Source organism: Scyliorhinus canicula, chromosome 4 (assembly GCF_902713615.1).
Source record: "Scyliorhinus canicula chromosome 4, sScyCan1.1, whole genome shotgun sequence".
In the NCBI taxonomy this organism is placed as follows: domain Eukaryota; kingdom Metazoa; phylum Chordata; class Chondrichthyes; order Carcharhiniformes; family Scyliorhinidae; genus Scyliorhinus; species Scyliorhinus canicula.
The window spans coordinates 125,501,387-125,573,475 of NC_052149.1; the positions used below are offsets into that span (position 1 = coordinate 125,501,387).

The window sequence follows — 72,089 nt, forward strand, 5'->3', positions numbered from 1 at the left end:
ATATATATAAAGAAAGACAAGAAAGAATTCATAGAATTTACAGTGCAGAAGGAGGCCATTTGGCCCATCGAGTCTGCACCGGCCCTTACAAAGAGCACCCTACTGAAGCCCAAGTATCTACCCTATCCCCGTAACCCAGCAACCCCCACTTAACATTTTTTGGATACTAAGGACAATTTATCATGGCCAATCCACCTAACCCGAACATCTTTGGGCTGTTGGAGGAAACCGAAGCACCCAGATGAAACTAACGCAGAGACGGGAAGAACATGCAGACTCCGCACAGTGACCCAGCGGGGAATCGAACCTGGGACCCTGTGTAGCCACCTGAGTTGGCCACTTCCCCACACAAAATGGAGAAACACAAAGACAGCGGGGAAAATTGGACAATACTAGAGAAACAAGCAGTTTTGCAGAGTTCCTGTGTATTCTGCCTGCAAAGAAAGCAGACAGCACCGAAACCAGCAGTTTGCATATTAATGGGCGATCCCCGGAAACAATGGATACAACGATTAGCTACATTTGGGACATTCTATAGCAGGTCAGACTTCTCGGCACCAACGGGAGTCTGAAACAAAGGAGACAAACAAGCCAGGGAGAACCGCCCAGTGATCGAGAAACGGCCCCAGTATCGGAGAATTCAAACCAATCGATTGGTATGGGATCCAATCGATTGGAAGTAAGCTCGGGGTCCGCCCAAAAGGGCGCGACGCCCCTGGGACCTATAAAAGACAGGTCCCAAGTTCAGTTCACTCTCTTAGCTGGCCCTCCCAGCAGAACACCTTAGCAGCTCTCGAAGAACTTGACCGTAAGAAGGAGAGGCCTGGCCGATTGCTGCACCACCAAGTAAGTGTCATACAATGCACGCTACGAGATAGACACTCCCTTAGTCCATACCAGCTGGAAGCCTGCAGACTCAGGATCGAGCAAGACGCCATTGTTTCCTGACCCAGCGGGTTCCCTTATCCAGATAAGTATTGGCCTGTTAGTGGTAGGAATAGTTTAGTCTTTTAGTATTATATGCATGAGTAGCGAATAACTGTGTATTAATAAACGTGTCTTGTTTTGAACCTTACTAATTGGTGTATTGAGTCATTGATCTGAACTTGAACTTGAACCTCGTGGCGGTATCATAAGGATACCTGGCGACTCTAGAGCTAAGGAATAAAACAGAGCCAATTGAGTGTAAAGCACACTCACCAGAACGAGCAACACCTGGAACTGTGCTAACCACTGTGCTACCGTGCTGGTAAAAGACTGTTAAAATGAAATGGAATGGAAACAAAGGGTAGACCTTTGGGGTAGACCTCGATGAATGAAATATGAGCATTTATAACTCTCTTGGGTAAAGAATTCCAGAGATGTACAACCCTTTGAGTGAAAGAAATTCTCTCCGCTTTGATCCAAAATAATCAACCCCTTGGGCGGGATTCTCTAATCCCGCGGCTGAGTGTCCACGCAGTCGTGAACGCCATCGCGTTTTACGTCGGCGTGAACAGGCCGCTGCCAGGAGTAATTCTGACCCCTACAGGGGGCAAGCATGGCATTGCAGCGGTTCACGCCACTCCAGCTGCTGATCCCAGCTTGAACTGTGCACCGCGGGATCTGCGCATGTGCAGTGGCACCGGCGCCAACGCGCGCATGCGTGATGTTGTTCGTTGTGCTCTTTCTCTAATTGGCTCTGTCTATGGCGGTTAATATGGTCGCCTTCCTTATTTCTAATTACGTTAGCTCAAGAGTCGCCAGGTATCTTTCGATACTGCCACAAGGTTCAAAACCGAATACTGATCAAAGACTCGATACACCAGTTAGTAAGTTCGAAATCAATGCTCATTTATTTACATACACAGTCAATTATACTCATGCACAAACTCTACTCACTAAACTATCACTACTACTAAAGCCTATACTTAGCTTCGGGCGCCCACTCGGTCGGAGGAACAATGGCCATTGTCCGGTTCTGAGGCTGCTGGGGTCGAACTGGTATGGAATAGTAGCTAGGAGCGTCTATCTCGTAGCGTGCGTTGACTTTGAACTTACTTGTTCTGGTGCAGCTGCTAGGCAGGCCTCTCCTCGCTGAGAGCCAAGGCCAATAGAGCAAGTCTCTCTTCGGGGCTTCTTCTTATACCCAAAGGGGCTTCGCGCGCTTTTGGGCGGACCTTGAACTTGGTCCCAATTAATTGGACCGTATCCTGATCATTGGTATCGATTTCCTCCAATAAAGGGGTGGCTGCCCTGATTGCTGGGAGTGTCCTAGGTGGCCGTTGGCCTGCTTTGTTCGAGTCTCCTCTGGCATCGGGATGTCTGCTTTGGTATCGTTTGCCTAAATGTTTCTCTTTTGTCCCCGAAGATGGCTCATTAGTATGCTAATGATTTTGCAGTGTCGGTCTTGTCTGGGAGCTGCAAACTCCAATCAACAGACAGACCTTGCACCTGCTTGCTTTTTCAGCATTGTCCATTTTTCCCTTCATTCTCTGCAAGTGTCCATTTTGTAATCGGGACGTGGCCACCCCAGGTAGCTACAGCGATGGCCTCCTTCAACGCGCCGGCCCCGACGCAACATGGCGCAGGAGTACAGGGGCCGGCACGTAGGAAAAGAGGCCAGGGGACAGAGAGACCGGTCCACCAATTGGTGGGCCCCGATCACGGGCCAGGCCCACCCACCCCGGGGTCGGAGCACCCCTTTCCCCCGACAGGCTGCCACCCGACCCTTCCACGCAGAGTTCCTGCCGGCTGCGAGCAGGTGTGGACGGCGCCGGCGGGATTCAGCCTTTTAACTACGGCCGCTCGGCCCATCCCAGCCTGAGAATCGGTGGGGCAGCCGCGTAGAGCGGCCCGCGACCAGCGCCGTGCCAACCACACCGGTGTCAATGGTGCCGATTCTCCAGCATGGCCCGGTCGTGGGGATTCTCCGGCCCGGCCCCGGGATAAGAAAATCCTGCTCACTTTCTGACATAAATGTCTATACTTACCACAATTGTAAAATTGTATAGAATTGTAATGTATCTTCAAATCCCTTTATAATAAAGTGAATGTTCCATTAGCTTTCATAATTGCTTGCTGTCCCTGCATATTAACATTTTGTGATTTGTGTATGTCTGAACACCAACATTTTCCAAGTGCCTCACTGTTAAAAAGTACCCTGCTTCTCACTCTCTGTACCAAAGTAGATAACTTCGATTGTCCCAAATTATATTCCACCTGTGCACTCATTCAACCTGCCTACATATGTGTGTGTGTATAGATATATATATATATATATATGTGTGTATGTACATGCTGCTCACTTTAGTTAAAATGGACACGGGCACATCGTGAATCACGGGCCCTGTGCCAAAAACCAGGGTACAAACAATTTTTCATCCCCTATCAGTGGAACCCTGTAAATGCTACAATTAACTTTCCAGTAATTAGTATTTGTTATGTTCTTGATGTAGCATAAGCTGCTTCCTTGATGTGCACTCTGACAAAGGAAGGTTCAGACTTGGAGATAGCTTTAACACATTTATTAAACTGTTAATGATTCTCCTACTTGGATTCGACTCTCCTGTTAATCCTGCTATAGCTACTCAGACTGACGAACCAGTCTGCTACAATCCACGTGGTGGGTGTGATGTGTTTCAAATCAACCCTGTGTACTCACTGAGAGTCTCCACTGGAAAGAGGAAGATCATGTGTGCTGTGTCCTTTTATATGGGTTGGTGTAATGCCCCCCTGTGGTAGGTCACCTCTGTGTGTGTCGTGAATGCCCATTGGTCGTGTCCTATCTTACTAGCCTATTGGTTGAATGCCTGTGTGTCATGTCTCTGGTGCTCCCTCTAGTCTACGTGTATTTACATGAACCCTTTGTGTATTTACAATGATGCATATCACCACAATTTGTACACACAATATTCAACTGGAACATGTTCTGCTTCTAAAGAACCCAAAACTCATTTTTAAAAATTTGGCATTTTATGGGCTGGAGTTTCCGTTTGCGGGACCTTGCCAGCAAAGCTCATATCCTATGAACAAACTAAAAAAGCAAGAGATGCGATTGGTTGCCCCTCAAACTTGGGTCAACTAGCGTTATGGACAAAACTCTCAAATTATTGTACAGCAATCTCCTTTATTGTACCTTACCAAGTTACCCCTAAAGTATTAAAACTACACAGAGCATCAAAACTCTGTACTACAAAGGTATCAAAACTCACGGCCTGGACCTAAATAACTTTGGCCTGGACCTAAATACCACAAGTTAAGAAGCGAGGTGATTAGGCCCCCTCTTGCTGGACCCCGATGTCCTCTCTGGGTCCCAGACCCAGGGCATGGCTCCTCACGACAGTTATTCGCTACAGAAGTCTCTTTGTCTCTCCTTTTTATAGAGATCATACTCATGCTACCAGTCACATTCTCACAGGACAGCCCTAATCAATCAATATCCTTGATTCACGAATGATCAAAGAGCCGTGATTCACTCAAGGATTTGGATTTGGTTTATTGTCACGTGTCCCGAGGTACAGGAAGAAGTATTCTGCGTACAGTCCAGACAGATCATTTCTTACATGAAAAAACATAGGACATACATAAATACACAATGTAATTACATAGGCACAGACATTTGGTGAAGCATCCAGGAGTGCAGTACTACTCAGTAGAGAAGATGTGTGGAGAGATTGGTTCAGTTCATAAGAGGGTCATTTAGAAGTCTGGCAACAGCGGGGAAGAAGCTATTTTTGAACCTGTTAGTTCGTCTTCTCAAACTTTTGTATCTCATGCCTGTTGGAAGAAGAACAACCTGAATGGGAGGAGTCTTTGATTATGCTGCCCGCTTTCCCAAGGCAGCGGCAGGTGTAGACAGAGTCAATGGATGGGAGGCGGGTTCACGTGATGGACTGGGCTGTGTTCACAATTCTCTTTAGTTTCTTACGGTCTTGGCCGAACAGTTGCCATATCAGGCTGTGATGCAGCCAGGTAGGATGCTTTCTATGGTGCATCTGTAAAAATTGGTAAGAGTCAATGTGGATATGCCAAATTTCCTTAGTTTCCTGGGGAATTATAGGCGTTATTGTGCTTTTTTGGTCATAGCGTCGACAGCGGTGGACCAGGCAAGATTGTTGGTGATGTGCACACCTAGGAATTTGAAGCTGTCAACCATCTCCACCTCGGCACCATTGATGCAGTCAGGGGTGTGTACGACACTTCGCTTCCCGAAGTCAAGGGGCTGGTTTAGCACACTGGGCTAAATCACTAGCTTTTAAAGCAGACCAAGCAGGCCAGCAGCACGGTTCGATTCCCGTACCAGCCTCCCTGGACAGGCGCCGGAATGTGGCGACTAGGGGCTTTTCACAATAACTTCATTGAAGCCTACTCGTGACAATAAGCGATTTTCATTTCATTTCATTTCAATGACCAGCTCCTTTGCTTTGCTGATGTTGAGGGATAGACTATTGTTGTTATACAACTCCACTAGGTTCTCTATCTCCCTCCTATGCTCTGACTCTCGTTCAAGATCTGACCTACTACGGTCGTGTCATCGGCAAACTTGAAGATTGAGTTGGGTCGTATTTCTCTCAGGAAAATTCTCACACGGGCCTGTGCTTAATTACTGTCTGTCCAAGGCATAGCAACAGCAATTGTCCAATCAGTCCTGTGCTCACTCCCTCACTGCACACCCTGTTCTTCACTGCAGACCCCTGCTGTTTATGTTGCTTATGCTGATATTGAGTTCACCTTTCTAACATCCAGGCTTCACTGGTGTCTTCACTTTGCTGATGACTTTATGAATATCATTCAGGCTACAGATTAAAGAGGATTGAAAAAGAAACAACCATGAGGATTTGTTAGAAGGTCGGTGGAGATTTGTTGGAAGGTTGTTAGGGATTTGTTTAAGGTCCATGAGGATTTGTTGGAAAGTCCGTGGGGATTTGCTCAATGATTTTGAGGATTGGGGTGAAGTATTGGAGACTATTCATTGAAGAAATTAGATACTCAAGTTAGGATCCAGGATAAAGTAGATTGGAGAAAAACAAATGGCTTGATTAAAAACGAATACATTGTTATTCGAATACATTTGGGGCCTCACGGTAGCATGGTGGTTAGCATCAATGCTTCACAGCTCCAGGGTCCCAGGTTCGATTCCCGGCTGGGTCACTGTCTGTGTGGAGTCTGCACGTCCTCCCCGTGTGTGCGTGGGTTTCCTCCGGGTGCTCCGGTTTCCTCCCACAGTCCAAAGATGTGCGGGTTAGGTGGATTGGCCATGCTAAATTGCCCGTAGTGTAAGGTTAATGGGGGGATTGTTGGGTTACGGGTATACGGGTTACGTGGGTTTAAGTGGGGTGATCATTGTTCGGCACAACATCGAGGGCCGAAGGGCCTGTTCTGTGCTGTACTGTTCTATGTTCTATGTTAATGTGAACTGAAAGATCACTTGGATGTCTAGAAGATCATGGTAGATGTTCTGAAGCCAGTCTACCCATTACCATGCAATTATTATTTTGTTTTTTCTTCTGACTAGAAAAGAAATTGAACCTCAACAAGAAGAGCATGACAGAACAAGAAAGGAAAGATTGGTTGAAGCTCTCGATAGAACAGAACTTGGAGGACAGCTTCGAGATCTCTGTGAGTCTAAGAATCCTGATCTCTCTCAAGTCGAAAGAGTAATCAAAGCCTTGGAGAATTTTGACCCCGATACGTTTGGCATAGCTTTGTGTCATGCCGCATCGAAAGGTCATGAAGGTGTGGCCAAGTTGCTTTTGAATAATAAAGCAGACGTGAACTATCAGAGGTCATATCATGGTTGGACGCCGCTCCTTAATGCTGTTCAAGGAGAGTATGAAAACATTGTTGACTTACTGTTGCAACATGGGGCCTGTCCAAGGCTTAGGAAGAAAAATGGAGCAACACCTTTCATTGTTGCTGCCATAACTGGCAATGTGAATCTCCTCAAAACGTTTCTAAAACTGGGTGCAGATGTCAACGAGATAGAGGCCAATGGTTTTACTGCCTTTATGGAAGCAGCACAGTACGGTAATGAGGACGCTGTACGCTTCCTCTTCCAGCAGAATGCTGACGTGAACATGCACAGGGAGGTACCTGATGCCAAAAAGAAGGTGGGCAAAGGTGGAAAGACTGCCCTGATTGATGCCGCGGTGAATGGCCATGAGGACATTGTTGCAATCTTGTTGGGTGAAATGCGTGCAGATGTTAATGCACTTGATAACCTTGGCAAAACAGCATTACTCCACGCCTTGGAGAAAGACAACCAGGCAATTGTGCAGATTCTGTTAGAACATGGAGCTAATGTTAACACAATAGACAAAAATGAAAACACACCCCTCAATATTGCATTGACCAGAAACACCTTGCAAATCCCTGTGCTGGAACAGCTGATGCAACGTACACACAATCTAAATGTTCGAGATAACGATGGGAAAACACCATTGATCCTTGCAGTGGAAAAGAAGATTGCAACGGCAGTTAAACTACTGCTAGAGGATCAAAGAGTTGAAATCGATGCGCAAGATAATTCGGGGCGGACAGCCTTACTAGCAGCAGTCGAAAATAAAGACACGTCATTGACAGAAGCTTTGTGTGAGAAAGGAGCTGATGCCTCCTGTGGGGACCGGAAAGGGAATACACCGTTAATGATAGCCAAAAGGAACTATGACAGTAAAACAGGAAAGATGCTGAATAAATACGGGGCAGAGATAACATCCAACAGAAGATCTCCTTCAAGATGGAAGGAGCATAGTACGCGCTGGCATGAGGCTCTGAGAAAACTGCAGGAAGTGCATCGTGCCCCCACGGGGAAACTGAAACTATCCAGAATACCGGATTTTAAGATCACAGAAGGCAACACGATGGAAGTGTACCTTGGTTTCTATAACAATGAGATTGAAGTTGCAGTGAAATGTCACAGGAAGGACAGCAAAGAAGCCAAAAATGAAATGGATTGCCTCAGAGACCATACCATCTATGACAGCAGTCTGTTTGTTAACCTCGTGCATTGGGAAAGTGACGAGTATTGTGATTATTTATGCCTGGATCTCCACGAGTATAATCTTGAGGAATGTGTGACCAATTGTCCTGAGGAAATTCGGAAGGGGGCCCCGAAAATAATGAAGCAGTTGGTCGAAGCCCTTCAGATTTTGCATGGAGTTCAATTTGCTCACCGGGATTTGCATCCAACAAATATCCTCAGAGGTAATTCCTCATCCATTTTCATATATTTTGGGTGGTAACAGATTCTGAGTTTCTCCCCCCATTGCTTTTTCTTTTTGTTTCAACCAATCACTTCAAATCCATGCCCTTCATTCTCAACTCTTCCACAAGGGAGAACGGCTTCCCCCCTATCTTCTCTGTACAAAATCCTCATGATTTTGAATGCAGGAGTGATGATACTTCCAAAGGATGTCATTGACATTCACTTTCAGACAACTTGAGCGGATGAGTGGAATTTATTTCTTTAGTATGTCGGTGAGATCAAGGCACAGTGTTGGGGAAAAGTCGGGGAAAAAAAATACTGTGCTCCCAGCTCGTTCAGTCCCTCGCCCTGGAATCCCTGATGGGGCTCTGTTTTTTAAAAAAATCAAGTCGTAAAATTACTCCATTCGATGGCATTAACTTTCTTCAGCACAGCAGTTGCCCCAAGATGGGCTATGGACCGTAGCCTTTTGTTAAATGTGGTTTACCCTGCCGTAACTCAAGTCACATCATTAATCTGCATCACCACAATGAAAGGGTGCTCAGTCTGCATTTATTTGGTTCAATTCTCAATTGATACCAGCCAGAATTCTCCGGATGATCCCTGGCAGCGGGATTCTCCGGTCCCGCCGGCAACGCATTCCCGCCCACAGGTTTCCCAGCGGCATGAGGTGGCTTCTATAGGAATTCTTTTTTAAAAATAAATTTAGAGTACCCGTTTATTTTTTTCCAATTAAGGGGCAATTAAGCGTGGCCAATCCACCGAGCCCGCACATCTTTGGGTTGTGGGGGTGAAACCCACGCAGACACGGGGAGAATGTGCAAACCTCAATGGGAATTCGCATTGACAATCGGCAGACAGAGAATTCCGCCGCCAGCGAGCGGCGCACAGCCTCCTGCTGCCCCGAAACAGGCAGGCCGGAGGATACCGCCCATCAAATAACAAACAACCAAACCTGTCCCCCTCAGTGCTTCTGCCTTTACACCACCCGAAATGCTGCAAACAATCTCTAGAGCAGAAGGAATTGTGACTCACAAGAAGAAGTGAACTTAATGATATGTGTTTCAGGGCCGGGATTCTCCCCTACCCGGCGGGGCGGGGAGTCCCGGCGGGATGGAGTGGCGTCAACCACTCCGACATCGGGCCGCCCCAAAGGTGCGGATTTCTCCGCACCTTTAGGGGCTAAGCCCTCACATTGAGGGGCAAGGCCCGTGCTGGAGTGGTTACCACTCCGCCGGTTGGTGTGAACGGCCTTTGGCGCCGGAGGGACTTCGCTGGCCTGCGGAAAGTCCGCGCATGCGCGGGAGCATCAGCTGCTGCTGACCTCATCCCCGCGCATGGGCAGGGGAGGGGGTCACTTCCGCGCTGGCCATTGCGTAGAGTATGGCCAACGCGGGAGGAAAAGAGTGCCACCACGACACAGGTCCGCCCGCAGATCGGTGGGCCCCAATCGTAGGCCAGGCCACCGTGAGGGCACCCCCCCCCCCCCCACCAGGCCAGATCGCCCCGCGCGCCCCTCTCCCCCCCCCCCCCCCCCCCCCCCACCAGGACCCCGGAGCTCGCCTGCGCTGCCAGTCCCGCTGGTAAGTGAGGTGGTTTGATTCATGCCGGTGGGACTGGCATGGCAGCGGCGGGACCTCGGCCCATCGCGGGCCGGAGAATCGCCGGGTGAGGGGGCCCCGCCAGGGCCGTCGCGACTCAATGGGCGCCGGGGCCACCCGCCTGTAGCCGGTCCCACCGGCGTAAATCAGAGTAGGTCCCTTACCGGCGGGACCTGGCGGCGAGGACGGGCTCCGGGGTTCCTGGGGGGTCGTGGGGGGATCTTGCCCCGGAGGTGCCCCCACGGTGGCCTGGCCCGCGGTCGAGGCTCACCGATCCGCGGGCGGGCCTGTGCCATGGGGCCACTCTATTCCTTCCGCATCGGCCGTTGTGGTCCTCCACGATGGCCGATGCGGAAGTGAATCCCTGTGTGCATGCACGGGGATGACGCCAGCACGTGCCGGTTGGCGTGGCGACAGGCCCCTATCCCGCCAGCTGGCGTGGCGCCAACCACTCCGTGGCGAGCCTAGCCCCTGAAGGTGTGGAGGATTCCGCACCTTTGGGGCGGCCTGGCGCCGGAGTGGTTCACGCCACTCCGTCCCTCCGGGACCCCCCGCCCTGCTGGGTACGGGAGAATCCCGCCCCATATTCCAGGCCCGAATCACTCGCTGTGTCAAAATGTTTCTTCTCATATAATTTTTGCTTCTTTTGTCAATTATTTTATATGAGTCCCCTCCCGTTCTTGATCCTTCCACCAATGGGAACAGTTTCTCTCTCTCTACTCTGTCCAGATCCCACATGATTTTGAAAACTTCCATCAAATCTCCTTTCAACCCTCTCTTCTCCCAGGAAAACAATCCCAACTTCTCCAATCTACCTTCATCACTGAAGTTCCTCATCTCAGCAACCACTCTTGTGAATCTTTTCTGTACTGTCTCTAATGCATTTACATTCTTTGTGAAGTGTGGTATCCGGAACTTGCCGCAATCCTCCTGTTGAAGCCGAACAAGTGCTTTATACAAGTTAACATAACTTTCCTGAAAGCAAATACTCCGGATGCTGGAAATCTGAAACAAAAACTGAAAATACTGAGAGCAGCTCAGCTGGTCTTACAGCATCTGTGGAGAGGCAAAATAGCGTTAACATTTCGATTCCGATATGACTCTGAAGAAGTCATACAGATTCAAAACGGTAACTCTATTTACTGTCCCCACAGATGCTGTTAGATCTGCTGAGTTTTTCCAGCACTTTTTGTATTGGTTCAAAATGGCCTCCTTGCTTTGTACCTGATGTTCCTGTTAATAAAGTCCAGAATGCTGTATGCTTCATTATCATAGAATTTACAGTGCAGAAGGAGGCCATTCAGCCCATCAAGTCTGCACCGGCTCTTGGAAAGAGCACCCTACTGAAGGTCAACACCTCCACCCTATCCCCATAACCCAGTAACCCCACCCAACACTAAGGGCAATTTTGGACACGAAGGGCAATTTATCATAGCCAATCCACCTAACCTGCACATCTTTGGACTGTGGGAGGAAACCGGAGGAAACCCACGCACACACGGGGAGGATGTGCAGACTCCGCACAGGACAGTGACCCAAGCCGGAATCGAACCTGGGACCTTGGCGCTGTGAAGCAGTTGTGCTATCCACAATGCTACCGTGCTGCTTCTTAAGCTGTCCTGCCACCTACAATGATTGATGCACATTTATATCCAGGTACTTCTGGCTCCTGCGCCCTCTTTAGAATTATGCCCTTTATTTTATATTGTCACTCTGTGTCCATCCTATCAGAATGAATCACTTCACATTGAACTTCGTCTGTCACTTGTCAGCTCATACCACCACCTTGTCTATGTCCTTTTGAAGTTCTAAATTTTGTGTCATCCTTATAAAATCACAGAATCAAATCCCTACAGTGCAGAAAGAGGCCAATCGGCCCATCGAATCTGCACCGACGCTCCGAAAGAGCACCCCACACAGGCCGAATCCCCTGCCCTATCTCTGTAATCCCACCTAGGGGCAATATAACACAGCCAATCTACCTAACCGGCACACCTTTGGACGGTGGGAGGAAACCGGAACACCCGGAGGAAACCCACATGTCTTGAACCTGTACTTAGGTCCAGCTAACGAACATGCCTCAGGAAGAGCAGATGTCCCACCACCGACCACAGGAGAACGCCACGATAAACCTTTCTCCAGTCCCAAGGCACAACCATTCATCGCTACTCCAATTTCAGAGAACCACATCATATTGGAGGGGGCTCAGAAACAGGCCTGTACTCCAAACGAACCTCCTCCCAGCCTATCACCAAATTAGGATTACCGACTATCAATTTCTCCCTCAAGTGTTTAATCAGCTTCTCCTGAAATCCTGAAAAGTGTCTGCTCGGTGCAAGTTGACTTCATCTCATGAAAAAAAACAAAAATCCAGATTTTCTTTGAAAGTAAATGGTTGCATTTAAGATTGGTTTGGACTGTTTTTGTAGTGCGTCTGCTGGTAAATATTGGTTTAATTTTCCACAGATGTTAAAGGAAATTTTCGTCTGGCAGACTTTGATGAGAGTGTGAATTGTGGTAAGAATCCAGCCGTGGCCATATCCTGCAAGGCAGCCTGGGAGGCGTCTGAAATCTTGCAGAAACTGAAACACTCCCCAACAGCAACGTTCGGAGCCGATGAGCTTTTCAAGGCGGATTTACAGGTCCACTCTCCACTTTCTCTTTTTCTCTCTCTGAGGCATCGAGGATAAGGGGTCATCGTCAGCCTTGCAGCTAATGTTGAGAAGAGCAAACAGGATAAATCACATGGTGATGATTAGATCAGATGATGCCTGTGGTAGTCACTACTAGTGGCATATTATATGCATTACGGCACTGCCCGTATATTAAGGGTACAACAGTAAATCCCTGCCTGCTGGCTCCACCCAGCAGGTGGAGTATAAAAGTGTTTGCTCTCCGGTGCTGCAGCCATTCTGGTTCCAGCTCCAGGAGGCACAACACCTTACTCAATAAAGGCTCAATTGTTCCATCATTGTGGTAATTTGTGGTAATTGACGGTCCATCAATACCAAGTTCATGTTTAAAGCTGTTGTGAGGAACAGGATGTTGATTGTTTTGGGCATTTCTTTTTAATCCTCAGTGGAGGGAAGGTTCTGTCGAAGGAGCCTTGGTGAGTTGCTGCAGTGCATCCTGTAGATGTTGCACACTGCTGCCACTGTTCACCGATGGTGGAGGGAGTGAATGTTTAAGGTGGTGGATGGGGTGTCAATCAAGTGGGCTGCTTGGTCCTGGAGGGTGTCGCATTTTTTGACTGTTGCTGGAACCGCGCTCATTTGGGCAAGTGGAGAGTATTCAAACACATTCCGGATGTGGGCATTGAGATCTGAGAGGACACCCTGGGCGGGATTCTCTAATCCCGCGGGAAAGTGTCCACGCCGTCGTAAACGCCGTCGCGTTTTACAACGGCATGAACGGGCCGCTGCCAGGACTAATTCTGGCCCCTACAGGGGGCCAGCATGGTACTGGAGTAGTGCTGACACAACACAACATATATAATAATAGAACTATACATAGCCTCTATCCTTTGTTTACTTTACTTTTATAACAAGTTGCCTTGCTGCTGCAGTGGTGTCTCAGTCATGAGGAGCTTGAGACTGGTATATTTAAATTATTGTTCATCCTTAACTAGTTACAGTATCCAGGTTACAGACATGCATGGTGCTACTGCAATTCGGTTGCTTCCAGAGTGTTCTCTCAGAGTTTATTACCCTGTGACTCTATACATCATACCGCGGGCTGTGCTATTCTCCAGCCCCATGTTAAAGATCGCTCTGCCGACACCTTTACAATTCTATGGCGTGCAGGCACAGTTTCTATTGCCTGAATTCTTTCTAAACATCATCTATAGTGAGTCACAACTTCTGTCCCTCCTCATGGGGCGGGATTCTCCCAGCCCTGAGCCGGGCCGGAGAATCCCCGTGACGGGGCCACGCCGCCCCGATGCCGGCACGTGATTCTCCACAGAGCGGAGAATCAGCGCCAAGGCGCAGCGCCGGTCGCGGGCCGCTCTATGGAGCTGTCCCGCCGATTCTCGATTCTCCAGCTGCCGATTCCGGCGCGATCCGCGCATGCGCAATGGTGCCAACGTGTGCATGCGCAGTGGCCTCCTTCAACGCGCCTGCCCAGATGCAACATGGCGCAGGGCTACTGGGGCCGGCGTGTAGGAAAGGAGGCCCCCAGCGAGAGAGGCCGGCCCGCTGATTGGTGTGTCCTGATCACGGGCCAGGCCACATCGGAGGCTCCCCCCCCTCCCCTCCCCACAGGCTGCCACCTGACCCTTCAACGCCGAGATCCCGCTGGCCCTGAGCAGGTTAGAACGACGCTGGCGGGACTCGGGATTTTTTCTGATGGCCGCTCTAACCATCCGGGCCGAGAATCAGCGGGGGGGGGGGGGGGGGGGGGGGCGTAGAGCGGCCCGCGCCCGGCGCTGCGCCTTGGCGCTGATTCTCCGCTCTGTGGAGAATCACGTGCCGGCATCGGGGCGGCGTGGCCCCGTCACGGGGATTCTCCGGCCCGGCTCAGGGCTGGGAGAATCCCGCCCCATGATGAGGGACAGAAGATGTGACTCACTATGGATGATGTTTAGAAACAATTCAGGCAATAGAAACTGTGCCTGCACGCCATAGAATTGTAAAGGTGTCGGCAGAGCGATCTTTAACATGGGGCTGGAGAATAGCACAACCCACGGTATGATGTATAGAGTCACAGGGTAATAAACTCTGAGAGAACACTCTGGAAGCAACCTGTATTGCAGTAGCACCATGCATGTCTGTAACCTGGATACTGTAACTAGTTAAGGACGAACAATAATTTAAATATACCAGTCTCAAGCTCCTCATGACTGAGACACCACTGCAGCAGCAAGGCACCTTGTTACAAAAGTAAAGCAAAAAAAGGATAGAGGCTATGTATAGTTCTATTATTATATATGTTGTGTTGTGTCAGGATGACAATACCTTATATGCAACTGTCTGGTATCATCTATGAATTGGTCTGTTCTATCAAAAAAAACTTCAGGTATAGATACACCACTTGTACCTCAGCAGCAGTGGTGATGGCTACACTTGACCTCAGTGTCCTGATCTAGGTGACAGAGAAATGAAACCGTATCAGTGTCTGGTGAGTGCTGCTTGAAGTAGGGTTGAAAGCAGAGAGAGAGAGTGAGCTGTAAGGGGACTCGTACCTAAGAAGATGGCGACACATTTGCGAGGCAGGTCAAATGGCTGATCCCTGATGGGCAGAGCTGGGGAATGGTCAATGGCTTCAAGTCTGGGGTGGGACACTCGAGTCAGCAGAAGTTGGAGTTTCAAAATGACCATTGGAGGAATAAACACAGTCCCATCAATTTCAGGCTGACCACTATCAGGCATTTGCTGGTCGTTGTTTCAAATGAATTTGGCTATTTTTAAAATGTATTCATTCATGAGATGTGGGCATCGCTGAGAAGGCCAGCATTTGTTGCCCATCCCTAATTTCCATTGACCCAAGTGGCTTGTTGGGCCATTGGAGAGAGCAGTTAAGAGTTAACCACATTGCTGTGGGTTTGGAGTCACATGTAGGTCAGACCAGGTAAGGACAGCATTAGTGAACCAGACGGGTTTTTCCGACAATCGACAATGGTCTCATGGTCACCATCACTGAGAAGAGCTTTTAATTCCAGATTTATTCCTTGAATTTAAATTCCACCAGCTGCCAAGGTGGGATTTGAACCTGTGACCAGAGCATTAGCCTGGGCCTCTGGATTACTAGTCCAGTGACATTACCCATACAGCTATAAGATAGGTAATGCGGTTTTTACTTTGATGTTTTAATGTTCCCTGTGTTACTGGACACATTGACAATATTTATTGTTTATTTATATATTACATGCAACCGGCTGTTTTACAATTAGCCGAGTCTCCCTTGGGTATTTATTGTGCTACCTTCCAGAAGACAGGAGAAATGTACATGAGCGAACCTGTGACAGTGCAGAAGCCAGGAAGCACAATGGAAGCACAACGGGGCTTCATTCTTCCAGCCCCATTCCCCGGACCGCACTATTGTATGGGCAGTATAGGCAGGTTCTTGATCATAGGGGCCTTGGGGTCCGCTTACAGGAATGATGCTGAACCCGGGAGGGTTGGTGCCGACTCGATGGGCCAAATGGCCTGCTTCAAGACTGTACGGATTCTATGATTGCCTGGTGCAGTCCAGAAACGAGAAACCAAGAGGCTGAGAAGCATTGTGCAGGAAGTTGTTAAGACATAGAATAACCTTAGCGGCAAAAAAGGAACTTTTGCTGAAGAAAAATTGCACACGTCGTAGAAAACGGACTGGAAATTGGGACAGGTCTTTCAGACAGCTAGCACAGACTGGATGGGCTGAATGGTCTCCTTCTGCACTGGAAATTTTCAATGGAAAACAAGCGTTTATAAATAGAATGGGAAGGGGGAGGAAAACAGAATTCTATTTAAATGGATGTGCTGCACACTTGTGGAGCTGGGATTTGACTGGATTTCCTTTTCGCTTGGCAACATTGAATCATAGAATTCCCACAGTGCCAATCAGCCCATCAAGCGTCCACTGACCCTAGGCAGCACGATGGCGCAGTGGTTAGCACTGCTACCTACGGCGCTGAGGACCCGGGTTCGATCCCGGCCCCAGGTCACTGTCTGTGTATAGTTTGCACATTCTCCTCGTGTCTGCGTGGGTCTCACCCCCAAAGATGTACTGGTTAGGTGGATTGGCAACGCTGAATTTCCCCTTAATAGGAAAAAAAATAATTGGGTACTCTAAATTTATTAGAAAAAAGTCTGAGCCACCCCTCCGAAAGAGCACCCCATCCAGGCCCACTCCTCTGCTCCATCCCCGTAACCCCATAACCCCACTTAACCTACATACCTTTGGACAACATGTTGGGTCTAATGTGGTTTTCTTGACTGAATAGGCTCTCGGACGGCTATTGCACTATGTTATGACTGGAGGGAAGGATCCCTATGGCAGTGAGGAGGATCTGTATGAGAATAATCCTTCTCTCGATGAAGATCTTTGCCAACCCGAAAATGCTGAAGCTAGAGATTTCATCGAACGCTTGTTAGCACCGGCGGAGAAGAGAGTGACACTAACCAAGATCAAGCAACATCCGTTGCTGTGGAAAGATGTGGGGTGAGTCAATTAGCCCAGGGAATGTTAAGAAAAGATTTGAGTTTCCAGAATTTCTAATTGTGCCTGAAAAACTGCTTTTTCCTGAAAAAGTGTAGCGTTTCCTATTGAATTCTGACGTGCTCTAAAAGGAGAGGTGTCAGCAATGCTACTGATAGCTCTCGATTGTTCCACACTAGGGGTGTGTTATTCTTCATAATAGTTAGAAGAGATTGTTCATTGCTCAAAGCAGATTTCATGATTAGGTGACCGAATGCAGTACTGCCCATTTACATCAGGAAGAATTTCTACATCACATAACTGATCCCAAGTCCAGGTAATGGTTGCGTCACCACAAGAAAATACCTACCCTCTCCATTTCTAACACTGAAGGGATGTTAATGCTGTGACAGGGAATATTCACACAGCCATTCTGAGAATCCAGCAGTCCCTGGTTAGACATATGGGGCAGGATTCTCCCATACCCGGCGGGGCGGGGGGTCCCGGCGGGACGGAGTGGCGTGAATCACTCCGGCGTCGCTAGGCCGGCGCCGGAGTGGTTTGCGCTCCGACGGCTGGCGTGGAAGGCCTTTGGCACTGCGCCAGCCGGGGCCGAAGGGACTCCGCCAGCCGGTGCGGGTCCGCGCATGCGCTGGAGCATCAGCGGCTGCAGACGTCATCCCCGCGCATGCACGGGAGGTTCACCTTCGCTCCGGCCATAGCGTAGGCTTACACAGCCGGCGCGGAGGAATAGAGTGCCCCCACGGCACATGCCCGCCCGCGGATCGGTGGGCCCCGATCGCGGGCCAGGCCACCATGGGGGCACTCCCCCCGGGGCAAGATCGACCTGTGCCCCCCCCCCCCCCCCCCCCCCCCCCTCCCAGGACCCTGGAGCACGCCCGCGCCGCAAGGCCCCGCCGGTAAGGGACCTAGTCCAATTTACGGCGGTGGGACCTGCACAGAACGAGCGAGACTTCGGCCCATCGCGGGTCGGAGAATCGGCGGGGGGGGGGGCGCTGTGTGCGGCCGCCGATCAGCGCAGCATGATTCCCGCCCCCGCCGAATCTCCGGCACCGGAGAATTCGGCAGCTGGCGGGGGCTGGATTCACGCCGCCCCCCAGCGATTCTCCGACCCGGCGGGGTCCCGCCCACGAGAACTATCTATGTAGTAAAGCTTCTTCTGGGAAGCCGGTCGCCGTGGCCTGGTCAGTAAGATTCTAAGTTTGAGGTAGTGCCGCTCTGTCAGAGACAGTGCTGAGGGAGAGCTGCACTGTCAGAGGGTCAGTACAGAGGGAGTGCTGCACTGTCGGAGGGTCAGTGCTGAGGGAGTGCTGCACTGTCAGAGAGTCAGTACTGAGGGAGTGCTGCATTGTCAGAGGGTCAGTACTGAGGGAGTGCTGCACTGTCAGAGGGTCAGTACTGAGGGAGTGCTGCACTGCCAGAGGGTCAGTACTGAGGGAGTGCTGCACTGCCAGAGGGTTAGCGCTGAGGGAGTGCTGCACTGTCAGAGGGTCAATACTGAGGGAGTGCTGCACTGTCAGAGAGTCAGTACTGAGGGAGTGCTGCACTGTCAGAGGGTCAGTACTGAGGGAGTGCTGCACTGTCAGAGGGTCAGTACTGAGGGAGTGCTGCACTGTCAGAGGGTCAGTCCTGAGGGAGTGCTGCACTGTCGAGGGTCAGTACTGAGGGAGTGCTGCACTGTCAGAGGGTCAGTACTGAGGGAGTGCTGCACTGTCAGAGGGTCAGTACTGAGGGTGAGCTGCACTGTCGGAGGCTCAGTGCTGAGGGTGTGCTGCACTGACCCTGTTATGAAAGCATAAGCCAAGGCCCAATTTGCCCCCTCATGTGGGTAGATAAGATTCCACAGGAATATTCAATGACGACACGAGGAGTTCTCCAATTTTCAAGCCAACATTGATCCCTCAATCAACAAAACAGCTCACCTGGTCATTCATCTAATTTCTGTTTGTGGGGCATGTATAGAAATTGGTTCTTTCAGACATTCCGATAGTTTTTTTTTAATTTATAGCACCCAATTTTTTTTTTCCAATTAAGGGGCAATTTAGCATGCCCAATCCTCCTACCCTGCATATCTTTGGGTTGTGGGGGCGAGACCCAATCAGACACAGGGAGAATGTGCAAACTGCACAGGGATAGTGACCCGGAGCTGGGATCAAACCCGGATCCTCGACGCCGTGAGGCAGCAGTGCTAACCACTGTGTCGCCGTGCTGCCCTCAGACATTCAAATAGTGACTACTCTGTTAGCGGTCAAGTGTTTTGGAACATACTGAACTTGTGAAAGGTGCCATATAAAGGCATGCTTTTTTTAAAATTCATTTGAACAGTGTACCTGAACTCCAGAAGAAACTTCACTTTCCCACACTTTAGTGGCATTTTCGGAGTGCTAATCGCCATTTCAGAGTTTCTGTCCCATGAAGGCTGACAAAACTCATTTGATAAATTCACTGACAGGGAAGACTATCATGCCAACATTCTGGGATGGATTTATGCTCAGGCAGGAACACCTATTTGCTAACTCCTTGTACTAGGAAGTCCTCACATTCTCCCTGTTCGATGGTGTTAACATCAGATGGTACTGCAGCACTGCTGAGAGGCTGCTTGTCGGTATATTGAAACTATACCCTGGGGACAAGAGGCTTGCATTGTACATAAAACTTCCATTTTTATACATCTGACCTTCAAACATCTCTGCCCTCTCCAGCTAATATCGACATTGCGCAATCATTCACGGAACTTCACTTTGCATTCCCTCTGCATCACACAATGTGCTGTACCAGGTGGAACAGCGTCACGTGGTCTGCCCCATGCCCTTCGAGGTGATGAAAAGCGTAATCCTCCTTGACGGTTTCTTTGCAATTCTTTCACATTCATCAGTAACCCCCACTTATTACCCTTAATTCTCGTCCCTCAATGTCTGCTCCATTCTCAAGTGTAATTACCCCCCATCTCCCCCGGGCTAAAGACATTCCAAGAATTGTGGCTCCCTTCTTGTGTCAGACACTTTGTTTTCCTTCAAAGGCTCTGACGCTCTGCTGACCTCAAGGCCGTACAGCACTTGAATATTGTACCTGTCCTCTGGTCCGTGACTTTGCCCGCCTCGCCCTCCATTGCTTTCCCTGTTGTCGGCACTGCTTTCAATCTTTGCACTTCATTCCTTCCAAACGCGGGCAGCACGGTGGCCTAGTGGTTAGCACAGCTGCCTCACGGCACTGAGGTCCCAGGTTCGATCCCGGCTCTGGGTCACTGCCCATGTGGAGTTTGCACATTCTCCCCGTGTCTGCGTAGGTTTCACCCCCACAACCCAAAAATGTGCAGAGTAGGTGGATTGGCCACGCTAAATTGCCCCTTAATTGGTAAAAATAATTGGGTAATCTAAATTTATATATATTTTTTAAAAATGCCTTCCAAACTCCAAATCACTGACCTACACAGTTTTCCCTTCCCCAAATCCTCCCCATGCTTTAAGAAAAACTTGGATTTGTGTTTTCACAACCGTCGGACCGCTCAGTTTTTGAAGTGTAGCCCCTGTTGCAATGTAATAATGTGGCAGCCAATTGTGATGTTGATTGAGGGATAAGTATTTGCCAATACTTATACCAATAAGTATTGGTATAAGTGGGGCCAGTAATAACTCCCCTGGTCTTCTTCAGAATAGCCACCATCGGGGATCTTTTACATCGACCCCAGCAAGTGTTTAGAATTTCATCCAAAAGTGACAATGGTTGAGATCTTCCGGCTGTCCAGGCCGGCAGGATCTTCCGGTTTACTGGATGGCGCTCGCCCGCCGTGGTTTTCCATCTGCGTGGGGTGGATTCAATAGGGACTCCCATTGACAGCGGCAGGACCAGAAGATTCCACCGCTGGCCAACAGGGGGGGCTGCCTGCCGCCGCCGAGAAACATGCCAGAGAATCCCACCCATATTATCGCTCCTTCACTGCTGCCCTGGAATGTCAGCCTTGATTTGTAAATTCAAACCCTGAAGAGGGTCTTCAATCTGACTCTGAGTGCCTCCAAGGGGGGAATGCTACCAACTGAGTCACAACTGAGACAAGGCAATGAAACAAAGACTGATTACAACCCCTCATTGCAGGCTCTCAAAAGGAGGAACTTCTTCTCTTCCTCAGGTCACGTTACAATCCAAAAAAAGTTAAAACCTAATCGTTGCTTCTTGATTTACCTTCTCTCCAGGTTTGATAGTGTCTTGGACAAAATGCTGTGATGATAAAACTGATCTAAACCAGCGACAGGCTGGAAGCTAATCGGCAGCTTGGTGGTATACACTGTCACAACACTTCTTTTACACATGAACAATGGCACAGAAGCAATCATTTATCCCAGCCAGTCCATTCCGGTATTTATGCTCCACTCAAGTCTCCCCCTATCTTCCCTCAACTAAATCTATAATTCTAACCCTCTATTCCCTTCTCCCGCAGATGCTTGTCCAGCTTCCCCGTAAATGCATCCAACCTATTTGCTTCAACCACTTTCTGCGACAGCACGTTCCACATTCTCAGCAAAATTGAAAGTGAACGTTGCCATAGTCCATAGGACCATAGACGGCTTTCTCCTTTGAGAAAGAGCTACCTGGTGGTGATTTAACTTGAGGGTCACCACACCTCAAGGTTGAGAAGGCGAGGCCTTCATGAATTACCTCAGCCGGCATGGGAATTGAACCCACGCTGTTGGCATCGCTCCACATCATGAACCTGCCGTCCAGCCAACTGAGCTGAGCAAACCTCCCAACATTCTCACCAATCTCTGGGTGAAGTGGCTTTCTCTGAATTTCCTATTGGATTGCTTGGTGACTCTCTTCCATGGATGTCCTTTAGTTAAACACCATTGACTTGGAAAATATTGCCAAGATTTTTAATTTACAACCAAGTAGAAGTGAAAGTGAGATTAGGAGACAAGTATCTGAGAGTTAAAAGTTCAGTAGAAAGAAGAACTGAGCAATTTGAAAGGTCTGTTGGTGCTTTACTAGAAAGCCATTTCATGGGCAAAATTCTCCGACCCCCAGCAGGGTCGGAGAATCGCCCGGGGCCGCCGAAAATCCCGCCCTCGCCGTGGCAGAAATTCTCCGCCACCCGGGAATTGGCGGGGGCGGGAATCATGCCCGCCGATCGGCGTGACGTCCGCGCCGATCGGCGAGGCCCCTGCGGTGATTCTCCGGCCTGCGATGGGCCGAAGTCCCGCCGCTGGGAGGCCTCTCCGAGGTTTGAACCACCTCTGGTGGCGGCGGGATTGGTGGCGCGAGCGGGCCCCCGGGGTCCTGGGGGGGGGCGCGGGGCGATCGGACCCCGGGGGGTGCCCCCACGGTGGCCAGGCCCGCGATCGGGGCCCACCGATTGCCGGGCGAGCCAGTGCCGTGGGGGCACTCTTTCTCTTCCGCCGTCGCCACGGCCTCCGCCATGGCGGACACGGAAGAGAATCCCCCAGCGCGCATGCGCCGGTGATGACATCAGCGGCAGCGGCGCCGGGCGGCGGGCGTCAAAGGCCGCTGGTGCCGGTTTTGGCGCCAGTCGGCGTGGTGCCAACCGCTCCGGTGCGGGCCTAGCCCCCAAAGGTGCGGAGAATTCTGCACCTTTGGGGAGGCCCGACGCCGGAGTGGTTGGCGCCACTCCCCTACGCCGGGACCCCCCGCCCCGCCGGGTAGGGGAGAATGCCGCCCCACATTGCTGATACAGACCAATGTCACTCCCTTGTTTATTGGTTTCTCAAAAGTCGAAAGAACTTTTTTATTCCTTGATTGGATGTGGCCGTCACTGGCTAGTCCAGCATTTATTGCCCATCCCTAATTGCCCTTGAGAAGATGGTGGTGAGCTGCCTTCTCAATCCGCTGCAGTCAATGTGGTGTAGGTACAACCATAGTGCTGTTAGTGAGGGTGTTCCAGGATTTTCACCCAGTAACGGTGAAGGAACGGTGCTATATTTCCAAATCAGGATGGTGAGTGGCTTGGAGGGGAACCTGCAGATTGTGGTGTCTGCAACTCTGGAAGAGGGTTTGGAAGGTGCTGCCTAAGGAACCTTGGTGAGTTGTTACAGTGCATCTTATAGATGGTACACACTGTTGCTACTGTGCGTGGAGGGAGTGAATGTTTAAGATGATTGATGTAGTGCAGATCAAACAATTCATTTGTCCTGGATGGTGTTGAGCGTGAGTGTTATTGGAGCTGCTTTCATCCAGGCAAGTGCAGAGTATTCCACCACACTCCTGACTTGTAGATGGTGGTCAGACTTTGGGCAGTCTGGAGGTGAGTCACTCGTCTCAATGCTCTTCTTAGTAATGAGTGTTGAAGCTCTCATAGAACATAGAACAGTACAGCACAGAACAGGCCCTTCGGCCCTCGATGTTGTGCCGAGCAATGATCACCCTACTCAAACCCACGTATCCACCCTATACCCGTAACCCAACAACCCCCCTTACTTTTAACTATTCTCCTCGCAGAATATACTCTATTGGCTTCCTCTCCACAGTCCTGCTTCCAAGTGGTGATTCATCAGCTGAGGGTGTGGGCGTGTGGGGGGTGGCAGTCGCTGGTAATCAGTAGGAGGGTCCCCTGCCACTCTTTGATCTGGTGCTCTGTGATTTAAAGAGATCCGAAGTCAATGCTGGGCTCTCCTCTGACTCTGTGCCACCTCTGGGGGGTATGTCCTGCCGGTGGGATAGTCCACCTCCAGCAATGGTGATGGAGCTGCCTGAACCATGGACCCGGTTAAATGCTTTGTGCTTCTCTACAAATACAGCAGCAACTTGTGTTTACATAGATCCTTTAATATCCAAAATATCCCAAGGTGCTTCACTGAAGCACAGTCAAAAATCTGCTGACCATCCTTTAAAAAGTATTGTCTTTCAATTGATCCCCTCAGCACCTATACCATTTTTGGGCTGCGGTTAATATTAAGCTGAGGTTTTACAATAGAGAGCTATTGAGGAACTGCAATTAATCTGATTAATTCCCCATTCTGTCAATACTGTGTACTTATATAAAAGCAAGCATTTGTGTCGCTGAGGTGTCATCTCATTCAGCTGCCATGCATTAAGAGGGAGTTGCGACTATGGACTTCTTGCTGCAATTATACAGGGCCTTGGTGAGACCACCCCTGGAGTATTGTGTGCAGTTTTGGTGTCCTTATCTGAGGAAGGATGTTCTTGCTATGGAGGGAGTGCAGCAAAGGTTTACCTGACTGATTCTTGGGGTGGCGGGACAGACATATGAGGAGAGATTGAGTTGCTTAGGATTATATTCACTGGAGTTTAGACGAGTGAGGAGGGATCTCATAGAAACCAATAAAATTCTAACAGGGTAGATGCAAGAAGGATGTTCCCGATTGTGTTGGTGCCCAGAACCAGTGGTCACAGTCTGCGGATACGGGGTCAACCATTTAAAAGTGAGATGAAGAGAAATTTCTTCACCCAGTGAATGGTCTTCCTGTGGAATTCACTAACACAGAACTCAGTTGGGGCTGCACGGTGACGCAGTGGTTAATAATAATAATAATAATAGGGCTCTTGGCACCGTGAGGCAGCATTGTATGGTAGCACGGTGCTTAGCACTGTTGCTTGTCAGTGCCAGGGTCCCAGGTTCGATTCCCGGCTTGGGTCACTGTCAGTGCGGAGTCTGCATGTTCTCCCTGTGCCTGCGTGGGTTTCCTCCGGGTGCTCCGGTTTCCTCCACAAGTCCCGAAAGACGTGCTGTTAGGTGAATTGCATATTCTGAATTCTCCCTCCGTGTACCGGTGCCGGAATGTGGCGACTTAGGGGCTTTTCACAGTACCCTCATTGCAGTGTTAATGTAAGCCTACTTGTGACAATAATAAAGATTATTATTTATTATTAGCTCTTGGGGCGAAAGGAATCAAAGGAAATGGAGGGGAAGACGGGATCAGGTTTGAAGGACCGGATAGCCTCCTCCTGCTTTTATTTTCTATGTTTCTTTTTTTTTTAAATAATTTTTATTGAAATTTATTGATAAATATATATCAACAGAACAAAAATAACAATAACAATAATAATAAACACCCCCCGGCACCCGTAACAACGCATATAACAAACCCCCCCCCCCAACCCAATAAACAACAAAATAAATTAACAATAAGCAAATTAACTTAAACACTATCCCCCTAAACCCCCCCCCCCCTTCCCCCCGTCCCCCCCGGGTTGCTGCTGCTGCTGACCTAGTACCTTATCGTTGAGCCAGGAAGTCGAGAAAAGGCTGCCACCTCCTAAAGTACCGACCCCCTCAGGGCGAATTTGACCCTCTCCAGCTGAATGAATCCCGCCATGTCATTAATCCAGGTCTCCACACTCGGAGGTCTCGCATCTTTCCACTGCAGCAAGATCCTCCGCCGGGCTACTAGCGACGCAAAGGTCAAAACATCGGCCTCTTTCGCCTCCTGCACTCCCGGCTCCACCCCAACCCCAAATATCGTGAGTCCCCAGCCTGGCTTAACCCTGGATCCCACCACCCTCGACACCGTCCCCGCCACCCCCTTCCAGAACTCCTCCAGTGCCGGGCATGCCCAAAACATATGGGCATGGTTCGCTGGACTCCCCGAACACCTGACGCACCTGTCTTCACCCCCAAAGAACCTACTCATCCTAGATCCGGACATGTGGGCCCGGTGCAGCACCTTGAACTGGATGAGACTAAGCCTCGCACATGAAGAGGAGGAGTTCACCCTCTCCAGGGCGTCCGCCCATGTCCCCTCCTCAATCTGCTCCCCCAACTCCACTTCCCACTTAGCCTTCAGCTCCTCTACCGACGCCTCCCCCACCTCCTGCATTACCTGGTAGATGTCCGACACCTTCCCATCCCGACCCACACCCCCGAAAGCACCCTATCCCTTACCCCCCCGCAGGGGCAGCAAAGGGAACCCCTCCACCTGTCGTCTACCAAACGCCTTGACCTGAAGGTACCTGAACATATTCCCCGGGGGGAGCTCAAACTTCTCCTCCAGTTCACCAAGGCTCGCGAACCTCCCGTCAGTAAACAGGTCTCCCAACTTCCTAATGCCACCCCAGGAACCCGCCATCCATGTTCCCTGGGATAAACCGGTGGTTCCCCCGCAGCGGGGCCTCCACCGAGCCCCCCACTTCCCCCCTGTGTCGCCTCCACTGCCCCCAAATTTTGAGGGTAGCCGCCACCACCGGGCTCGTAGTGTACCTCGTTGGAGGGAGCGGCAACGGCGCCGTTACCAGTGCCTTCAGGCTCGTGCCTCCACAGGACGCTATCTCCATCAACCATCTCCATCCGTTTCCATGCTGCCCCCTCCCCATCCATTACCTTCTTACGTACCATCGAGACGTTAGCTGCCCAATAGTACCCAGAGAGGTTGGGCAGCGCCAGCCCCCCTCTATCCCTGCCCCGCTCCAAAAAGACCCTTCTTGCCCTCGGAGTCCCGTGCGCCCAAACAAATCCCAGAATGCTGCTGTTCACCCTCCTAAAAAAGGCCCTCGGAACAAAAATGGGGAGGCACTGAAACAAAAACAAGAACCTCGGGAGCACCGTCATTTTAACGGACTGTAGTCTACCCACCAACGACAACGGCAGCATGTCCCACCTTTTAAATTCCTCCTCCATCTGCTCCACCAACCTAGTAAAATTGAGCTTGTGCAGAGTCCACCAGCTCCTAGCCACCTGAACCCCCAGGTACCTAAAACTCCTCACTGCCCTCTTTAGCGGGAGCCTACCAATCCCCTCCTCCTGATCTCCCGGGTGTACAACAAACAGCTCACTCTTGCCCAGGTTCAATTTATATCCCGAGAAACTCCCGAACTCAGCAAGAATCTCCATCACCTCCGGCATTCCCCCCACCGGGTCTGCTACATACAGCAGCAAGTTGTCTGCATACAGCGACACTCGGTGCTCCTCCCCACCTCACACCAAACCCCTCCACCTCCTCGACTCCCTGAGAGCCATGGCAAGAGGCTCAATTGCCAACGCAAAAAGCAAGGGGGACAGGGGGCACCCCGCCTCGTCCCACGGTAGAGCTTGAAGTACTCGGACCTCCTCCCATTTGTCGCTACACTCGCCATCGGGGCCTCGTACAGCAACCTCACCCATTTAATAAACCCCACCCCAAACCCGAACCTCTCCAACACCTCCCACAAGTACCCCCACTCAACCCTGCCAAAGGCCTTCTCCACATCCAATGCCACCACAATCTCCGCCTCTCCTTCTGCTGCCGGCATCATTATCACATTTAGCAGCCTTCGCACGTTAGTGTTCAGCTGCCTCCCCTTCACAAAACCCGTCTGATCCTCATGTATCACCCCTGGCACACAGTCCTCTATTCTAGTGGCCAAGATCTTCGCCAGCAACTTGGCGTCTACATTCAACAGTGAAATTGGCCTGTATGATCCGCACTGCAAGGGGTCCTTATCACGCTTCAGGATCAGGGAGATTAGTGTCCGAGACATCGTCGTGGGCAGAACACCCCCCTCCCATGCCTCGTTAAAGGTCCTGACCAACTGGGGGCCCAGCAGGTCCGCGTATTCCTTATAAAATTCAACCGGGAACCCATCCAGTCCCGGCGCCTTCCCCGACTGCATGTGGCCAATCCCACTGACCAGCTCCTCCAACTCGATCGCGCCCCCAGTCCCTCCACCTGCTCCTCCTGCACCCTTGGGAATCGGAGCCTGTCCAAAAAATTCTCCATTCCCCCTCCCACCGCCGGCGGCTCCGACCGGTACAGTTCCCTATAAAAGTCCCTAAAGACCTCATTGACCTCTGCCCCCTGCCGCACCACATTCCCACCCCTATCGTTCACTCCACCAATCTCCCTAGCCACGTCCCGCTTACGAAGCTGGTGCGCCAGCATCCTGCTCGCCTTCTCTCCATACTCATAGACCGCTCCCTGCGCCTTCCTCCACTGTGTCTCCGCCTTTCTGGTGGTCAATAAATCAAACTTGGCCTGCAAGCTACGCCACTCCCCCAGCAATCCCTCCTCCGGGGCCTCCGCGTACCTCCTATCTACACTCAACAGCTCCCCCACCAGTCTCTCCCTCTCCCTCCTCTCCCCCCTCTCCCTATGGGCTCGGATGGAGATCGGCTCCCCCCTAATCACTGCCTTCAGAGCCTCCCACACCATCCCCACCTGGACCTCCCCAATATCATTGACCTCGAGGTACCTCTCGATACATCCCCGAACCCTCCTACACACCTCCTCATCAGCCAACAACCCCACGTCCAGACGCCAAAGCGGGCGCTGGCCCCGCACCTCCCCCATCTCCAGATCCACCCAAAGCGGAGCATGGTCCAAAATCGCAATAGCCGAATACTCGGCCTCCTCCACCCTCGGGACCAGTCCCCTGCTCAAAACAAAGAAATCAATGCGGGAATAAACCCTGTGCACATGGGAGAAAAAAAGAGTACTCCCGAGCCCTCGGCCTCCCGAACCTCCAGGGATCCACTCCTCCCATCTGGTCCATAAACCCCCTCAATACCTTGGCCGCCGCCGACCTCCTGCCTGTCCTTGAACTAGAACGATCCAGTAGGGGATCCAGCACCGTATTGAAGTCCCCCCCCCCCCCATGATCAAGCCCCCCACCTCCAGGCCAGGAATGCGGCCCAACATACGCCTCATGAAACCAGCATCATCCCAATTTGGGGCGTACACATTAACCAACACCACCCTCTCCCCCTGCAGCTTACCGCTCACCATCACATATCTGCCGCCACTATCAGCCACAACCTCAGACGCCTCAAACGCCACCCTCTTCCCCACCAGGATCGCCACCCCCCGGTTCTTCAAGTCGAGCCCTGAGTGGAAAACCTGCCCCACCCACCCCTTCCTCAGACGGCCTGGTCCGCCACCTTCAGGCGGGTCTCCTGGAGCATGGCCACGTCCGCCTTCAGTCCCTTCAGATGCGTAAACACCCCGGCCCGCTTAACCGGCCCACTCAACCCCCTCACGTTCCACGTAATCAGCCGGATCAGGGGGCACCCCGCCCCCTCCCCAGTCGACTAGCCATAGCCCATCGACTTCTCGCCCCTGGCCAGCACCCATTTGGCCCGTTTCCCACGGCGATAGAACCTCACCCCGACTCCCCCGACCCGCAGCAACTCCTCCCTGGCCAATCCAGCAGCAACCCGGTATCCCCCCCCCCCCCCCCCCCAAGGCTAGGACCCCTCCTAGCCGCGACTCTCCCTCCACTGTACTCCCGTGAGCCAGCTGACTTCTGCTGACCCCGGCAGCTCCCTCCCTAACTCCGACCCCTCCCGATATGAGGTCCCCCCTCCTCCCCTGCATCAGCTCCTGGGCACCGCTTCAGCGCGGGAAACCCGGTCTAATAGCCACGCCCCTCGCCACCAGCTCCACCCCCTCGTCCCGCAGCGCGGGAAACCAGAGAAAAGCCCGCGCTTTCACACTGCCCCACCCCACCAACGCAGCTCCCAAACCGCAGTCCCAACCCAACCACCACCTCCATACAAACAACGACACAGATCAACCACAAACCCCAGTACACCCCTTAGAACACAAAACCATAACCCACGTCGTCCGAAAGCGAGAGAAAAAACAGAAACAAACAGAATAACCCGCTACAGCATAAACAATGATACATGAATAGAATAGAAAAACTCCCACAGCCCCTAATCTCTAGTTCGAGTCCAGCTTTTCAGCCTGCACAAAGGCCCACGATTCCTCCGGGGACTCAAAGTAGTATTGCCGGTCCTTGTAGGTGACCCACAGGCGCGCAGGCGGCAACATGCCGAACTTCACCTGCTTTCCGTGGAGCACCGCCTTCGTCCGGTTAAACCCGGCTCTCCGCTTGGCCACCTCCGCACTCCAGTCCTGGTAGATACGCACTACCGAATTCTCCCACTTACTGCTCCTCACCTTCTTGGCCCATCGCAGAACACACTCCCGGTCGCTGAACCGATGGAACCGCACCAGCACCGCCCGCGGGGGTTCATTCGCCTTAGGCCGCCTGGCCAGTACTCTGTGGGCCCCCTCCAGCTCCAGGGGCAGCTGGAAGGATCCTGCCCCCACCAGCGAGTTCAGCATCACGGCCACATAGGACGGCAGGTCCGACCCCTCCAGCCCCTCCTCGAGGCCCAGGATCCGCAGGTTCTTCCTCCGTGATCAAAGCTCCATCTCCTCGAACCGATCTTGCCACTTTTTATGAAGCGCCTCGTGTATCTCCACCTTCCCCACGAGGGCCGAAACCTCCTCCTCGCGCTCAGAGGCCTGCTGCTGCAACTCAAGTATCGCTGCACCCTGGGTTGTCTGGGTCTCCAGCAGCTTACTAGTCATCACCTTCAGGGATTCCAGCAACTCCCCTTTCAGCTCCGTGAAATAGCGCAGAAGGGCCGCCTGCTGCTCCTCAGCCCACTGCCTCCACTCCTCAGGGGCTCCACCGGCCGCCATTTTGTCCACCTTCCCCCGCTTTTCCAGGGGAGCTGCTGCCGTTTTTCTCCTCGCCCCACTTCGAGTCCGCACCATAAATCCCGGGGGGTTTTGCTCCAGACCCCTTTATCCACCGGGAATCATCGAATCAGCGCTGTTTGGGGCCCTTAAAAGAGCCCACAAGTCCTTTTGAAGCGGGAGCTGCCGAACGTGCGGCTTATCTCCGCATAGCTGCAACCGGAAGAATGTTTCTATGTTTCTAATGGATTGGCCCATGATGATACTTGGCAGATATATGTACAGTGGTTTGCTGTTACCTTCTGCGGCCTGGCTGACCAGGAAACTTTTCCCGCTCTTACTGCCTCTCCTCGGGCTTCTTGGAGAGATTTCCAGGTTGATAATCATGTTATGAACCCACTTTCTGTCACCCACAAGACCTGATAGTGAGACTTGAACCCAGAGTTTCTGGTCTAGAGGTAGGGACGGATGTTAGCCACAACGTTACCCAGCCCCTAACTGAGTTTTTAATGTTTTCATTCCAGAAAGAGCCAGTTTATCCAAAGCATTGCCAATGAAAACGATGTGACAAAACGGATTGTTTCCAGTCAGATAGTCCAGATTTTGAACAAGGCGGGCAAGGACCAGGAGAGATCCTTTCACCAGTGGACAGAGAAGGTACAGCTTTGAATCTGTAATCCCCAGAGCTGTCTGGGGTCTGATTAGCACCCAATGACAGTTACATTTGTACGGTTTAGATGCTTTCAGCTGCTAAAGACCTCAATTGGGCGGCATGGTAGAACAGTGGTTAGCACTGTTGCTTCACAACGCCAGGGTCCCAGGTACGATTGGTCACTGTCTGTGCTGTTGGACCTCTATCTTTATTAGTAACCACAAGACGCGAGTACATTCTGTGTATTGGACAAATGACCACACAACCAGTATATTAGTTCAATTATTGTTTATTATTAGACACAGGATTGGTTCTATACTTAATAATCTACACACTACTGCACATTACCTATACCTCACAGCTTAAATGACCTTTACTTAACTTTCAACTGACCGGCTCTGTGCAGGTTAGACAAGACCTTTATCTGGTTTCCCACATGTGGTGGCTGGAAGTTGGCATGAGCGTCCGGGCTGAGTCTCGTCCTTCAGGTAGCGATCGCGGGTCCTTGAACTTGGCTGGTTGATATGCTACAGTTGGCGTGGTCCCAAAAGAGAGCGAGCGTTGGTTGCGCAGTTCCTCTTATCCTCCGATCTTTCGGACGGTCCCAACTCAGGATCCAATAGATCGATAGGGTTTCGATCACCCAAATCGATTCTGGCCAATTAGGGGTGGGTACCTTGATAGCTGGGCGGGTCCTGGTTGTTATTTTTCAAGACACGTATGCACTTCCAAATAAGGTGAATAGGCACTCCCGAGTCTGTTCCTGCTGCTATGTTTCAATCTGTGTCCCATTGTCCTGGGGAAATCGGTGATTGATCTTTAGCAGGTGCAAGTTTCTGTACAGGTCTAGTTTCCTTTGCACAATACACACGTCTGTGTCCCAACCTGACCACAATTCCCATTATCCTTTGCGGACGGCCATTTTAAATGCTACAGTGCGGGAGCCTACACATTCTCCCTGTGTCTGCGTGGGTTTCCTCCATGTACTCCGGTTTCCTCCCACAAGTACCGAAAGACGTGTAGTTAGGTAAATTAGGTAATTTGGACTCTGTGTACCCGAACAGGTACCGGAATGTGGCAACTAGGGGCTTTTCACAGAAACTGCATTGCAGTGCTAATGTAAGCCTACTTGTGACAATAAAGATTATTATTGCGGTGTGTTATTATAAAGCAGAATTTTTTTTTAAAATTCTTTCACGGATGGCTGGACCAGTATTTACTGCCCATTCCAAATTGCCCCTTTAGAAAGTAGTGGTGAGCTGTCTTCTTGAACCGTTGCAGTCTATGTGGTGTAGGTACACCCACAGTGCTGTTAGAGAGGGAGTTCCAGGATTTTGACCCAGCCACAGTGAAGGAATGGCAATATATATCCAAGTCAGGATGATGAGTGACTCGGAGTGGAACTTCCAGGTGGTCGTGTTCCCTTGTATCTGCTGCTCTTGTCCTTCGAGGTGGGAGGTATCACAGGTTTGGAAGGTGCTGTTAAAGGAGCCTTGGTGAGCTCCTGCAGTGCATCTTGTAGATGGTACACAGCTGCCACTGTACATCGATAGTAGAAGGAGTGACAGTCAAAGAGGGTCAATCAAGCGGCTGCTTTGTCCTGGATATATGCTGAGCTTCTTGAGTGTTGTTGGAGCTGCACTCATCCAGGCAAGTGGAGATTATTCCATTACACTCCTGACTTGTGCCTTGTGACAGGCTTTGGGGAGTCAGGAGGTGAGTTACTGCATAATTCCCAGCCTCTGACTTGCTCTTGTATTTATATGGCTGTTTCATTTCAGTTTCTGGTCAATGGTAACCCTCTGGATGTGAATATTTGGGGATTTAGCAATGGTCATGCCATTGAATGCCATGGGAAGTTAGTTCCATCTCTCTTGTTGGAGATGGCCATTGCCTGGCACTTGTCGAACACCTGGCGAATGTTACTTGCCATTTCTCAGCCCAAGCCTGGATATTGTCCAGGTCTTGCTGCATTTGGACATTGTCCAGGTCTTGCTGTATTTGGACATGGACTGTTCCAATATATGAGGAGTTATGAATGATGCTCAATATAGTGAGGTCATCAACAAACATCCCCACTTTTAACCTTGTGATGGAAGGAGGGTCATTGATGAAGATGCTGAAGATGGTTGGGCCTGGGACACTATCCTGAGGAACTCCTGCTGTGATGTCCTGGAGCTGAGATGATTGACCTCCAACCACCACAACCATCTTCCTTTGTGCCAAGTATGACTCCAACCAGTGGAGAGTTTCCCCCCTGATTCCCATTGACTCCAGTCTTGTTAGGACTCCATGATGCCATGTTTGGATGAAAGATAATTAACTGCTCATGAGCAGATTGGTTTGAGGCATTAGAGTGCTCGGAGCAACATATTTGGGGGGGGGGGGGTGGTTCCGGCATTTGGGGGGGGGGGGGGTGTCCGGCATTTGGGGGGGGGGGGTTCCGGCATTTGGGGGGGGGGGGGGGTTCCGGCATTTGAGGGTGGGGGGGGGGGGTTGCGGCATGGGGTGGGGGGGGTTGCGGCATCGGGGGGGGGGGGGTTTGGGGGCAGCGCCGTGCAGAGAGGGGGGGCGACGGATGCCCGGGGCCAACGCACCGTCGCCCCCCCCCCCTGTACGCCGCTGCCCCCTACCCCAACCACCCCCCTCACCACCCCTACCTCCCTCCCCACCACCCCTACCTCCCTCCCCACCACCCCTACCTCCCTCCCCACCACCCCTACCTCCCTCCCCACCACCCCTACCCCCTCCCCACCACCCCTACCCCCCTCCAACGCCGCCCCCCCATCTCTCGCAACGCCGCAACCCCCCCCCCCCCCTCAACGCCGGAACCCACACCCCGCCCCCCTCCCTCTGAAGGCCGGTACCCATACCCCCCCCCCCTCTCTCCTCCTCCCCCCCTTCCTTCCTCCTCCCCCCCTTCCTTCCTCCGTCCCCCCTTCTTCCTCCTCCCCCCTTCCTTCCTCCTCCCCACCCTTCCTTCCTCCGTCCCCCCCCTTCCTTCCTCCCCCCCTTCCTTCCTCCCCCCCCCTTCCTTCCTCCCCCCCTTCCTTCCTCCGTTAGTGGGGGGGTGCGGCGTTAGTGGGGGGTGGGGGGGTGCGGCGTTGGAGGGGGGTAGGGGTGGTGAAGGGGGTAGGGGTGGTGAGGGGGGGTTGGGGTAGGGGCAGCTGCGTGCAGAGGAGGGGGGCGACGGATGCCCGGGGCCAACGCACCGCCGCACCCCCCCCCCCCTCACTAACGGAGGAAGGAAGGGGGGGAGGAGGAAGGAAGGGGGGGAGGAGGAAGGAAGGGGGGGAGGAGGAGAGAAGGGGGGGAGGAGGAGAGAGGGGGGGGGTGTGTGGGTACCGGCCTTCAGAGGGAGGGGGACGGGGTGTGGGTACCGGCGTTGAGGGGGGGGGGGACCCGGCGTTGAGAGGGGGGGGTTGCGGCGATGAGGGGGGGTTGTGGCGTTGAGGGTGGGGGGTTGCGGCGTTGCGAGAGATGGAGGGCGGCGTTGGAGGGGGGTAGGGGTGGTGGGTAGGGGCGTTGGAGGGAGGTAGGGGTGGTGAGGGGGGGTGGGTGGGGCAGGGGGCAACGGCGTACAGAGGGGGGAGGCGACGGTGCATTGGCCCAGGGCATCCGTAGCCCCCCCTCTCTGCACGCCGCTGCCCCCAAACCCCCCCTGATGCCGCAACCCCCCCCATGCCCCCCCCCGATGCCCCCCCCGATGCCGCAACCCCCCCGATGCCGCAACCCCCCCCCGATGCCGCAACCCCCCGGATGCCGCAACCCACCCCCCCGATGCCGCAACCCACCCCCCCGATGCCACAACCCACCCCCCCCCGATGCCGCAACCCCCCCCGATGCCCCCCCGATGCCGCAACCCCCCCCGATGCCCCCCCCGATGCCGCAACCCCCCCCGATGCCGCAACCCCCCCCCGATGCCCCCCCCCGATGCCGCAACCCCCCGGATGCCGCAACCCACCCCCCGATGCCGCAACCCACCCCCCCGATGCCGCAACCCACCCCCCGATGCCGCAACCCACCCCCCGATGCCGCAACCCACCCCCCGATGCCGCAACCCACCCCCCGATGCCGCAACCCACCCCCCCCGATGCCGCAACCCACCCCCCCGATGCCGCAACCCCCCCCCGATGCCGCAACCCACCCCCCCTTGATGCCGCAACCCACCCCCCCCCCCACCCACCCCCCGACACTGAACGGCGTCAACCATCATCAAAGGTTGACGCCGTTTTAAAGCTACTGTGATTTTCGCCGACGTGACCCGTGGCCACGTCGGCGGGACTTCGGCCCATCCGGGCCGGAGATTTGTGGAATCTAAAAAAAAAATGAAATCCCGCCGGCGCCAGCTGTTTTCAGAGGCTGCCGGCGGGATTTGCACAGCGCCGGTTTTTGGCCGGTCAGAGATTTAAAAACCCTGCGGGAGCGGGAATAACGCCGCTGCCGGCCGATTCTCCGACCCTGCGTGGGGTCGGAGAATCCCGCCCATGATGTGGAGATGCCGGCATTGGACTGGGGTGAGCACAGTAAGAAGTCTTTCAACAGCAGGTTAAAGTCCAACAGGCTTGTTTCAATCACTAGCTTTCGGAGCACAGCTCCTGCCTCAGGTGAATGAAGAGGTAGGTTCCAGAAACATTTAAAAAGACAAAGTCAAAGATGCAGTACGATACTTTGAATAAAGTAATTCAAAGTATCATATTGCAACATATTGAAGGGGCGGGTGTGGTTACAAATTTCCCATCCTCCTGTACTTCTGATATGAGCTGTAACAAAGTGGGAGATACCAGAGAAGGCAAGGGGAAGTAATGATTTTATAATGGCAATTGAATATACAGCATCTGTAAAAATACATTTCCACCCAGTTTCTCATTAGTAAGTTTTTGAGTCTGTTGTTCTTCAAACTGCTCCTTTAGTTGGTAACAGCAATGACCGTAACTCAGTGATAGTGGAGGGGTAGTGGGGAATGACGGATGGCAAGCGTCAGAAGGACCAGTCGTACCATTTGTAATTATGCCTCTTTTCTGTTAGAGATCCATGGGCAAGATCGCCACCCCCTGGCCTGGAGGAGAAAGAACATGTAAACAGGTGGCTCGGCCAAAGGTCGAATGTGAATGAGGAAGTTACAAAGTCAATTTAATTTAAAGATAAACTCTGGTATTCCTTTCTTTTTAGATCAGTCCGGAAGTCCTAAATAACATGAATAAGAGACAACGCATTCCTTATACGGACACCACCAGTGACCTCCTGAAATTCATAAGAAACCTGATCCAGCATTTCGATGAAAAGAAGGAGTATGTGAATTGAGGGCCATTATTTTTCTTTCCTCTTTCTAATTTTTACTATAGATTTAAAACAAAAATAACTGCCAGTATTCTGTTTTCTTTCCTCCTAAAAGCTCTTAACGGGCTCAGGGAGACTAACGAAGATTCACTTGACTGATTGCTGGGTTGATGGGATCCTTTCATAGGGGATGAGCCATTCAGCTGCTCTAAACTGCTCTGCCATTCATTGAGAACACAGCAGATCCCATATCTTTTTTTAAATAAATGTTTTATTGAGGTATTTCTTTGGCATTTTAACAGCAATAAAATCAACAATATAAATAACAAGAGACATATATACATAGTGTAAATTCCACCACCCTCTCCCGCAGGTCTTGCCATTACTTACCCCCCTAGCCTGCACAAACCTAACACGCCCCCGCCTTTTCTGCTTATGGTGAATTCATACTGTATTGTAATTCACACTGTATTGTATTGCATAGTATTATGTCCTTGTGGGCTCTGTCTGTGAGCCGTTGCGCGGCTCTGCCCATAGGGGGAGATGAGGAGCTTGTACAGGGCTCCACCCTTGGCTCTGCCCATGGCTCCACCCATGGCCCCTCCCACTACCGGAAGTATAACGTGCTGCAGCCGTGAGCCTGCTCTCAGTTCTTCTGGTCGCAGGCAGGCTCAGTTGTAAGACTATTAAAACTACAGTTTACTTCCAATTATGTTCTGAGTGAATTGATGGTCTCATTACTGCTGACGACTAGTTCTCTGCGAGGAAGTCGACGAACATTTTCCACCTCCGGGCGAACCCCAGCTGAGACCCTCTCATGACGAACTTAATTTTCTCCAGGCAGAGGAAGCCAGCCATGTCTGAAAGCCAGGTCTCCGATTTCGGGGGCTTTGAGTCCCTCCATGCCAGCAATATGCACCTCCAGGCTACCAGGGAAGCAAAGGCCAAAATGTCCACCTCTTTCTCCTCCTGGATTCTCAGGTCCTGCGATACCCCAAAAATCGCCACCTCCGGACTCATTGCCCCCCTCGTACTTAATACATAGTGTCGGCAAACCCTGCCAAAATCCCCTCAGTTTTGGACATGCCCAATGGACATGGTTCGCTGCCCCCCCCCACCATATCTGTCCTCCACCCCAAAGAATCTGCTCATCCGGGCCACCGTCACGTGAGCTCGGTGAACAACCTTAAATTGGATCAGGCCGAGCCTGGCACATGTCGCAGTCGCATTGACCCTTCCTAACGCGTCCGCCCAAAGGCCCTCCTCAATCTCCCCCCCCCTCCCCCCGCCAGCTCTTCATCCTCCCACTTTCACTTCAGCTCCCCGGTCTGCGACTCCTCCGAAAGCATAAGCTCTCTACATATGTCTGAGACGCTCCCCTCCCTTATCCATCCGCTAGAGACCACCCTGTCCTGAATCCCCCTCAACGGCAGGAGTGGGAACGTTGGTACCTGCCTCCGCAAAAAGTCACGTACCTGTAAATATCGGAGTTCATTTCCCCCAGCCAATGCAAACTTCCCCTCCGGCGCCCTCATACTCAGGAAGCTTCCTTCTATGAACAAGTCCCCCATCCTCTCTATTCCCGCTCTCCACCAAATACGGAACCCCCCATCCATCCTCCCCCGGGGCAAACCTATGATTGTCGCAGATTGGGGACCAGACCGATGTTCCCAAGCCCCCACATGTCTCCTCCACTGCCCCCAGACTCTCAGGGCTGCCGCCACCACTGGACTGATGGAGTACCGCACTGGCGGGAACGGCAGGGGCGCCATCACCAGTGCCCCTAAACATATGCCCTTACACGAGGCCGCCTCCATGCGCACCCACACTAGCTTCCCCCCCCCCCCCCCCACCCCCCACCACTACCACCAGCCACCTCCTCACCACGGCTATGTTGCCCTCCCAATAGTAGTTACTGAAATCCGGCAGCGCCAGCACGCCATCTCCCCGGTTCCATTCCAGCATTGCCCTCTTCACCCCCGGGGGCTTGCCCCCCACACTAAGCCCGCGATAATCTTATTAATCCGCTTGAAAAAGGAACGCGGGATGAAAATGGGGAGGCACATGGAAAACAAAGAGACACCTTGGGAGGACCATCATTTTTAACGACTGCGCCCCCTACCCGCCAGAGACAGCGGGAGCGCGTCCCATCTCCGGAAATCCTCCTTCATCTGGTCCACCTACCAGGCCAGGTTCAATTTGTGTAGCCTATCCCAATCCCTCGCCACCTGAATACCCAAGTACCTAAAACTGCCCCCTCCCACTCTAACGGCAGTTCCCCGAGTCGCGTCTCCTGACCTCGCGCCTGAACCACAAACAACTCACTCTTCCCCATATTAACCTTGTAACCCGAAAACCGGCCGAATTCCCCGAGGATTCCGATAATTTCCCCCATCCCCTCCATTGGGTCTGAGACATACAGCAGCAAGTCATCCGCATACAACGAGACTCTGTGCTCCACCCTCCCCCCGGATCAACCCCTTCCAGCACCTTGAGGCCTCAGAGCAATTGCCAGCGGCTCTATCGCCAGCCCAAACAGCAGTGGGGAGAGGGGACATCCCTGTCTCATCCCCCGGTATAATCTGAAATATTCCAACGTCGTCCTATTTGTCCGTACATAGCTACCAGAGCCCGGTATAGCAGCCTAACCCAGTCAACAAAGCCACTCCCAAACCCGAACCGCTCCTCCCATAAGTAATCCCACTCAACCCGGTCAAAGGCTTTTTCTGCGTCCATCTCAACCACCACTTCAACTTCCCTACCTTCCGGGGGCATCATGATGACATTGAGCAACCTTCTTACATTGGCCCCCAGCTGCTTACCCTTAACAAACCCTGTCTGATCCTCCCCGAGAACGTCTGGTACACGGTCCCCAACCCTAGAAGCCAGAAGTTTGGCATCCACGTTCACCAAGGATATCGGCCTATAAGACCCGTACAGCTCCGGGTCCTTGTCCCTTTTCAAAATGAGCGAGATCATGGCCTGTGACATCGTCTGGGGTAAAACTCCTCTTTCCTTGGCCTCGTTAAAGACCTTCAACAGCACCGGACCCAATATTCCGGAGAACCTTTTATAGATCTCGACTGGGTTCCCGTCCGGCCCTGGGGCCTTCCCCGACTGCATGACCTTCAAGCTCTCCACTACCTCCTCCAGCCTGACTGGGGCCCCCAGCCCTTCAACCAGCTCCGCGCAGATCCCATTTGTAACACTGTTCTCTTGCCTTGCCTCTGAAACCTTAACTGGCAAAAACAAAATTATCAGTGACGGATTTAAAACTACTAATTTAGCTGGCTTTTAGCTGGAGAGGTTTCCATCCTTCTTTCCAAAATGGGATACACATTCCATCCTGGTCATGAAGAAATGCTTCCTAAATTCTCCCCTGAATGATATTAAACCTATATTCCCTTATCCGAGGCCCACCCACCAGCAGAAGGATTTTCAGAAGGGGACTAAACAGTATTTGTATTCAAAGGTTCCAGAAATACTTTTATCAACTGTACAACGAGCAGATCAGTGTGATGCCAGTAACATTGATATTTATACTCCTGGTGAGTGTTAAATACCAAAACTTCAGTATCTAATTGCTTTTTTCCCCAGATTACACAGTTTGATGAAGAGTGCAGAAAGTTATTGTTTTGGATTCTTTCCCGATCTCGTCATCGCTGTCTACAATGCTGTGGCGGACACAGAGTGGAAGAAGCACTTTCCAAAGGAATAGAATCTACTCCTGCCTTCAAAGGATTGATATCGCTCCACTGGCTCTGCTATTGAATTATTAAACAGAATCACATGCTTGCTTCAATGGCATAAAAGAAACAAGGACCATTCATCTCCTTTGGACATCCCAAGGTGCTTTACAGTCAATAATGTACTTTTGAAATGTATTCAGTGAAGTAACAATTGCGCCACACAAGTGCCAGGCAATGATCATCTCCAACAAGACATAGAACATAGAACAGTACAGCACAGAACAGGCCCTTTGGTCCTCGATATTGTGCCAAGCATTGTCTGAAACCAAGCTATCCCACTCCCTGTCATTCTGGTGTGCTCCATGTGCCTATCCAATAACCGCTTGAAAGTTCCTAAAGTGTCCAACTCCACTATCACAGCAGGCAGTCCTTTCCACACCCTAACCACTCTCTGAGTAAAGAACCTACCTCGGACATCCCTCCTATATCTCCCACCCTGAACCTTATAGTTATGCCCCCTTGTAACAGCTTCATCCACCCAAGGAAATAGTCTCTGAACATCCACTCTTATCTATCCCCCTCATCATCTTATAAACTTCTATTAATTCGCCTCTCATCCTCCTCTGCTCCAAAGAGAAAAGCCCTAGCTCCCTCAACCTTTCCTCATAAGACCTATCCACCAAACCAGGCAGCATCCTGGTAAATCTCCTTTGCACCCTTTCCAATGCTTCCACAACCTTCCTATAGCGAGGTGACCAGAACTGCACACAATACTCCAAATGTGGTATCACCAGGGTCATGTACAGTTGCAGCATAACCCCACGGCTCTTAAACTCAAGCCCCCTGTTAATAAACGCTAACACACTATAGGCCTTCTTCACGGCTCTATCCACTTGAGTGGCAACCTTTGGAGATCTATGGACATGAACTCCGAGACCTCTCTGTTCCTCCACATTTCTCAGAACCCTGCTGTTTGCCCTGTAATCCACATTCAAATTTTTCCTACCAAAATGAATCTCCACGCACTTATCAGGGTTAAACTCCATCTGCCATTTTTCGGCCCAGCTCCGAAAAAACAGTGAGACACAGTGAGACACGAGACATGTTGTTACTCAAGGATTTCTGCCGCATGGTATCACAGTGGTTAGCACAGTTGTTTCACAGCTCCAGGGTCCCAGGTTCGATTCCCGCCTTGGGTCGCTGTCTGTGCGGAGTCTGCACGTTCCCCCCGTGTCTGCGTGGGTTTCCTCCGGGTGCTCCCGTTTCCTCCCACAGTCCAAAGATGTGCAGGTTAGGTGGCTTGACCATGATAAATTGCCCTTAGTGTCCGAAAAAGGTTAGGTAGGGTTACTGGGGATAGAGAGGAGCCTTGGGTGGGGTGCTCTTTCCAAGGGCCGGTGCAGACTTGATGGGCTGAATGTCCTCCTTCTGCACTCTAAATTCTATGATTTGATAACCGGAGAAGCCAGCTTCAAAGGTCATCAGTAGATATGTTACGGTTTGGGCCTATAAGGCTAAGGTGTATGGCTTGGTTGTACTGTTTAACTGTTAATGTTTGGCTGTTAGTAAGTGAAGTGAAATAGAAAATATATTTCTGTCACAAGTTGTACAAATCCATTTAATGAATAAAAGGCTAATCTGATACTACATGTAAAAAAAAAAGGTCTCCTCCGTGTGTATGTCATGTGCACTGTCATGGCTTCTTGGGGAAGCGATGATATAGTGATATTGTCACTGGACTAATAATCCAGGGCCCGGGTATAAATTCCACCACAACAGACGCTGACATTTAAGTTCAATACAAATAATAATAGCTTATTGTCACAAGTAGGTTTCAATGAAGTTACTGTGAAAAGCCCCTAGTCGCCACGTTCCGCACCTGTTCGGGAATTGAACCCACGCTGCTGGCATTGTTCTACATTACAAGCCAGCTGTTTAGCCCACTGTGCCAATGTGCCATCTACTGTGCAGTCAGGCTGTGAGTTAGTTAAATAGGATATCTTTTGTAGTCATTGGTTTTGGATATGACAGCCTTGTTTAAGAAAGTAGAAGCAGAGATCACTCGTTTGGAGTCCCTAGGTATTATCAGGCCCGTCTCTTTCGCTAATTGGGCAGCGCCAGTCGTACCAGTAATGAAGCCAGATAACATGGTTCACTTGTGCGGCGACTATAAACTTACAGTGAACACAGCTTCCCGGTTCAACCGATATCCCATGCCCGGCTTAGAAGATCTCTACGCAAAGCTCACAGGTGGATACTCATTCATGATATTGGATATGCGTCACGCCTACCTGCAGTTGGAGTTGGACCTTGCCTCTCGGCCATATGTTACTATCAACACACACAGGGGCCTGTATGAGTATGTGCGATTGTCCTCTGTCTGTGCTATATTTCAACGCGTCATGGAGAGCATCTTGAGAGTTTTGCCACCTGTCGTTGTTTACTTAGAAGATGTCTTGATTATGGGAGCTTCGGAATAGGAACATTTGGATAATTTAGAGGCTGTGCTTAAATGCTCCTCAGAGGCTGGAATCCGTTTACATCGTGCAAAGTGTGTCTTTCAGGCAAAGGAAGTAGTCTACCTGGGTTATCGGGTGGACCGCGAAGGTTTGCCCCCCTTTGCGGAGAAGGTGCGCTCAATTCAACAGGTCCCCGCCCCGACTGACACTTTGGCTCTTTGTTCTTTTCTTGGCTTCGTAAATTACTCTGAGAAGTATCTCCCCAATCTGGCAACTACGTTGGCCCTATTGCACCTTCTGTTGAAGAAGAAGCACATTTGGGTTTGGGGTCAGCCGTAAGAAACCGCTTTCCAGTGGGTGAAACAATAATTGCCGTCATTCGGGTTTCAAGAAAGCATACGGAATGCTTGCCTTCATAGGATAGGGCAGTGAGTATAAAAACTGGCAGGTCATGCTACAGTTGTATAAAACCTTGGTAAGGCTGCACTTGGAATATTGCTCAGAATTCTGCCACACTACCAGAAGGATGTGGAGGCTTTGGAGAGGGTGCAGAGGAGGTTTACCAGGATGTTGCCTGGTCTGGAGGGCTGAATAGACTTGGACAGTTTTCATTAGAAAGACGGAGTTCGAGGGGTGACCTGATAGAGGTCTACAAGATTATGAGGGACATGGATAGAGTGGATGAGCAGGCACTCTTTCCCAGGGTGGAGGGGTCTGTCACCAGGGGGCATAGGTTTAAGGTCCATGGGGCAAAGTTTAGAGGAGATGTCGGGGTTGATTGTTTACACAGAGGGTGGTGAGTGCCTGGAACGCATTGCCAGGAGTAGTTGTGGAAGCAGATACATTAACTGCGTTCAAAATGCACCTTGACAAACAATAGCTAGGATGGGTATAGCGGGATACAGCACAAGGAAGTGCTGAGGGTTTTGGCAAAGGTTGGTATCATGACCAGTACAGACTTGGAGGGCCGAAGGGCCTCTTCCTGTTCTGTATGGTTCTTTGTTCTTTAACCCACTATGATCCTGCAAAGCCTTTGCTCATCACATGTGATGCATCCCCATTATGTATTGGGACCGTCCGGTCTCACAAAATGGAGAACAGAGCTGAGCAGCCGATGCTTTCACCTCCCACACATTGACTGCAGCGGAAAGGAAGCACTCGCAGATTGAAAAGGAGGGCTTAGCAGTGGTCTTTGTGGTGAAATGTTTTTGCCAGTGTGTTTATGGCTACACTTCACTATCATACCCAATCATGAGCCACTGCTTGGCCTTTTCAGAGAGGATAAGCTGATTCTGCCCATTACTTCCGCGCTGATCCAGTCCTGGGCTTTGCTGCTCGCTGCCTACAGGTATTCTTTGGAGCATAAACCAGGGACCCAGATAGCGAATGCCGATGCACTGATCAGATTGCCTTTGTTGACGGGCCCTTGTCGACCCCCATGACAGGTGAGGTGGTTGCAACCTTGAATTTTATGGCCTCATTGCCTGTCATGCATCATGGATCCTGAGTGGACCCAGACAGATCCAGTTATTTCCAAGGTTCGGCATGTAGCCCTGTATGGTGGGCAGCATAGACACCTCCCAGGCGAGTTGCGGGCATTTTCCTCCAAGCTGTCCGAGTTCAGCGTGGAAGATGGTATCCTCTTGTGAGGGACGCGTGTGGTCATTCCAGATAAATAGCAGGAGCTGATACCAAAAGACCTCCACAATGGTCATCCGGCGTGACCAAAATGAAAATGTTCGCACGGAGTTATGTCTTGTGGCCAGGCCGCGACACTGCTTTTGGGGAGACGGCCCAAAACTGCTCTGTTTGCCAAGAAGCTTCCCCAGCCACACCCCTGCATCACTGGGAATGCGTAGGGCAGCCTTGGGTGTGCTTGCTTGCAGATTTCATCTGCCCTTTTCAAGGATCCATTGTGGTGATATGCAAATGCCCAGTAATGTATATAATTATCTCTATGACCTCCGACCAGCAGATGCTGATAGAGATCCACCATGTGACTCCAGAGATCCGGCAGTTAGCAGTAAGTCGTACGAGAGGGCAATCGCATCAGAAGTAGCTCCAAGAGAATAGGCTTATTTCTCACCGTTTGTATTATAGTTCTTTAGTTATCATTCCACATGCTCATTTTGTCAATAAACTATCTTACTAGTCAAAGGACTAGGTGTTCTGTGTGCATCTTTATCATGGCCACAACACAGAACATAACACCATGTTCCTCTGTTTGATTGATGCCCAATCGAGTGACTTCAGGTGCATGGCGGGAACAACGTCCCGCACAAACATCGAGAAGATGCATTTATATTTTAGTACGCATGGCCTCCCCGAGGTGTTCGTCTTGGGAAATGGCAGTCCTTTCACAAGTGAGGAGTTTGTGGGGTTCACGAAGATGGACGGCATACGACATATCCACACCGCTCTGTACCACCCGGCTTCCAATGGGTTGGCAGAGCGCGCAGTGCAGATGTTGAAACAGGGCCTCAAGGAACAGTCTTCCAGTTCCATGGACACTAGACTGGCTCGTTTGTTGTTTTCTTATAGGACCACGGCGCATGTGGTGACTGGGGTAGCTCCCGCAGAACTCCTACTTTGTACTTTGTAGTACAAAGCCGTAGACTTTGTACCCGCCTTAGCATGGTTTTCCCAGACCTTGGCGCAAATGTATGCTGAACTCAGGAACGACAGGGGCATGACCTATTTTGGTATTAGCTGATCCGGCAGTTTACATCCGAAGACCGTGTTTGTTCGGACTTTTGCTGCTGGTGCCCTGTGGGTCCCCGGTGTTATCATAGATTACCATAGATTATCATAGAATTTACAGTGCAGAAGGAGGTCATTCTGCCCATCAAGAACGGCGCTAATCCCTTACCAGGTACAAGCCCAGGGTCATATTCAATACAAGTATTTAGACCACATTCGATCCCGAAGGCCGCCTCTTCCACAGGTTCGCCGTCCACGGAGATCACTTCTCCAGCCGCAGCAACTACCATATGTCGACACAGGGAATGCTCATCCTCGAGATCTCCCTTTGGCGTCGCACTCATGGCCTGCTTGGGTCGCTACCGAACCCCACCTGCAGCCGTTATGCGATTCAGCACAGAAGTGTCGTTTGCCTTCTCGTTACACGCTGCCTGACCCAACGCCTTGTGCGGATGATGTCCAGCCTACGGTGAAACAAATCCAACACCCTCCGTCGGCAGGGTCCTCGGACTTTGTGGGGGAAGGATGTTATAACCTGTCTGAATCCCTTTGGCTGGGGACTATTGATTATCCCATGACTCTTGGGGAATATGAGCTCCCCAATGAGGGGGGGTGGGGAAATCATTAGCAATTACACCCGTTTAATAGAGCTGGCCAGTGTGGTACCAGTTAATGAAGGAAGCAGTGGTGAACTATTACTGCTGTGTGTATATCATTGTAAATAAAGTTACTTTCTGTTGACTCTACAAACTCAGGCTGGATTCTTCATGGTCCTCACAAAAGAGGTCAGTGCTGAATGGTGCTTGAGACAAAGGGGGTAGATCCCAAAGCCTCAGGTACCTCAGGAATCTGAACATTAAACTGAGACGAGCTGTTTCGCTCTACTATGCAGATTTGCCAAAAAGTGATCCTGCCCACAATGGGCGGGATTTACATTGCAATGTCTCGCAAGATCGTGTTAGATCTCAAGAGGTATTGTGAGCCGGGTAAATCCCGGGAGCAAAGTCTCCTGACTTTAACGGCCGAGTTTATTTTGGATGCAGTCTGGCCGTTGGATCATGCCCTTGGTTTCAGAGTGCAGTGTTTCTGACCTGTTTGCCTGTTGGTTTCTATGGACTGTGTACTGCCTGTGAACATTAGAGTATAAGACGGATTTTGTAACTCATGTTATCCTTACAAATCTGTATATATCTGTTAAGTTCCAGTTGGGGAGAAGGAGCAGTGTGTTCTTGTTCTTTCCTCGTTTAATAAGTGCTTTATTATTTTGTTAAGTGTTCATCAGCTGACTCCTGTGACTCTGTTCAGTAGTTGTCCTCCACGTTTCTAAACAAAAAAAGTTAGAAACGCTCAAGCCGGGTTCCAAGACTCACGGAGATGTCAAAATGAAAAAAATTGCAACTCTGAGATTGATATTTCTGTAACGCGTGATTTGCAGCCAGGTTAAGCGGCGCCCTTTGGAAGGTAGTTTTACAGAATTACAAAGATGAAATCTGGTTCATTGGCCAGCCGAAACTGCCTGAGAATTTCGGCAACTCATGGTGTCAATGTCGGCCAGTACGTGAGGGCCCTCGTTCACTTCTGTCTCTTGTGAGCTGCCTCGGCCCGTACTATCCCAGGCTAGGGTCTGCTGTGAAGTCGGGGGTTGGGCATCAATGGTGAACGATCAGCGATTGATCTCATTTACTGATCACAACTTCAGGATTCGGACCGTGGGCAGATTAGCATGAAAGGGGGAGGCTGTGGTGTAGTGGTATTGCCGCTGGATGAGTAATCCAGAGACTCTGGGTAATGATCGGGGTTCAAATGCCACCGTGGCAGATGGTGGAATTTAAACTCAATAAAAGCCTAATAATGATCATGAAACCATTGTCGATTGTCATAAAAACCCATTTGGTTCACTAATGTCCTTCCGGGAAGGAAATCTGCCATCTTTACTCAGATTTTACAAAGAGTCATCCAAATTTGAAACGTTGGCTCCCTCCTCTCTCCACAGATGCTGTCAGACCTGCTGAGATTGTCCAGTATTTTCTGTTTTTGTTTCAGATTCCAGCGTCCGCAGTAATTTGCTTTCATCTTTACCTGGTCTGGCCTACATGTGTCTCCAGACCCTCAGCAATGTGATTGACTCTGAAATGGCCGAACAAGCCATTCAGTTGTATTCAGCTGCTACAAAAATACGAAAGGGAATGAAACCGCACAGATGACCCAGCATCGACACAGGCACCAGAAACGACAACGGCAAACTCACCCCTTTGACCCTGCAAAGTCCTCCTTACTAACATCTGGGAGCTTGTGCCAAAGTTGACCCAACAGCCTGACATAATCGCACTCACAGAATCCTACCTTACAGACAATGTCCCAGACACCACCATCCCTGGGTATGTCCTGTCTCACCGGCAGGACAGACCCAGCAGACCCGGCAGAGGTGGTGCCACAGTGGGATGCAGTCAGAAGGGAGTTGCCCTGGATGTCCTCAACATCAACCCTGGACTCCATGATTTCTCATGGTTTCAGGTTAAACGTGGGCAAGGAAACCTGCTGATTATCATGTATTAGAATTAGAATTAGAAGAGTACAGCACAGAACAGGCCCTTCGGCCCTCGATGTTGTGCCGAGCAATGATCACCCTACTCAAGCCCACGTATCCACCCTATACCAGTAACCCAACAACCCCCCCTGAACCTTATTTTTTAGGACACTACGGGCAATTTAGCCTGGCCAATCCACCTAACCCGCACATCTTTGGACTGTGGGAGGAAACCGGAGCACCCGGAGGAAACCCACGCACACACGGGGAGGACGTGCAGACTCCGCACATACAGTGACCCAGCTGGGAATCGAACCTGGGACCCTGGAGCTGTGAAGCATTGATGCTAACCACCATGCTACCCTGCTGCCCACCATGCTACCGTATTGGCCACCATCAACTAATTAATCAGTGTTCCTCCATGTTGAATACTCCTTGGAGGAAGCAGAGAATGCCAAGGGCGCAGAATATGCCCTGTGTGGGGGCTTCAATGTCTATCACCAAGAGTGACTCAGTAGTACCAGCAAAGATTGAGCTGGCTGGGGCCCAAAGGACATAGCTGCTGGACTGCGACTGCGGCTGATGGTGAGGGAACCAACAAGAGGGAAAAACAAAACTATGTTCAAGCACAATCTGTAACCTCATGGCCTGACATATCCCCCCGTTACCATGATCATCAAGCCAGGGGATCAACCCTGGTTCAATGAAGAATGCAGGAGGGCATGCCAGGAGCAACACCAGGCATACCGAAAATGATGTGTCAAACCTGGTGAAACTACAGCAAAGGACTACTTGTGTGCCAAGAAGCATAAGCAGCAAGTAATAGACAGAACTCAGCAATTCCACAACCAACTCATCAGATCTAATCTCTGCAGTCCTGCCACTCCTCTGACTCCATGGAATCACTACAGTGCAGAAGGAGGCCATTTGGCCCATCGAGTCTGCACCAAACCTCCGAAAGAGCACCTGACTTTGGCCGTATCCCCATAAGTCCGCACATTGATCTTGGCCAATCCAACGAACCTGCTCATCCTTGGATTGTGGGAGGAAACCAGAGCATCTTGAGGAAACCCACGCAGACATGGGGAGAAGGTGCAAACTCTACACAGACAGCCATCCAAGGCCAGAATCAAACCCTGGTCTCTGTGCTGTCAGGCACCATGCTGTCCCAGCTCTCAAGCCCCACACTAAGGCTGAAGCTCAAAAGTCAAGACTGCCGATATAGTGAAGGAGTGTTGCACTGTCAGAGGTGAAGCTTGTAAACTCAGAGATTCCAGATAAAACTGATCATTTTAAAATGATTGATAATTGTCTTTAAATCCAATCTTCTGCTGATGTGTCATTGATTGACAGGCCAACCAGCCAATCACTTGTTGAAATGCAGCCAATCAGCTGATGGGGAGGAGGGACATTTCCAAAGCACACATGAGACACAGACTGAATATTCTTAATGTTTATTACCTTTTACAGATTTACATTGTCAGAAAAAAGACTTGAATAAACAGCCCAGCCAGAGGAAGCAGGAGAAATTCACAGGGAGAATGGAGGTTTATGAAAACACTTGCGGAGATTTTCTCAATAACAGGAGAGTCCTTTCCCTTTAAACAGTGACTAAACCTTAAATTGTAACTGCAGGGTGAGCAGGAAGGAGGTCTGGTTTCCTGAAGCAGAGACTTCAGGGGTCACATTATTTTTGTACGGCTGATAGTCTTCAGCATCTTAGAGAGGTTTTATTCACCAGTCTGCACTGTCCCATCAAACGCTCCCAGAGGAGGAACAGCATGGGGTTGCATACAGAGTAAAGCTCCCTTGACACTGACCCGTCAAGCACTCCCAGGACATGTGCAGCACAGGTTTAGATGCAGAGTGAAGCTCCCTCAACACTGTCCCCATCAAACACACCCACTGCAGATACATCATGGGGTAAGATACAGAGGAAAGTTCCCTCTACACTGTCCCAAAAACATGTCTTAACCCCTGACCCTCAGAAGTGCCTCAGTCCCGAAAAGGAAGAGAGTTGTAATTCAGTGCTGACAATGACCTTTGCCCTCCCAGCTCACCCCTGTTCTATTTAAAGTTGTGTCTCCTCTGTGGACTGTCTCTAACACTCTACGCACATTCTGATCTCCTGATGCTCTTGCTGAGGGCAGAGGAGAGGCTCACGTGGGTGAGGGCACAGGAGAAGCTGGCGTTGGACTCCCAGGCAGAGCCAGAGAGGGTCAGCAGGCTGCTGACGCTGTAGGTGTTGTCCGAAGCTCGCAGGTAGTTGCTGGTCTGAACCCCGTCCGAAATGGCTGCACCATCCTTCTTCCACTCCACCACCAGCTCATCGGGATAGAAGTGATTGGCAAGGCACACCAGGGTGGCAGTGCCCTTGGTCTTGACCTCCTCCAGGGAGGGGGGCAGCAGGGTCAGTGTGGGTTGTGAATTCTCACGGCCTGTAAGAGAAGAGAAGGAATTTTAATCGCTGCCTGTTACAAATGCCTGGTCAGCTTTCAACAATGGCTAAGGCACTGAACCAGACAGGTAACTCTTTTTATGTTTTAAGATTGTGCAGAAAGATTCCGGAGTCATAATATAAGAAGTAGAGCTTGGTTGTTTTATAAAAAAAACTTGATACAAACAAAAGAAAAGAAAGCAATGTTAAACTTTTACTTCACAGTTCTAACGCTAATAGGTTACATGGGGTGGGATTCTCCAACCCCCCCCGCCGGGTTGGAGAATCGCCGTGGGGCAGCGTGAATCTCGCCCCGCTGCTCCGACGCCGAATTCTCCAGCGCCGGTTTTTGGGCGGGGGTGGGGATCGCGCCGTTGGCAGTGGGTCCCCCCGCCGATTCGCCGGACCCGGATTAAACAATGTTGCGCCATTGTTTAAAAAGGGAGGAAGGGACAGACTGAGTCATTACTGACCAGTCAGTCTAACCTCAGTGGTTGGGAAATTATTGGAAATAATTCTGAGAGAAATTATAATCATCATTGAGAGAGACACAGTTCGATCAAGGACAGTCAGCATGGATTTGTAAAGGGAAGGTTGTGTCTGACTCACTTCATTGAATTTGTTGAGGAGGGAACGAGGAGGGGTGATGAGGGGAATGAGTTTAATGTTGACAACATGGTTTTTCCAAGGATTTTCACAAGTTGACGACATCCAAGGGAAAATGATAAATTATATTTCCAATTGGTTCAGTGTCAGGAGGGAAAGGTTTGATGTTAAGCTGATTAAATCATTTTGAAATGTTATCTAAACATTTGTGAAGAAGGTGCTACAAATTCAGCACTGAAATGGTTAATAGTGAGAGTTTTTAAAGATGCAGTATCCCTTTAAGACACTGTTAACCAGTCAGGAAGCTCAAACTATTAATCAGTCTGTCTGGGGGAACAGGTTGAACATTAACAAACCTCAGATCACACACAGATCGGGAGAACTTTATCCCAGAACATTGGAGCAGACTTGGAGAAACACATTTCCCAAAGGATTCTGATTGGCTGTCAGTGTGGAAGGTTCTAGAATTCATTTCAAACCCTGCCACCCAACACTGGGCTGAGGTCAAGGGTAAGGCTATAATTAGTCTCAGTGTCTGAGGGTCAGGTAGAGTCACTGCTCCTAATGACCCCATGACCCCTGGAGGGTGAGAGTGTCCGGACAATGGGCGAGGGTCGGATCAGGAATCTCCAACCTCAAAGAAATACTTGCATTTCTATAGCACCTGTCACCACCTCAGCAGTGACCAGGGGTGAACGGCGCCGGCGGGACTCTGTTGTATCCGCGCGGCCGCTTGGACCATCCGGGCCGGAGAAACGGCGGCCCTGCCGCCACGGCTGGCGCCACGTCAAATTCGCCGGCGTAAATGGCGCCAATTCTCTGCACCTCGGGGAAACGTGCGCCAGCGTGGGGCGCGGTTGCGGCGATTCTCCGGCCCACCGTGGGGCTCGGAGAATTGCCCCCTCAAGATTCCGAGAGAGCTTGACAGGGTGGATGCTGAGAGAATGTTTCCCCTTGTGGGGAATCTAGAATTAGTGGACAGTTTAAAAATAAGGGGCTGGATTCTCCACATCCCGATGTCGAAATCGCGGCCAGCGCAGGGGCAGAGAATCCAGTTTCCCGCCAGGAATCGGGATCGGGGCAGGTTCGCCGATTCAGCAGGGCCTGAAAAGCGGTGTACTCGGGCAGAACGACGCGCCGCCTGGGGCCATTACCAGAGGCCCACGGTGCCATTCTCCGCCCCTGACCAGCCGAGGTGCCGACGGCGTGGATCCAATATGATCCAGCCGGTTGGGAAACTCACATGGAAGCTGTGGACTCAGTCCACGGCCGCTGTGGTTGGGGGCAGGCCAATTGGAGGCCAGGAAATGTTAGCGTGGGCGGCTGATCGGGGGGTTTCTTTTTTGGATCCAGCTCCGCGGTCCAAGTCCGCTATGGAGCATGGCGCGGCTGCTGGAGGCCGCCGACGTGCACATGTGTGGCCTCGTGGGCCCGTACCTGCAGCAAAAGCTGTGAGATCTACACTGGGCACCTGCTCGCCCCCTGCAGGGCTAGGAATTCATGTCCTTTTCATGCCAATTTTTCTGACGTGAAACTCCACCGTTTTGACGCCGGCTTGTGGACATAGTCCCAATAATGGAGAATCCAGCCAAAGAGGTCTCCATTTAAAGCGGAGATCAGGAGGAATTTTGTTAGTTTTTGGAATTCTCTGTCCCAGAGAGCAGTGCAGTCTGGGACATTGAATATATTCAAGGCTGAATTAGACAGATCTTTTTTTTAATAAACATTTTATGGAGGTATTTTTTGGTATTACAACAACACAATAAACAATGTACATGAAGCTATAAACATAGTGCAAAAGCCATCTCCCTCCCTTACAGGTCCCACCTTTATTAACCCCCTATTCAAGGTAAACTACCCCTCCCCCCCTTTTTATTGACGATTAATTTTCCGCGAAGAAGTCAACGAATGGTTGCCACCTCAGGGTGAACCCTAACAGTGACCCTCTCAAGGCGAACTTTCTCCAAACAGAGAAAGCTAGCCATGTCCAATAGCCAGGTCTCCGACTTCGGGGGCTTTGAGTCCCTCCAAGCTAATAGTATCCGTCTCCGGACTATCAGGGAAGCAAAGGCCAGAACGTCTGCCTCTTTCTCATCCTGGATTCCCGGGTCTTCTGACACCCCGAAAATCGCCACTTCTGCCCATCCCTCTATAAGCTCCCCTCGATAAACAATTCCCCCATCCTCTCGATCCCTGCTCTCCGCCATATTCGGAATCCCCCATCCATATTCCCCAGGGGAAACCGGTGATTATTACAGATTGGGGACCAGACCGATGCTCCCACTGCTCCCACATGTCTCCTCCATTGCCCCCAGACTCTCAGGGCCGCCACCACCATTGCGGGGCTGGTGGAGTACTGTGCTGGCGGGAATGGCAGAGACGCAGTTACCAGCTCCCCCAAACTTGTGCCCTTGCATGAAGCCACCTCCATACGTAGCCATGCCGACCCCTCCCCATCACCCACTTCCTGATCATGGGTATGTTAGCCGCCCAGTAATAGTTGCTAAAATTCGGCAGCGCCAGCCCGCTCTCTCCCTGACTCTGCTCAAGCATTACCTTCCTTCCAAGCATTACTCGCAGGGTCTTGCCCGCCCAGACGAAGCCTGTGATCACTCTGTTGACCCACTTAAAAAAGAAAGAGGGGAGCTTTCCGAGTATGAGGGCGTTGTAGGAAACGTTTGGGTTGGCGAGGGGAAACAAATTCAGGTACCTGCAGGTGCAGGACTTCCTTCGTAAACTGGTGTCAACCTTCCCGCTCCTACTGCTAAGGGGGATTCAGGACAGGGTAGTTTCCAGAGGATGGGTAGCAGAGGGGAGCGTCTCTGACATTTACTTTTTTTAAATAAATTTAGAGTACCCAATTATTTTTTCCAATTAAGGGGCAATTTAACATGGCCAATCCACCTAACCTGCCAATCTTTTTGGGTTCTGGGGGTGAAACCCACGCAGACAGGGGGAGAATGTGCAAACTCCTCACAGACAGTGACCCAGGGCTGGGATTCAAACCCAAGTCCTCAGCGCCGTAGGCAGCAATGCTAACCACTGTGCCACCGTGCTGCCCGTCTCTGACATTTACAAGGAACTTATGGGATCAGAGGAGATGCAGACCGAGGAGCTGAAGCAAGTAGGAGGAGGAGCTGGGAGGAGAGAGAGAGGATGGTCTATGGGCGGACGCGTTGAGTCGAGTCAACACGACCGCAACATGTGCCAGGCTCAGCCTGATACAATTCAAGGTCGTTCATCAGGCTCACATCACAGTGGCCTGGATGAGTAGATTCTTTGGGGTGGAAGACAGGTGTGCGGGAGGACCAGCGAACCATGTCCACATGTTCTGGACATGTCCAAAGCTTAGAGGATTTTGGCGGGTTTGCAGATGTCATGTTCATGGTGTTACAAACAAGGGTGGCGCTGAGTCCAGAGGTGGCGATTTTTGGGATGTCGGAAGACTCGGGAATCCAGGATGAGAAAGAGGCAGACGTTCTGGCCTTTGCTTTCCTGGTAGCCCGGAGACGGTTACTATTAGCTTGGAGGGACTCAAAGCCCCCCAAAGTCAGAGATCTGGCTATCGGACATGACTAGCTTTCTCTGTTTGGAGAAAATCAAGTTCGCCCTGAGAGGGTCACTGCTGGGGTTCGCCAGGAGGTGGCAACCGTTTGTCGACTTCTTCGCGGAAAATTAATCGTCAGCAGAGGAGGAGGGGGGGAGATTAACGTAGATTAGGGGGTTAATTAATGGTTGGACCTGTGAGGGAGGGAGGTAGTATTTGGACTATGTTTATAGTCTCATCTACATTGTTTATATTGCTGCTGTTACAATGCCAAAGAAAATACCTCAATAAAATGTTTATTAAAAAAACAAAGGACCGCGGAATAAAGATGGGGAGACATTGAAACACAAACAGGAATCTCGGGAGGACCGTCATCTTCACCGTCTGGACCCTCCCAGCTAATGACAATGGGAGCACGTCCCATCTCCGAAAATCGTCCTTCATTTGGTCTACAAGTCGGGCCAGATTGAATTTATGCAGCCAGTCCCATTCCCGCGCCACTTGACTGCCTAGGTACCTAAAGCTTCCTCCTACTAATCTAAACGACAGCTCTCCCAATCGCCTTTCCTGTCCCCTCGCCTGGACCCCAAACATCTCACTGTTCCCCATATTTAGCTTTTACCCCGAAAACCGGCCAAATTCCCCTAGAATCCTCATGATTCCTTCCATCCCCTCTATTGGGTCCCATACATACAGAAGCAGGTCGTCTGCATAGAGCGAGACTCTGTGCTCCACCCCCAGCCCCCGCCCCGGACCAGCTCCTGGAGGACAACGTTTTGGCCAGCAGTTTGGCATCCACATTCAACAGGGATATAGGCCTGTAGGACCCACACAGCTCCGGGTTCTTGTCCCGCTACAGGATCAGCGAAATCGTCGGGGGAAGCACCTCTCTTTCCCTTGCTTCATTGAAGATCCTCATCAACACCAGCCCCAATAACCCAGAGAACTTTTTATAAAACTCCACTTGGTACACGTTCAGCCCAGGGCTTTACCCGCCTCATGGCCTTCAGACCCTCCACTATCTCTTCCAACCCGATGGGGGCCCCCAACCCTTCTACCAGCTCCCCGTCCACCTTTGGGAAATACAGCCCCTCCAAGAAGTGCCTCATCCCCTCCGGCCCCGTAGGGGGTACCGACCCATACAGCCTACTGTAGAAATCCCAAAACGCCTTATTCATCCCTGCTGAATCTCCAACCAGGTTCCCATCTCCGTACTTTACTTTCCCTATATCCCTGGCTGCCTCACTCTTTCTAAGCTGCTGTGCCAGCATTCTGCTGGCCTTCGCTCCATACTCATAGATCGCCCCCCCCCTCGCCTTTCGCAGCTTCTCCACCACCCTCCCTGTGGTTAACAAGCCAAACTCCGCCTGTAGCCTCCACTGTTCCCTTAAAAGCCCTGCCTCTGGGGTCTCCGCATACTTCCAATCGATCTGTAGTATCTCCTTAACCAGTCGGTCTGTCTCTGCCCTGTCCACCTTCTCCCTATGGGCCCGTATCGAGATCAGCTCCCCTCTGACTACCGCCTTCAGCGCTTCCCAGACCATCGCTGCTGAAATTTCCCCCGTGTCGTTGACCTGCAGGTGGTTCTGAATACATTTCCTCAGCCGCTCACACACCCTTCGTCAGCTAAAATTCCCACATCTAACCTCCAGTGCGGGCACTGATTACTGTCTTTACCAACCTGCTGGTCAACCCAGTGTAGAGCATGGTCTAAGATTGTGATCGCCAAGTACCCCGTGTCCACCACCCCTGCCAGTAAGGCCCTGCTCAAAATGAAGAAATCGATCCGGGAGTACATTTTATGCACATGTGGGTAGGAGAACTCCTTCACCCTCGGCTGCCCAAATCTCCATGGATCCACCCCCCCATCTGCTCCATGAACCCTTTTAGTCCCTTTGCCATTGCTGGCACGCTGCCCATTTTTGAGCTTGACCGGTCCAAGCCAGGGTCAATAACTGTGTTGAAGTCCCCTCCCATGACCAACCTGTCCAGCATCTTCCCCAGCATCCTCTTTATAAACTCCACATCATCCTAATTTGGCGCATACACATTTACTAATACCACCTGCACCCCCTCCAGTTTCCCACTGACCATAATGTACCGACCTCCCACATCCGAGACTATTCTACCCGCCTCAAACACCACCCGCTTATTGATCAGGATCACGACCCCTATAGTCTTTGAATCCAGTTCCGAGTGAAAGACCTGACTGACCCAGCGTTTCCTCAATCTAATCTGGTCAGCTACTCTAAGGTGCGTCTCCTGCAACATTACCACGTCCGCCCTCAGTCCCTTCAGATGCGCGAACACACGTGCCCCCTTGACCAGCCCATTTAACCCTCGAACATTCCAGCTGATCAGCCTAGTTGGGGGCTCATTGCCCCCCTCCCTTCGCCGATCAGCCATCTCCTTTTTTGGGCCCACCTCCAGCCCATGCTCCGCGCCTCCACCGGCCCGCCCCCAGGCAGCCTCTGCCCCCAACCTCCTCTCTGTCCCTTAGCCCAAGTCCCTCCCTCATCAGCAGAACATTTCCCCAACCCCCCCCCCCCGGTAACAACACTCTGTAACCCAACTCCTTTAATAAACCGAACATACGCACCCCCCCCCCCCACTGCGCTTCCGTGAGCTAGCCCACCCAACTAGCTTGGTGGCCCATCCCTGGCGCCGGATCGTCTCCCACCTATTGTTCCCTCCCCACCCTCCTCCCCCACTCATACAAACATACTCCAACATCAAACAATCCCCACACAATTGCCCGACAGAAAAACACCAAAATCTAAACAAGCACACCTCCAGCCCCCAACAGTGCAAATGACAACCTTAACTCACTCAGCTCTGCCACTGATCCCAAATCAATACAGAAGGCATTACAAATAGCTTCCACAAAACGAAATACGAGAAACTTTCTTTTAAAGAACAGAGAAACAAAAAGGAAAAAAAATGAACGTTGCAGCAAAGTTCAAAAGTTCTCAGTCCACCACCAGTCCTTTCCTTTTCACAAAGTCCAGCGCGTCCTCACGGGACTCAAAATAAAAGTGCTGTTCCTCGTACGTGACCCAGAGACGGGCCGGATACAACAGTCCAAACTTCACCTTTTTCTGAAAAAGGATCGCTCTAATCTGGTTGAAGCCTGCTCTTCTCCTGGCCACCTCCACACTCAGGTCTTGGTAGACCCGCAGGATACTATTGTCCCACTTCCAGCTCTGTGTCTGCTTGGCCCACTGCAGAATGCGCTTATCCAAATACCTGTGGCATCTCACCACCATTGCCCTTGGGGGGTCTCCCATTCATGGCTTCCTCGCGAGTGCTCTGCGAGCCCTGTCCACCTCCAAGGGCTGGGTGAATCCCCCTCCCCCAGCAGCTTCTCAAACATATCTGCGATGTATGCCCCAGTTCCCTCCGGGAGCCCAACGATTCTCAAGTTCTACCGGCGGGACCTATTCTCTCGGTTCTCCACCTTCTCCAGGAGCTTCTTCTGCTGGTCCCTCAGCATCCCCACCGCCAACTCCACCGCAGTTTGATGTTCCTCCTGCTCAGCCAGCGCCTTCTCTACCTTCTGGATCGCCCGATCTTGGGTATCCAATCTAAGCTCCAGCCGCTCAATCAACCCTTTTATCGGGTCCAAGCAGTCCCGTTTCTGCTTAGCAAAACCTTCCTGAATAACCTGCATCAGCTGCTCCGTTTACCGCTGGGTCAATAAACCAGAGGTCTGGTCTTCCGCCATGCTGTCTCCCGCTGCAGCTTCAGCCCAACCTTCTCTGTCTTTCTGTTTCTGCCTTTACGAGCACTTCTAATCCTTCTCTCCATGGACCAATGTGGGAATTCAGTACACAATTCCCTCTGTCTTCAGTTCTACAATTCAAGTCCGGTTGAAAATCGGGCGAAAAGGTCCAAAAGTCCGACCCGAGCGGGGGCCACCAATTGTGCGACTTACTCCTTCATAGCCGCCACCGGAAGTTCCAGTTAAATGGATTTTCAATGGGCAAGGAGGTCAAGAGTTATGTGGACCGGCAGGAAAGTGGAGTTCAGGCCATTTTTTAAAGTTCATTTATGGGATGTGTGGGTCTGAAGTGGGAACCTGCCATCCTGACCTTGTCCGGCCTACAAGTGACTCCAGATCCTCAGTAATGTGTTGATTCTGAAATGCCCTCTGGAATGGCCGAGCAAGACACTCAGTTCAAGGGCAATTAGGGATGGGCAATAAATGCTGGCCCAGCCAGAGATCACACATCACATCAAACAATAAAAATATCTCCAGGGATTTTCAGGAATATTGGATGAGGAATAAATATCAGACTGAACTCGACCCAAAGAGAAAGTAACTGAGAGTCTCCCCAAAAGCCTGGAACACTGAAGCCACTGGATTGTGAGCCCTGCTGGACCTGTTTGTCATCAGAACTTTGCTAAGAGATAAGCAGGGAGTGGAGAGAGCAGAGTTAAAGCTGGGGGAAGTGGGACCTCGGTGTCTCACTGTGCTGCTGCTGCTGCTGTGATCAGTTATATCAGAGAGTGTGACAGGGAGCCAGAGCTCACATCAAACTCTGCCCGTGTCTGTCACACGCAGACTGACAGGAGTCTAGTGAGTGATTTCACTCCATGGTCCAGGAATGTGAACACAGTCTGCAAACGTCCAGATCTCCTCCACACGGTGGGTAAAAGCTGCTTACTTATATCTTGCTGCTTAAAGGGGGGAATGGAACTAAAGAAATACAGCTGGGCACCCTGTTCTACAGTGTTCTTCAATGAACCATTTCATTCGCTGCAGCTCCCCACTAACACCTTCAACTATTCAGCATTTGTGTTTGAGAAAGTTTCAGTATTGAAAGGGTTAATAACGGAGGATTGGGGTTTACTTACTCAGTCTGAGCTTGGTTCCTTTACCGAACGTAAGCCACACTGACAGCTTCCAGTGCAGGGGCTGTACAAAAACCTCTGCTCTCTGCTTCACTCACTCACTCTCACCCTCTCTCTGTCTCTCACTGTCTCTCACTCACTACTGTCTTTCTCTCTCTGTGTTTCTCTCAATGTCTCTGTGTTTGTTGGGAGAGTAGAGAATTCTAATTTTAGATGATAAATCTTTCAGCTGCTCTTCATATGTGGACATGGAGAGTAAGATGGAAACTTGAGGCCTTCAGTGAGCTGTGGACACCACAGGGACTGGAGTGGGTAGTGGACGGTGAGAATCATTTGTTCAGTCTCCTTTCTTGTGTGTTTTCTATATTATCTAAAACTGTAGGATGTGTCAGTACAGGAGGTGAGTCAGTGTGTCCATTATTAAATATTATATAAAACTGTAGGATGTGTCAGTGCAGGAGGTGGGGCTGCGTGTATTGGGGTTTTTGTAAGGCCCTGTATCACTGTGTAGGGCCAGCTGCTATGTTGCATACAGTAATAATCAGCGACATCCTCATTCTGCACATTGCTGATTGTCAGGGTGAATCGTGTTCCAGATTGACTGCCGGTGAATCGGTCGGATATTCCTGTGAATCGAGTTGCTGCAGCATAGATCAGCAGAGCCGGTTTCTGACCTTCTCGCCGTTGATACCAATTAACATAACTGCTAACAGATTGACTGGCCGTACAGGTGAGGGTCGCAGTCTGGCCCAGGCTCAATGACAACACCGAGGGAGACTGGGTCATGATGATGTCTCCACTGATACCTGAGGGGTAATAGAGAAACAGAGTGAAGTAAGAACTGTCACAGAAAGAGCCTGTACAATGAGATATTGTTGGAGACATTGACTGTTCCTCTGCTTTCAGCATTTTCCCTTCAATCACAAGTCAGTAAAATTGGATTGAAATGGAGAGCAGGAAAATATTCAAGGTGGAAGGAGAGAGATTTGTACCTGCGATGCAGAATGCCAGAGGCCAGATCAGCTGGATGGCTGAAATCATGGTGTCTGCTCCTGTCCCTGTGCCTGGTTACTGATAAACTCTCCCTTCACTGGGCTCTGCTTTATAAAGCTGCAGCCTGTGAGAGTCTGACTGCCCGTTCCTCAGTATGTAAATGGTATGAGGCAGAGACACCACGTCAGCACCTTCACTTCCTCTTCTCTCTCACTCACTCCCTCAGTATCAGTCTCTCACTCCCTTCCTCAGTATCTGTCACTCAGTCTCGGCTCTCTCTCACGCTCTCACTCTATTTTTCCCTCTCTGTGTCAGTTTCCCAGTTTCTGTCCCTCCCTCTCCCTCCCTCTGTCTTCTCTGTTCTCTGTATATTCTCTTTCCTGTCTCTCTCTCTTTGTCTCTCTCGCTCTTTCTCTCTCTAACTCTCTCGATATCCCTCTCTTTCTCTCTCTTTCTGTCACTCTCTCTCTCTCTCCCATTCTACATTGGTCTGTAATTCTCTAACTGATCTCCATAACAGGCGTTATTACTGGAGATAGGAACACTTTGAGTGCTGGTGCAACAGTTAAATGCTTCCCTCTCTCTCTCTGTCACAGTCTCTCCCTCACTCTCTCTTTCCCACACTCTCCCAGGTGGATCACAGTTAAATGCTTCCCTCTCTCTCTCTCTCTATCACAGTCTGCACCTCGCTCTCTCTTTCCCACACTCTCCCAGGTGGATCACAGTTAAATGCTTCCCTCTCTCTCTCTCTCTCTGTCAGTCTGTCCCTCGCTCTCTCTTTCCCACACTCTCCCAGGTGGATCACGGTTAAATGCTTCCCTCTCTCTCTCTCTCTCTCTGTCACAGTCTGCTCCTCGCTCTCTCTTTCCCACACTCTCCCAGGTGGATCACAGTTAAATGCTTCCCTCTCTCTCTCTGTCAGTCTGCTCCTCGCTCTCTCTATCCCACACTCTCCCTGGTGGATCACAGTTAAATGCTTCCCTCTCTCTCTCTCTCTCTCTGTCACAGTCTGTTCCTCACTCTCTCTTTCCCACACTCTCCCAGGTGGATCACAGTTAAATGCTTCCCTCTCTCTCTCTTGTGGTGATCACAAGTTAACTAGATGCAATACAACTGAGCAAACACTAGAGGGGGCACGGGAGAGCCATATAAATAGACGGGGACAGGAAGTGAGGACACTTCACAGAGGGCAGAACTTGGAGCAGGACAGACACCCACACATACCAGCTAGGAGCACTGAAGGTAGCCTTAGGTAACAGCTCTGAAGAGAGAACAAACTCACAATAAAGCATCTTCTCCACATTTGAGACTACGAGCTTTATTAAGACACGAGTAACAACACATGGTACCCAGGAGTGGCTTCAGACGCTTACTACAGGACAACTCAGTGGCAGACACAGAAAGAACAAAATGGCATGGAAATCTCCTACTGGACATTTGACTTGGGAAGGCATCGCTGATGGGAGGATGTGCCTTGGATTCCCACTTCAGCTGGACACGACTGGAAATGTAAAAAGTGTCTGGGAAATGTTTAAACAATGGTTCGATTACGGTATCATAGCATATGATGCAGAAGCAGCCTCAGACGAAATTAAAATAGCAATTCTCATCGAAGGACATGAAGCTACGAAAGTTTATAATGGATTTAAATACTCAAAAGGTGAAGACAGAAACAGCTTACAAACGGTACTAAACAAATTTGAAGAGTACTGTGAGAAATTTGAACAGCAAGGCATGCTCAGAGTCCAAACTGCACAGAGACTGAGTGATGCAAAACGTAAAAAATCACGAAAAGAACAAGAAATCGCGAATGAAAAGTACAGATCAAAAAGAAGAAATAACACGAATTTATCACAAAGCCAAAACGCTGAAACCCAGTCCAGATCGGGAAGAGAAGGTAACTTACAACTTTTAGAAATCCAGTCCAGATGGGATAGAAAAATCGCTGAAATCCGCGAAAAAATGGCGTCGGAGCACATTTTGCAGTCTCCGGTAAGCAAAGAACTACAAATTGCGTCTGCGCATGCGCCGGAACCGGAAACCGCGCATGCGCAGTTTAAAAAATATCGCGGTGCCGATCGTTATGCGCATGCGCAAGCCGCGCATGCGCAGTCAAAAAAAGGTTTTGGTCGCGGATCGTAATGTGCATGCGCAAACCGCGCATGCGCAATGGAAACAAAACCGCACAGTGCAGGAAGAAGGCCGATTTGCGCATGCGCAATGCATTCCTGCGCGTGACGTCATGACGTCTGAGCATCCCGACCACGCCCACTTAAAAGGGAAATGCCCGAAAATTGAAAACAAGACACTTAAAGTGGTAAACACAAATTTTCTTGCCTCAGAACACAGAAAAACGCCTGAACTTAAACCAACAGTTAAAAACAACTTGCACAACACCCTGAAAAAAGCAGTCTGCACCACCCAAAATGAAGAGAACAAAAAGAATTCCGAAACAACAAAAGATGATTTGTTTTTCGAAGATTACCTCTCAGACATGGCTGAGTCAGTCGGATATGCTTATCACAGCATCAGCGACACGGTCGCAAAGCACAACACGAACCAACTCGTGGTAGATGAATCCAACCAAGATGATTTGGTTTTCAAAGAATACTACTCAGACATGGCTGAGTCAGTCGGATATGCTTATCACAGCATCAGCGACACGGTCGCAAAGTTCAACACGAATCAACTCGTGGTAGAAGAAGCCAACGAAGATGAAATGGGTATCAAAGAATACTACTCAGACATGGAGGAGTTATTTGGACATGCTGATCACAGCATCAGCGACACCGTTGCAAAGCTCAACACGACTCTACTCATGGTAGATGAATCCAACACCATGATGCCATGGCAGCTCGTCGATACATTGGATGACAGCAATACCCTAGACGAAGACGACGCCACACAGAGAGCACAGGAAGACTCCACAGAGCGAGCGATGACAGGCTCCACAGTGCGAGTGATGAAAGACTCCAAAAGGGATGCAAGCAAACACTCCCTGGCGAACACCATGCATGAACAAGACCATGAAGGTAAACCCGCTGTATCTGAGCAACCGCAAGCAGACTATGAAAGTCTACCAAGCTCACAGGAACAAGAAGAAGACAACGTACATCTAACCACTGACACCATGCATGCGCAAGACCATGAAGGTCAACCTGCCATATCTGAGCAACCACAAGCAGACTATGAAAGTCTAACAAGCTCACATGAACAAGAAGAAGACAATGCACCTCTACCCACTGCATGCGAAGACAGTGACAAGGTGATCACACTCGACGTACAGGATCACAGCGAGACTGACAGTTCTCAGCTTGTCTGTACCGAAGCACAGAGCGAAAACAGTAACAAGGTGATCGCACTCGACGTACAGGATCACAGCGAGACTGACAGTTCTCAGCTTGTCTGTACAGAAGCACAGAGTCGGGCCACCCAACAGTCCAGAGAGACGATGCCGAAAGAAAACATGCAGATTTTGACTCCAGAAGAGGAGCACCTGGAGTCCAGAGAGACAACGCCGAAAGAAACCATGCAGATTCTGACTCCAGAAGAGGAGCACCTGGAGTCCAGAGAGACCAAGCCAAAAGAAAACATGCAGATTTTGACTCCAGAAGAGGAGCACCTGGAGTCCAGAGATACAACGCCGAAAGAAACCATGCAGATTCTGACTCCAGAAGAGGAGCACCTGGAGTCCAGAGAGACCAAGCCAAAAGAAAACATGCAGATTTTGACTCCAGAAGAGGAGCACCTGGAGTCCAGAGAGACAACGCCGAAAGAAACCATAAAGATTTCAACTCCAGAAGCGGAGCACCAAGAGTCCGGAGACACCACGTCAACTGAAATCATGCAGATTTGGACTCCAGAAGAGGAGCGCCAGAAGTCCACAGACACCACGTCAATTGTAATCATGGAGGTTTTGACTCCAGAAGAGGAGCGCCAAGAATTCAGAGACATCGCGTCAAATGAAATCGAGAAGAATTTGACTCCGGAAGAGGAGCACCAAGAAAGCAAAGATGAGGAATCCAATTCTCCACAAATGATTGATGTCACCTGCACCGATGCAACATCAGATCATTCGCACCACTCTCGAGACGAAATGCTCAATGACTCAAATTATCCACTCGGGACACGAATAGAGTATAACAAGAAAAACAAAAGTCAAAAGAAGCACAGCAGAAATGGGACAAACAACAGCAAGAACAAAAGCAACATGAAGCGCGACAAGACAAACAACAAAGTCAGGCACAAAGATAGCGACAACGACAGAGACAGAAACAACAAGAACGGCAACGAAAACAACAAAGTCAGGAACAAAGATAGCGACAACACCAAAGACAGAAACGACAAAAACAGCAACACGAACGGCAACGAAAACAACAAAGTCAGGAACAACGACAGTGCCAACACCAAAGACAGAAACGACAAAAACAGCAACAAGTACGGCAACGAAAACAACAAAAACAGGAACGACAGAAACAACAGCAATGAAACAACGACTTGTACGCAATGGTACTACTCGGCACATGAAGGACAATGCCACAGCACACTGCAAAACGATGACAAGACTACAAACATGTCATGGGATGACAACGAATCGCACAAACTCACGTCTGCTCCAGAACGAGCAAGCACACCAGCATCCAAGGCGGATGAGACAATAAATCAATACCACAAGCACAGAAAAAAGTCCATGCCAGTCAACATCAGTGAGGTGACCATGCAAACACCTCGGGATGATGCATTGGGTACTTAAAATAACAAGGAACACCAACAACATTCACAGCGGACTTGCAATATCAATATCACCACGTCATCAACAACAAAAAGAAAAAAAGCTCTGAACAAATTCATCAAGTTTGGACTCATAAATGTTTTTATTAAGATTGGACATATAACTACATTGGCTTTGTAAAATATGCAATAGCACCATCACCTGTATAGATACGCATATCATAAGTAACTGTTTTCTATAATTTTCTTTCACGATGTACAGCAAATATGTAAAGAGAAAAAGGGGGATGTGGTGATCGTAGATTGACTAGATACAAAACAACTGAGAAAACACCAGAGGGAGAGCTATAAATACACTGGGACAGGATGTACAATTTTCTTTAACGATGTACAGAAAATATGTAAAGAGAAAAAGCGGGATGTGGTGATCACAAGTTAACTAGATGCAATACAACTGAGCAAACACTAGAGGGGGCACGGGAGAGCCATATAAATAGACGGGGACAGGAAGTGAGGACACTTCACAGAGGGCAGAACTTGGAGCAGGACAGACACCCACACATACCAGCTAGGAGCACTGAAGGTAGCCTTAGGTAACAGCTCTGAAGAGAGAACGAACTCACAATAAAGCATCTTCTCCACATTTGAGACTACGAGCTTTATTAAGACACGAGTAACAACACAGCTCTCTCTGTCACAGTCTGCCCCTCGCTCTCTCTTTCCCACACTCTCCCAGGTGGATCACAGTTAAATGCTTCCCTCTCTCTCTCTGTCACAGTCTGCTCCTCGCTCTCTCTTTCCCACACTCTCCCAGGTGGATCACAATTAAATGCTTCCCCCTCTCTCTCTGTCACAGTCTGTTCCTCACTCTCTCTTTCCCACACTCTCCCAGGTGGATCACATTTAAATGCTTCTCTCTCTCTCTCTCTCTCTCTGTCATCGTCTGTTCCTCACCCCCTCTTTCCCACAGCCTCCCAGGTGGATCACAGTTAAATGAAGGATAAATCTCTGCGCATGTCCGCTCCTGATGAAAGGCCCCATTTCTCACATTGACCATTCTGTGGCCCAACTCAGTCAGATTTAGGGCAGTTCTGTGCTGTTGGCCTATTCTCACTGGGCACTGGTTTGGACACAAACATATTTCTTGAAGGCCCAGCAGAGAGAGGAGATCCTCACCCCATCAGTGTGAGCTGGAGGGACAGAGACTGAGCCACTAACACATGCTGTCTATTCCGAACACATTCGAATCCCTCCCCCCCTCCTTCCCCTTCCATGGTCAGTCTCTGGGTCCTGGTGTTTAACTGGGATGAGGGGTAGATATTCACACATTTACAACATACAGGATCCATCCTCCACATTGACTATGGTGTCTATCTCCCACTGGACCCTCCAATAAGGACCAGTAAACATGGGCCTCCTTCCCACTGGATTTTCCAATAAGGACCAGTAAACATGGGCCTCCTTCCCACTGGATCCTCCAATAGGGACCAGTAAGCAGGGGCCTCCTTCCCACTGGATCCTCCAATAGGGACCAGTAAACATGCATGAGCCTCCTTCCCACTAAACCCTCCAGTAGGGACCAGAAAACATGGGCCTCCTTCCCACTGGATTCTCCAACAGGGACCAGTAAACATGGGCCTCCTTCCCATTGATTCCTCCAATAGGGACCAGTAAACATGGGCCTCCTCCCCATTGAATCCTCCAATAGGGACCAGTAAACATGGGCCTCCTTCCCACTGGAGCCCCTGGGCCTCCAGTAGCTGAGCTTCAACTCCACAGCCTCTCAATCATGGAGGCCACTTATTTCCATCTCCACAACTTTGTCCGTCTCTACACTACATCAGCCCCTTGTGCACAGAAACCTTTGTCCTTGCTTGTTCCGCCTTTGAACTCCATTATTCCGATGTCCTCTCCTGGCTTACTTCATCCACACTCCATAGTCTCCAACTTGTCCCAAATCCAGTGGATCTGCATCCTGCCTCCCACCAAGTGTCATTCCAATGCTACACCTGGCCTCACTGACCACCCCCCCCCTCCTTCCCTCTCCATCTCTCCCTCCCTCATCCTCTCTCCCTTGCTCCTCAGAAGGAAAAAAACAATTTGGACCAGTAAACATGGGCCTCCTTCCCACTGGACCCTCCAATAGGGACCAGTAAACATGGGGCTCCTTCCCACTGGACCCTCCAATAGGGACCAGAAAACACGGGCCTCCTTCCCACTGATCCTCTAATAGGGACCAGTAAACATGGGCCTCCTTCCCACTGGACCTTCCAATAGGGACCAGTAAACATGGGCCTCTTTCCCACTGACCCTCCAATAGGGACCAGTAAACATGGGCCTCATTCCCACTGGGCCCTCCAATAGGGACCAGTAAACATGGGCCTCCTTCCCACTGACCCTCCAATAGGGACCAGTAAACATGGGCCTCATTCCCACTGGGCCCTCCAATAGGGACCTTTGCTCCTCAGAAGGAAAAAAACAATTTGGACCAGTAAACATGGGCCTCCTTCCCACTGGACCCTCCAATAGTGACCAGTAAGCATGGGCCTCCTTCCCACTGGACCCTCCAATAGGGACCAGTAAACATGGGCCTCATTTCCACTGGGCCCTCCAATAGGGACCAGTAAACATGGGCCTCCTTCCCACTGGACCCTCCAATAGGGACCAGTAAACATGGGTCTCCTTCCCACTGACCCTCCAATAGTGACCAGTAAACATGGGCCTCCTTCCCACTGAATCCTCCAATAGGGACCAGTAAACATGGGCCTCCTTCCCACTGGACCCTCCAATAGTGACCAGTAAACATGGGCCTCCTTCCCACTGGATCCTTCAATAGGGACCATTAAACATGGGCCTCCTTCCCACTGGGCCCTCCAATAGGGACCAGTAAACACGGGCCTCCTTCCCACTGGACCCTCCAATAGGGACCACTAAACATGGGCTTCCTTCCCACTGGACCCTCCAATAGGGACCAGTAAACATGGGCCTCCTTCCCACTGGACCCTCCAATAGGGACCAGTAAACATGGGCCTCCTTCCCACTGGGCCCTCCAATAGGGACCCGTAAACATGGGCCTCCTTCCCACTGGATCCTCCAATAGGGACCAGTAAACATGGGCCTCCTTCCCACTGGGCCCTCCAATAGGGACCAGTAAACATGGGCCTCCTCCCCACTGGGCCCTCCAATAGGGACCAGTAAACATGGGCCTCCTTCCCACTGGGCCCTCCAATAGAGACCAGTAAACATGGGCCTCCTTCCCACTGGATCCTCCAATAGGGACCAGTAAACATGGGCCTCCTTCCCACTGGGCCCTCCAATAGGGACCAGTAAACATGGGCCTCCTTCCCACTGGATCCTGCAGTAGCTGAGCTTCAACTCCACATTCTCTCCATCATGTTCGCTTCTTGTTTCCATCTCCACAACATTGTCCGAATATACACTACTTCGGCCCCTTGCGCACAGAAACCCTTATCCCCGCTTCTCCATTATTCCAATGTCCTCTCCCGGCTTCCTTTATCCATGCTCCATAATCCCCAATTTATAATAATTATAATCGCTTATTGTCACAAGTAGGCTTAAGACCATAAGACCATAAGACATAGGAGCGGAAGTAAGGCCATTCGGCCCATCGAGTCCACTCCACCATTCAATCATGGTTGATTTCAACTCCATTTACCCGCTCTCTCCCCATAGCCCTTAATTCCTCGAGAAATCAAGAATTTATCAATTTCTGTCTTAAAGACACTCAATGTCCCGGCCTCCACCGCCCTCTGTGGCAATGAATTCCACAGACCTACCACTCTCTGGCTGAAGAAATTTCTCCTCATCTCTGTTCTAAAGTAACTCCCTTTTATTCTAAGGCTGTGCCCCCGCGTCCTAGTCTCCCCTGCTAATGGAAACAACTTCCCTACGTCCATCCTATCCAAGCCATTCATTATCTTGTACGTTTCTATTAGATCTCCCCTCAACCTCCTAAACTCCAATGAATATAATCCCACGATCCTCAGACGTTCATCGTATGTTAGGCCTACCATTCCTGGGATCATCCGTGTGAATCTCCGCTGGACCCGCTCCAGTGCCAGTATGTCCTTCCTGAGGTATGGGGCCCAAAATTGCTCACAGTATTCTAAATGGGGCCTAACTAGTGCTTTATAAAGCCTCAGAAGTACATCCCTGCTTTTATATTCCAAGCCTCTTGAGATAAATGACAACATTACATTTGCTTTCTTAATTACGGACTCAACCTGCAAGTTTACCTTTAGAGAATCCTGGACTAGGACTCCCAAGTCCCTTTGCACTTTAGCATTATGAATTTTGTCACCGTTTAGAAAATAGTCCATGCCTCTATTCTTTTTTCCAAAGTGCAAGACCTCGCACTTGCCCACGTTGAATTTCATCAGCCACTTTTTGGACCATTCTCCTAAACTGTCTAAATCTTTCTGCAGCCTCCCCACCTCCTCAATACTACCTGCCCCTCCACCTATCTTTGTATCATCGGCAAACTTGGCCAGAATGCCCCCAGTCCCATCATCTAGATCGTTAATATATAAAGAGAACAGCTGTGGCCCCAACACTGAACCCTGCGGGACACCACTTGTCACCGGTTGCCATTCCGAAAAAGAACCTTTTATCCCAACTCTCTGCCTTCTGTCTGACAGCCAATCGTCAATCCATGTTAGTACCTTGCCTCGAATACCATGGGCCCTTATTTTACTCAGGAGTCTCCCGTGAGGCACCTTGTCAAAGGCCTTTTGGAAGTCAAGATAGATAACATCCATTGGCTCTCCTTGGTCTAACCTATTTGTTATCTCTTCAAAGAACTCTAACAGGTTTGTCAGGCACGACCTCCCCTTACTAAATCCATGCTGACTTGTCCTAATCCGACCCTGCACTTCCAAGAATTTAGAAATCTCATCCTTAACGATGGATTCTAGAATTTTGCCAACAACCGAGGTTAGGCTAATTGGCCTATAATTTTCCATCTTTTTTCTTGTTCCCTTCTTGAACAGGGGGGTTACAACAGCGATTTTCCAATCCTCTGGGACTTTCCCTGATTCCAGTGACTTTTGAAAGATCATAACTAACGCCTCCACTATTTCTTCAGCTATCTCCTTTAGAACTCTAGGATGTAGCCCATCTGGGCCCGGAGATTTATCAATTTTCAGACCTTTTAGTTTCTCTAGCACCTTCTCCTTTGTGATGGCAACCATATTCAACTCTTCCCCCTGACTTTCCTGAATTGTTGGGATATTACTCATGTCTTCTACTGTGAAGACTGACGCAAAGTACTTATTAAGTTCCTCAGCTATTTCCTTGTCTCCCATCACTAGATTACCAGCGTCATTTTGGAGCGGCCCAATGTCTACTTTTGCCTCCCGTTTGTTTTTAATGTATTTAAAGAAACTTTTACTATCATTCCTAATGTTACTGGCTAGCCTACCTTCATATTTGATCCTCTCCTTCCTTATTTCTCTCTTTGTTATCCTCTGTTTGTTTTTGTAGCCTTCCCAATCTTCTGACTTCCCACTACTCTTTGCCACATTATAGGCTCTCTCTTTTGCCTTGATGCATTCCCTGACTTCCTTTGTCAGCCATGGCTGCCTAATCCTCCCTCTGATAACCTTTCTTTTCTTTGGGATGAACCTCTGCACTGTGTCCTCAATTACTCCCAGAAACTCCTGCCATTGCTGTTCTACTGTCTTTCCCACTAGGCTCTGCTTCCAGTCGATTTTCGTCAGTTCCTCCCTCATGCGCCTGTAATTACCTTTATTTAACTGTAAAACCTTTACATCTGATTCTACCTTCCTTCTTTCAAATTGCAGACTGAATTCTACCATATTATGATCACTGCTTCCTAAGTGTTCCCTTACTTTAAGATCTTTTATCAATTCTGGCTCATTACATAACACTAAGTCCAGAATAGCCTGTTCCCTCGTGGGCTCCATCACAAGCTGTTCCAAAAAGCCATCCTGTAAACATTCAATGAATTCCCTTTCTTTGGGTCCACTGGCAACATTATTTACCCAGTCCATCTGCATATTGAAGTCCCCCATGATCACTGTGACCTTGCCTTTCTGACATGCCCTTTCTATTTCGTGGTGCATTTTGTGCCTTTGGTCCTGACCACTGTCAGGAGGCTTCAATGAAGTTACTGTGAAAAGCCCCTAGTCGCCATATTCTGGCGCCTGTTGTGGGACGCCGGTACGGGAATTGAACCCGCGCTGCTGGCTGTGTTCTGCATTACAAGCCAGCGATTCAGCCCACTGTACTAATCCAGCCCAGTGGGTCTGAGCCCTGTGTCATGCCCGAAATTTTAACCATGAACTCATTGACCTGTAACTCCTGACTTTACTGTTACCCCTGACCTCACTGACCTCCAATTCCCTCCGTGGCCTCACTCCTCCCTACCTCTGCGCCCTGCTGCAGACTCACTTTCCCTCCCTCACCCTTCCATCCTCTGACTCTGGTCTCCTGCCCATCGCTGCTTCCTGCATCCCACCATTGACAGCAGAGCCTTCAGACACCTAAACCCTGCTCTCTGAACTCTCACCTTTAATCCCTCCACCTCCATGTTTACTGGTCCTTTCACACAAGCCTTCGATCAATCTTCCTAAAGTCCTCCCAATCACTCCCCATTCCTCTTGCTGCTACTCTGTTAAACATCCAGAATGTTTTGTACATTAATGCAGGACATAAATTCAGGTTGTGTGGCCATTTCCGCTGTGCAATAGCTTGGTATGTTTTGTGCATTAAGGCGCAAATTCCATTTGTGTGTGGATTTCAGGCGGGGAGAGAATTGAACACAGAGTTGATGGCCAGAGCCGTCAAATATCCTGATAATAGGATCCAGACTTCAACTTAAGAATTGGTCAGTACATGATGGGAATTTTTTAATTGTAATTGTTCATGTGGTATGGCCATCACTGCTGAGGCCAACATTTATTGTCCAACCCTAAATGCCCTTGCGAAGGTGGTAACAAACCACCCTCATGAACTGCTGCCATCCATGTGGTGGTGGTACACACACAGTGCTGTTAGTGAGGGAGAGTCTGGAAGTTGACCCAGCAACGGTGAAAGAACAGTGATCTATTTCCAAGTCACTATGATGTGTATCTTAGGCAGGAATCTCCAGGTGTTGGTGTTCCCATGTGTCTGCAACCCTTATCCTTATGGATGGTAGATGTCGTTGGTTTGGATTTGGATTTGGATTTGTTTATTGTCACGTGTACCGAGGTGCAGTGAAAAGTATTGTTTTGTGTCCAGTCCAAAAGATCATTCTATACATTAGCAAAAGCATAGGCCATACATAAACACACAA

At 50.4% G+C, this 72,089-nt stretch overlaps 1 protein-coding gene and 1 gene segment (V, D, J or C); one reads left to right on the forward strand and one right to left on the reverse strand.

The window, feature by feature from the left end:
- The first annotated feature begins 1,687 nt into the window (after positions 1–1,687).
- LOC119964241 (2-5A-dependent ribonuclease-like) lies at positions 1,688–40,248 on the forward strand. Its single transcript, XM_038793523.1, has 7 exons — positions 1,688–1,746; positions 6,497–8,184; positions 12,253–12,428; positions 16,712–16,929; positions 30,821–30,953; positions 36,121–36,239; positions 39,826–40,248. The coding sequence occupies exons 1-7, from the start codon at positions 1,688–1,690 to the stop codon at positions 39,944–39,946; spliced, it is 2,514 nt and encodes an 837-aa protein (XP_038649451.1). The 3' UTR covers positions 39,947–40,248.
- An 8,793-nt stretch (positions 40,249–49,041) lies between these two features.
- On the reverse strand, positions 49,042–60,254 carry LOC119964964. The segment is given in 4 exon segments: positions 49,042–50,041; positions 59,051–59,084; positions 59,558–59,853; positions 60,040–60,254. Coding segments are annotated over 4 exon segments (708 nt in total).
- Between the last annotated feature and the right edge of the window lie 11,835 nt (positions 60,255–72,089).

What these genes read in the sequence shown, in the direction of transcription:
- LOC119964241 (XM_038793523.1), top strand. Translation starts at nt 1,688, where the DNA reads ATGGCGGTTAATATGGTCGCCTTCCTTATTTCTAATTACGTTAGCTCA. An exon ending in GTTAGCTCAAGAGTCGCCAG is followed by an intron (nt 1,747 to 6,496) that starts GTATCTTTCGAT and finishes TCTTCTGACTAG; the next exon opens with AAAAGAAATTGAACCTCAAC. An exon ending in TCCAACAAATATCCTCAGAG is followed by an intron (nt 8,185 to 12,252) that starts GTAATTCCTCAT and finishes AATTTTCCACAG; the next exon opens with ATGTTAAAGGAAATTTTCGT.